We start from the raw sequence: 72,089 nt of genomic DNA, 5'->3' as shown, positions 1-72,089 counted from the left end.
AATGGTAATTTATCACCAACCATAAGTAAAGCTATGAACTCATTAACTGTTTTAAACTATTTTATTGAGTGGAAATTAGATCCTCAGCTCTTAATAGGCTATCTCATGAGACCAGCATTTTAGATTTGTAGAAAATTACACATTCAACTAAAAGATTCAATAAGCCAAGCTTCACAAAACAAAAGACCATTGTCAGTCCTCCCAAACTTTATAGAATGGCCTGGTAAGAAGTTGCTGCGTAATTGTCATAAAAGAACCTGCCAGATGTCAAGGGAATATCTAACCACAAGTCATATGATGCAAACAGAAGAGGAATCCATAACCTGAGTGCTGCCAAGCTTAAAGTAAAAATCTTCCCCAAAACCCACCAGTGTCTACTCCAGATTCTCCACAAGTATCAACAGAAGAGAAAGTATGCAGTCCATAAGACCATAAGACATAGAAGCAGAAATTAAGCCATTCAGCCCATCAAATCTGCTACACCATTCAATCATGGCTGATAAGTTTCTCAACCTCAAACCCAGTCACAAGCACAATCTGTACTATCATCACTGTCAATGACCAAAATCTGAGATTATACTATTCCTGGTAGAGGAAGCAGATACAGACTCAAAAACAACAAAACACATGCAACCAGAAGATTGTTATACAGCTCCCAGCTTCATCTTACAATAAAATAATTCTGTTGCATCAACAAGAAATGGCAGAAAGTATTGAACACCTTTAAACTTACCATAATCCTACTTTATATGGTGGTGCACCAAGATGTGCAAAGAAATATTGGCAGCTTATGTGGTGTATTGGAATCCTGCTTTGCAGAACTTCACCCCACTCTCCAAATCAGTAACAGTGATGCTGAGCTTCTTTGATATTCACTCTGTTTTTTGGGTTAGTGGACATTAGGAATGACTTAATAAGTACGAGATTACCAGATTCTTAGAATATCATTCAGGCTGGACACAGCTATGTACTTGAAGCCACCATGATAAACCACAGTACATTTAATTTTGGCCAATAGGACAGTTGTTCACTGGTCATCATCTTAGCTATGGTCGTGGCAATTTTACACTTTGAAAACAGGTTGATAGAAACAACTTTTAATTGCCTTAAACCAAAAGAACTCCATTATATAATTTCTTTGGATGCTTTGGATAGACTGGTGTATTGTGAATTTAAAATGAAACTCTGTTTTTAGTTTTCAGTAAGAAATACTTTTGTAAACCTGCTGGATTCATTGAACAATGTGCAGGAAGGCCCATCTTTTTAAAACTCTACTGGCCGTCTATCCAGCTCTACCTGTCCCACCCCCCTCAACCAGTTTATATTTCATCTCATTTCTATTTTTCCTTAGTTCTGATGAAGAGTCATACGGATTCGAAACATTAACTGTATTCATCTCCGCAGATGCTGTCAGGCCTGCTGAGTTTTTCCAGCTATTCTTGTTTTTGTTTCAGATTTCAAGCATCCTCAGTATTTTACTTTTATCTGTAAAGCTTCTGGCAGGTTTACATTAAGGGTGTGGCTGATTGCACGAGACAGACATTTGAGAACCAGTAACATAAACAGCCATCTGTCATCCATATAAAAGCAGTTTAAGAATTGTACTTGGAACCAGATTATTTGATAGAAAGTTGGGTATCAAAACATCAGGAAAACCATCAAAGACTGACAGCTGCAATTTATAATATTAAACAAAAATTAATTTATAATAATTTTCCTAGTGACAGAAAATCTCCTTTGTTATTGCGTCTTGTGGCCTGCCATGGTGACCCAAAGGAATGGTATAATAGGTGAAGTTTTTCCTGCATTATCAGTACTTTATTTCAACCAGTTGTTTTTCCGCTTATAAACTGGGACTTCATATCTGTATTCTGACTCTTTTTTTGAGACTGTTTAAAGTAGTGTTAGCTTAAGCATCTGTATTCACAGAATCACAGAATCACACAGTGCAGAAGAGGCCCTGCAGCCCATCAAGTCTACACCGACACATGAGAAACACCTGACCTGCCTACCTAATCCCATTTACCAGCGCTTGGCCCATAGCCTTGAATGTTATCACGTGTCAAGTGCTCATCCAGGTACTTTTTAAAGGATGTGAGGCAACCCGCCTCCACCACCCTCCCAGGCAGCGCATTCCAGACCGTCACCACCCTCTAGGTAAAAAAGTTTTTCCTCACATCCCCCCTAAACCTCTTGCCCGTCACCTTGAACTTATGTCCCCTCGTGACTGACCCTTCAACTAATGGGAACAGCTGTTCCCTATCCACCCTGTCCATGCCCCTCATAATCTTGTACACCTCGATCAGGTCACCCTTCAGTCTTCTCTGCTCCAACGAAAAAATTGCTGATGAAAAGTATTCCTGAATATTGTTTTGTATTTCAATAATTATAATTTAAACAAATTTAATTTCTAGCTTTAGAAAATCTTACAACACAGAAGGAGACCTTCTGCCCTTTATGCCCCTGCTTGCTCTTTGAAAGAGTATCCAATTTGTTCCACTCTCTCAAACTTTCCCTGTAGCCCTGCAATTTTTCCTTTTCATGTTTTTATCCAATTTTCTTTTGAAGGTTACTGTTGAATCTGTTTCTGCTACTTTTTCAGGAAATGTTTTCAAGAGAGAGGAAGAACCAATGTTGAGAGAACAAAGCTTGCAGAGCGCAGTATTCTGCTGGTAAGCACAATCTGTTGACTTTCCATGAAGTTCTCTGAAACGTCTATGGCCCCAAAACCAATAGTACAACCTCTCCTCAGCAGGCGACAATCAGCTCTTAAGGAACAGACATGAGATTATTTTTTGCTGGACAGAGCACTTTAAAAATATCCTGAACCAAGAATCTACAGTATGCGATGGCACCATTAAATTACTTGCACAGCATTGCATTCTGGATGAGCTTGCCTATGATCCATCTCAAGCTGAAGTTACCAAGGTCACAAAGCAACTGTCTGTGGGTAAGTCTCTGGGAGCCAATGGCATTCCACCTGAATATTCAAGTATAGATGAGCTCACATGGTTAGGAAACATACCAATCTCTTATGCTTAATGTGGGCATTGTGTACAAACAGAAGGGAAGTAAGTCCATCTATAACAATCATTGCGATATTTTACTTCTCTCCACAGCAGGAGAAATTTTTGCAGAAGTTATTCTCAACAGGATTGTCACTCATCTTACAGTATACCCAGAATCACAGTGTGACTTTCGTGCTAGACAAGGAACAGTCAACATGATCTTTGCAACATGTCAACATCAAGAAAAGACATGCAAACAGAACAAAGACCTCTACATGGTGTTCGTTGACCTGAACAAGGCCTTCAATACAGTGAACTCTGAAGGTCTTTGGAATGGGCTGTACAAATATTGCTGGCCTGAAAAGTGATCAGGGAAATCTGCTCATTTCATTCCCGCATGATGGTCAGTGTGCTGCAGAATGGTGCTTTATCAGATGCCTTTCCTGTCATCAAAGGCACCTAAGCCAAGGCTGCATAATGGCTCCAGTTCTATTTGCCTTCTACTTTTTAACCACACTATTGTATGTACTCAAAGATCTCTACACAGGAGTACACATGAAGTTCAGAACAGATGGCAACCTCCTTAATCTGCAAAGGTTCAAAACTCACAGAAAAGTCACAGAGCAGCTACTAAGTGAACTTTGCTGACAACGGTGCTCTCATAGTGCACGCTCCAGAGGACATCCAGCTTCTTGTTGATCGCTTTGCCTCAGAGTGCTTCAACTTGGCAATAATCTGAAAAAGTCAGAAATCTTATACCACCCTGCCCCTGACCACAAACTCCATGACCCCATAGCCACAATCGGCATTACACCCCTCAATTCAGTTCAGAAGTTCTTATATCTTGAGAGTATCCTTTCCAACAACACCATGTTAGATGATATAGATATCATCTAGATATCTATATATATATAACCATCCATTGCCTGGCAAAAGCAAACTCAGCATTCGCCCACTTTAATTGGCACCCCATTCACAAAAGTTCACTTCCTCCAACACTGATGCACAGTAGCAGTAGTGTGCACCATCTACAAGATGCACTGCAGGAATTCACTAAGCCTTCTTAGACGGCACATTCCAAACCCACGACTGCTGCCATCTAGAAGGACAAGGGTAGCAGATGCATGGGAACACGACCACCTGGAAGTACCTCTCCAAGCCACTTCTTGTGGGAAATATCCTGATTGGAAATATATCGCTATTCCTTCACTGTCACTGGGTCAAAGTCCTGGGACTCCCTCCCTAACAGCACTGTGGGTGTACCTACGTCACATGAACTGCAGCAGTTCAAGACGGCAGCTCACCACCATTTTCTCAAGGGCAATTAGGGATAGGCAATAAATGCTGGTGTAGCCAGCGATGCCCACCTCCATTGAATGAATAAAAAATGGCCCACCCACAGGCTTTGGATGGAGCATGCAGTTTGTCTCAAAACAAAGAGCCTATCAGACTCTGGTTCTCACAATAATTGTCTAGGGCTGTGAGGCATTGTCAACTAACTGGTATTACATGAAACAACTAAAGCATAAAGCATTTCACCTTCACTGTCTAAGATCTATCAGTAACATCAAGTGGCCAAATCCCTAACACCGAAATTCTTGAAAGGTGCCTCATACTTGAACATGTTTCTCAGACCTCAGCTTCACTGGGTTGGTCATGTGCTTCACATGGAGGATTCCTGCATACCAAAGGTGGTATTTTACAGCCAGCTGAGCAAGGGAGCGCACACCATAGGACTTCCCAAACTTAGATACAAAGACATTCTGGAAGCCAATCTCAGAACCTCTGCATTGGGCCCCACTACAATGGCCCCAAATTACAATGGACAGATCCAATGGGTAAGTCATTCTCAATCTCAGCATTTGAGAACAGAGTCAGGTCCTTAATAAGTGTGCACACCAAAAAGCCAGTGTCTTCACCTACATGTGTACGACATATGTCATATTTGCAATCAGATCTACAAATCAAGATTTGATTTAACATCAAATATCACAAAGATCAGCAATTTTCAGAGCCTCCACCCCTGCCTCAGCTCATCTGCTTCTGAAACCCTCATCCATGCTCTATCACCTTCGACTTGGCAATTCCAATGCTCCCATGGCCAGCCTCCCATCTTCCACCTTCCATAAACTATCAAGAACTGTGCTGCTCATATCCTATCCCTTACTAATTCCTGCCCACAAATCAGTCCAGTCCTCACTCAAATTTGCTTCTATTATCTCCAAGTTTCAAATTTAAAAGTCTCATCCTCATGTTCTTCATGTCTTTGCCTCTGCCTGTATCTGTAACTAGCTCCAGCCCTTCAACTATTCCCCAAACCCTCTGACTCCAATCTCTTGTAAAAACACCACCTCCTTCACTACACCATTGCTGACCTTGCCTTTATCTACCTAGCCATCACATTCTGGAATTATCTTTCTAATCTCTTCACCTCTGCACCTCCCTCTCCTCCTTTAAGTCCCTCTCAAAAGCCAGATTTTTGAACAAGTTTATATCTAATAACTTATTCTTTGACACTGTGCACATTTTTTGATTATGCCTCTTGGAAGAATGTTGTGATAGTTTCTGATGTTAAAGGCACTATACAGATGCAAGTTGCTGTACTATGCTATATACTGAACATGCTTTCTACCCTACTTGAAAGTAACTTTTATCGCTCTTAGAATAAATAAAATCTTCACTAATTTAATTTATGTCCTGGGTCACCTCCATGTAATCCTTGTTTACCTCATCTGTACTATTACATATTTTAAAGTCTTGATTAAGTTCCCCCTTAACTGCATTCTGTCTGAACTGTAGAGTTTGAGCATCTCTAATCCAGCTCCACAGCTTATCCTAGATAGTCTGAATAATTTATTAATTATTAATAATCACATTTTTCAAATGCATTTGTATATTTTATGTGTCTCAGTAACCAGAATTGAATATAGCATTCCAGAGAAATTCTGCCAAACATATTGAGTAGCACATCCAAATATTCAAAAATCTTAAGTGTGCCATTTTAATGTAGCTGTTAATATTAGCCCATTGATTAACACATTCATGTGTAAAGGAAATAGAGTAAACACCCGCCTTTCGTGCCCCGCTCCATCATGAATTTGTTTATCCACGCAAAACTGTTTATATGTCAAATTGCAGTTCACACCCCGAAACCTCACTCATCCGCGGTTAAAAATGTGACAATCCCAATTTAAACAGCACACATGCACAAAGATTAATAAAGAACATACTGTACCTTATAAAATTCCATAAAAACTTTGTCCTCTCGTCCTTGAAAAAAGCGCACACTGGAAAGGTCCCTTCACTGCGCATGCAGTCTCCATGTGCACGTGTTGCTGCGATTTACAGGATTCTACAGTCGTACAGTATTTTGCAGTACAGTTGCAAAACAGGACAGCACTTTACTAAAAATGTGTGAGTCACAGCCCAGCAGAAAACCCAGGAGGGTGATGACACTTAAGTAAAAAGTCATAATCCTAGGTAGAGTGCTAAATGGTGCTAGTGCTTCCATGCTGGCCAGGGAATACTTTGTGAATAAATCCACAATCAGGTACATTAGGCAGTCTGAAGAAAAAATAAGGCTCAGTGTTCATGTTTCTGACAGTCGTACTACCATGATAACTTTTGTAAGCGGAGAGATCCACACTTACAGGAAATGGAGAAGCTACTCAACATGTGGATTGAGCACCAGCATTAAAAGAGGATCCCAGTTAATGGTTCAGTCCATTCAAAACAAAGCCCTTGAATTGTACCAGAACATAAAGTGTAGCAAAGAGGGTAGTGCTGCTGACGATGAAGGTGGTGCAGAAGGTGCCTTTCCTTCCATTTCCAAAGAATTCTCAGCCAGCACAGGATGGTTTGATTACTTTAAAAAGCATTGCTGGCTGCATACTTACCTGGCAGGGGAGAGACCTTCATCACGTTTCTGCCAGGGAAACAGCAATGGCTATAACCAGTCAAACTCCTTACCATGGGGTACATAACACCATCCGAGTCATGGTGAAGGACAGCGAGCAAGGAACAGGAATGGATAGGACCTTCTTCACCAAGAGGATCCTATTCAAGCTGTGTGGTTTCGAGGCTGCGGAGATCTACTGCCTACAGGATTTCCCCAGCGCTGGTTTCTTTGATGTGACCTTCAAGCAAGTGGCAGCTTGTGGCAAACTCCTGAAGGTGTTTGAGGAAAAGAAAGACCTGCCAGAAATGAAGATCCTGACAGCGGAGCCGCTCTTTGCTCTACCGTTACAATGAGAACGGGTTGCGACGGTGCATCTGTACAACCCCTACCTCCCTGTCGCTGACGTGCTCACCTTCCTTACCAGGTACTTCGATAAGGTTGGGAGCTGCACTGAGGTTAAAGATAATTTGGGGATCTGGACATGTAAACGCCAGGTTAACGTAACGCTCAAGACCAACGGTAAGTGAACCGTTTTCCACCCTCCTTCCAGATTCGCTATCGGGGGAAGCCGTGGCTACCTTGTCTACGCTGGGCAACCCAAACTTTGTCGCTCATGCGGCAAGTCAGGTCATGTGGTGGCCAACTGCAGTGCTGTACTCTGCAAGAACTGCAAAAAGGAAGGGCACCAGACAAAAGATTATAAACAGGCTAAGTGCTGCAACCTGTGTGGTGAGGCATGTCACCTTTACAGGACCTGCCCCAAACGTTGCCGTACTTATGCACAGGCAGCTAAAGCCAACGAGGGGGAAGCAGAAGAAATGCCTCGTGTCACTCCAACCACCAAGGCCCCCAGGGAGAACAACGGGACAAAGGAGGACACAGAGAGAGACAAGGTGGAGGAAAAAATTGAGGCAGCAGACAGCCAATCAACAGCACTGCCCCCTGAACCACTCCTCAGGAGAGCGAATCAACGGAGGAGGAGGAGGCAGCAGTGGGAAAGCAGCAGGGGGAGTGGCAGCTGGTGAAGATAGCCAAAAGGATGAAGGGGCTAAAAAGAAACCAAGCCACTTCCCAGACAAGAGTCAAGAGGCGTCTCCTATCCGACACGGATAACAAGAGCAGCAGCTCTTCGGACAAAGAAGGGCCAGGGCAGCGCCAACAGAAGAAGCGGCAAAACACTAGGGAGTTGGAGGATGAGACACCCGAGCTGCAGAACATTGGAGACAATGAGGAGACCAGCGCACTCCAACTTTGCCCACAACCCAAAGAGGCCAGTGCACCACAACCCCAGGAATCTGGGAGCAGTGAGGTGCTCAGCGCACCCCAGCTCCGGGAAGCCGGGAGCAGCAATGCCCCAGAGGGGGAGAGGATTGGAGAAGCTTCTCCAACAGAGGACATTTCAAACCCCGCTCTCTGCACGGACGCCCAGATGCCACCCGAGCAGAACATCTCCAATGGGGAGGTTCAGGACGCTTTCCTCAGCCCATCCCAAGTGAAGCAATTTGAACACACTACGGGCATGAAGGAGCAGACCAATGGTCTGGAATTCTCAGAGACAACAGGTTTGGTAAGCGACTAACTGCTTTAAAATGGGTGTAAAGATTGTATTCCATAAATGTGCATAGCATTAAATCTACTACGCGATGTGTTGCGACCTTGGACTACCTTGCCAAGGTCAAAGCTGACCTGTTGTTTATGCAGGAGTGTGCGATACTGCACCTCAGCTCCTACAGGCAATGGTCACGATGGTGGTCCCATGGGCCATCGATCTGGTCGGGAGGAAACGACTCTCGTTCCTCCGGCCTGGATATTCTGCTGCGGGGAGGCAGCTTCACCGTCTCCCAGATTAAGGAGGTGGTGGGCAGGCGCCTCCGCGTAGCAGACATAATGTATAAGAATGCTCCACTCCGGTTAATTAACGTGTACACCCCGTCACAAGGGGCTGAGCGACTGGAGGTTTTTCAGCAGCTCCCACTGCTGCTGGCAACCTCCAGGACGGTCATTCTGGGCAGTGACTTCAACTGCATCATCGATGCGGCTGGACGATCCGGCAGGGCCGACAGCAGATTGGATGCTACATCCAGATCCCTGATGGAAACAGTTAAGGATGCCAAGCTGCACGATGTCTTCAGCAACCCTGCAGATGGAGCGCAGCGTGGATACACATGGTCGTGGCCAGACGGGTCCGTCTGTTACAGGATAGATTTCCTGTTTGTGTCCCGTGCATTCACAGTCAGATCCACCGACGTCAAGCCGGTGTTCTTCTCTGACCACTGCCTCCTACTGGCTGACTGTCACTTAGAGAAGGACCAGAGGTTTGGCAGGGAGGCATGGAAGCTAAACGTGCAACTGCTGACCCCAGAGAACATTGAGGAGCTGAAGAGGGATTACAAAGGTTGGAGAACCATGAAACCCCACTTTGAGTCACTGACACACTGGTGGGAAGAGATCAAGGGAAACATCAAGAGGTTTTTCGTCCTCAAAAGGGACCCAGAAAGCTAGAAAGGAACAGAGGAAAATGTCCCGACTCCAGAAAAACATGCAGAACCTGCTCTGGCTGCGGTCGATGGGGGTCGATGTCAAGGAGGAACTCCAAGAGGTGAAGAGCCAGCAAGCCTCGCTCTTTGCCTCGGATGCCTCCAAGATCACCTTCCGTTCCAGAGTCCGCTCCGTGGAGCAGGATGTGACGTGCTCACGTTTCTTCTTCCAAAAGGTACACAGAGAGAGCTCTATGATTAGCAGCCTGAAGGTAGAAGATGGCTCAGTAAAGTCATCACAGTCCGACATTTTGAGGATCAGCAAATCCTTCTATGCCAGATTATATGACGTGAAGCCCACAGACAGCACGGCCTCCCAGTCCTTCCTGTCCTCTATCACGGAGGTCTTAGACGACAGTACACGGGAGAGTCTGGACAAAGCGCTAACTCCTGACGAACTGACTGAGGCCCTTGAGTCCTTCGAGAAGAGTAAAACTCCCGGAAGCGACGGCTTGCCGGCGGAGTTGTATTCAGCTCTGTGGGACTGGATCGGCCCAGACCTGCTAGAAGTGTACGAGAGTATGCTCCTGGCCGGCAGTATGTCAGAATCCATGAGGAAAGGCATTATCACCCTCATCTACAAGCACAAGGGGGAAAGGGAGGAAATTAGAAATTGGCGACCCATTTCACTGTTGAATGTGGACTATAAAATTCTGTCCAAAGTCATCGCCAATCGGGTCAAATCCACTCTGGAATTGGTGATCCACCCTGACCAGACCTGCACTGTGCCGGGCAGGAAGATCTCTGACAGCCTCGTGCTGCTCAGGGATATGATTGCTTATGTACAGGACAGGGGTGTGGACACCTGCCTCATCAGCCTGGATCAGGAGAAGGCCTTTGACAGAATATCGCACACCTACATGGTGGATATGCTCTACAAGATGGGGTTTGGGGAGGGAATTCGCAATTGGATCCAACTGCTCTACACTAACATCAGTAGTGCAGTCTCAATCAATGGGTGGGAATCAGATGGCTTTCCTATTAAATCTGGAGTCAGGCAGGGCTGCCCTCTCTCGCCTGTTCTTTTTGTGTGTTGCATAGAACCCTTTGCTGAGTCCATCAGGAAGGATCCGGGCATAAGAGGAGTGACGATCCCAGGTAGTGGAGGCACTCAAATCAAAGTCTCCCTGTACATGGACGATGTCGCCATCTTCTGCTCGGATCCGCTGTCGGTGCACTGACTTATCCACATCTGCGACCAGTTCGAACTGGCCTCTGGAGCCAAGGTAAATTGTGGGAAGAGCGAGGCCATGTTCTTTGGGAAATGGGCTGACCGATCCTTTGTCCCCTTCACCGTCAGGGCTGATGGCCTGAAGGTGCTGGGGATATGTTCGGAGGGACCAGGGCACGCGTTAGAAACTGGAAGGAGCGAGTGTCTACGGTGAAAAGGAAACTGGGCATGTGGGAGCGACGCTCCCTCTCCATTGCGGGTAAGAACCTGGTCATCAGGTGTGAGGCACTCTCGCTGTTGCTGTACGTGGAGCAGGTCTGGCCCATTCCATACTCCTGTGTGGTGGCGATCACCCGAGCCATCTTCCGCTTTATCTGGAGATCGAAAATGGATCGTGTCCGCAGGGACACGATGTACAAGCCTCTAGATAAAGGGGGAAAAAACGTGCCCAACATCGCCCTCATACTGATGGCCACCTTTGTGTGCGGCTGCATCAAGCGGTGCGTAGACCCTCATTATGCAAACACCAAGTGTCACTACATGCTGAGGTTCTACCTGTCCCCGGTATTGCGAAGGATGGGTCTGGCCACATGCCGCGGAATGCTCCAAGTATTTGGACTGTGCCGTACCACCTGTCCCTCGTGGGAAAATTTATGCAGAGAAACACTTTCGACCACAAGGCCATCAGGCAGTGGTCGGCACGTAACGTCTTAGTGGCCCTGAAGGAAAAGGAGAGGGTGGATCCTGTGGGATGGTTCCCTGAGCAGACTGACAAAGTCATTTGGCAGAATGCCTCATCACCAGAACTTTCCAACAAGCACCAAGACGTAGCTTGGCTGGTGGTGAGAAAGGCCCTCCCTGTAAGATCCTTCCTACACGCCAGGAGTCTCATCCCCTCTGCACGTAGCCCTTGAGGTGGCTGTGGTGGGGAAGAGACCGTTGTTCACCTCCTTGTAGATTGTGTCTTTGCGAGGAAGGTCTGGAGAGAGATGCAGTGGTTTCTGTCGAGGTTCATCCCGAGCAGTTCTGTGACACAGGACTCTGTGCTCTACGGACTGTTCCCAGGGACACACACCGAGACAAACATCAACTGCAGCTGGAGGATCATCAACTCGGTGAAAGTCGCTCTTTGGTCTGCCCGAAACTTGTTGGTTTTCCAGCGCAAAGAGTTGTCCCCGACCGAGTGTTGCAGACTGGCACATTCCAAGGTCCAGGACTACGTGCTGAGGGACACAGTTAAGCTTGGGGCAGCCGCCACAAAGGCGCAATGGGGAAGGGTCGCTGCCTAAGACCTTTCTGCCACAGTGCACTGAGGGGCTGGGAACTGTAAAGAGCCCCTCAGGCTGTACAGATTACGCCCTCACCTCAATGAATTTCGGGCTCGGCATGATACTGAACTCTTCTTCCGCCGTCTTCGTCTCCGGGCTCACTTCTTTGGGCAGGAGTCCTCTCCCAGTTCAACGGATCCTTTTACCCATCTCCAATATTCTCCCTCCACCTGGACCCCTCCCTCTGGATTCTTACCTTCTCTCGATCTTTTCATTGAGAACTGTCGGCGCGACATTAGTCGTCTCAATTTCTCTGCTCCTCTCACCCATTCTAACCTGTCTCTCTCTGAACTTACTGCACTCCATTCTCTCAGGTCCAACCCTGACATTGTCATCAAACCCGCTGACAAGGGTGGTGCTGTTGTTGTCTGGCGCACTGACCTCTACCTCGCGGAGGCTGAGCGTCAAATCGCAGACACTTCCTCCTACCTCTCCCTGGACCATGACCCCACCACTGAACATCAAGCCACTGTTTCCAGGACTGTCACTGACCTCATCTCCTCTGGGGATCTCCCTCCCACAGCTTCCAACCTGATAGTCGCCCAACCTCGGACGGCCCGCTTCTATCTCCTACCCAAAATCCACAAACAGAACTGCCCCGGTAGACGGATCATCTCAGCTTGCTCCTGCCCCACAGAACTCATTTCTCGTTATCTTGACTCTCTTCTCTCTCCCCTTGTCCAGTCCCTTCCCACCTACATCCGTGATTCCTCTGACACCTTACGTCACATCAACAATTTCCAGTTCCCTGGCCCCTACCGCTTCCTCTTCACCATGGACGTCCAATCCCTCTACACCTCCATCCTCCACCAGGACGGTCTGAGGGCCCTTAGCTTCTTCCTCGAACAGAGGCCCAAACAATCCCCATCCACCACTACTCTCCTCCGTCTGGCTGAACTTGTTCTCACGCTGAACAATTTCTCCTTCAACTCCTCTCACTTCCTCCAAATAAAAGGTGTGGCTATGGGTACCCGCATGGGCCCCAGCTACGCCTGTCTCTTTATGGGGTATGTGGAACATTCCTTGTTGCAGTCCTACTCCGGCCCCCTTCCACAACTCTTTCTCCGGTACATCGATGATTATTTCGGTGCCGCTTCATGCTCTCGTCAGGACTTGGAAAAATTTATTAATTTTGCTTCCAATCTCCACCCCTCCATCATTTTCACGTGGTCCATCTCTGACACTTCCCTTCCCTTCCTTGACCTCTCTGTCTCAATCTCTGGTGATAGACTGTCCACCAATATCCATTACAAACCCACCGACTCCCACAGCTATCTCGACTACAGCTCCTCACACCCCACTTCCTGTAAGGACTCCATCCCATTCTCTCAGTTCCTTCGCCTCCGTCGCATCTGTTCTGATGATGCTACATTCAAAAACAGTTCCTCTGACATATCCTCCTTCTTCCTCAACCGAGGTTTTCCACCCACGGTCGTTGACAGGGCCCTCAACCGTGTCCGGCCCATCTCCCGCGCATCCGCCCTCACTCCTTCTCCTCCCTCCCAGAAACATGATAGGGTCCCCCTTGTCCTCACTTATCACCCCACCAGCCTCCGCATTCAAAGGATCATCCTCCGCCATTTCCGCCAACTCCAGCATGATGCCACTACCAAACACATCTTCCCTTCACCCCCCTTATCGGCATTCCGTAGGGATCGCTCCCTGGTCCACTCCTCCATCACCCCCTACTCCTCAACCCCCTCCTATGGCACAACCCCATGCCCACGCAAAAGATGCAACACCTGCCCCTTCACTTCCTCTCTCCTCACCGTCCAAGGACCCAAACACTCCTTTCAAGTGAAGCAGCATTTCACTTGCATTTCCCCCAACTTAGTCTACTGCATTCGTTGCTCCCAATGTGGTCTCCTCTACATTGGAGAGACCAAACGTAAACTGGGCGACCGCTTTGCAGAACACCTGCGGTCTGTCCGCAAGAATGACCCAAACCTCCCTGTCGCTTGCCATTTTAACACTCCACCCTGCTCTCTTGCCCACATGTCTGTCCTTGGCTTGCTGCATTGTTCCAGTGAAGCCCAACGCAAACTGGAGGAACAACACCTCATCTTCCGACTAGGGACTTTACAGCCTTCCGGACTGAATATTGAATTCAACAACTTTAGGTCGTGAGCTCCCTCCCCCATCCCCACCCCCTTTCTGTTTCCCCCTTCTTTTTTTTTCCAATAAATTATAAAGATTTTCCTTTTCCCACCTATTTCCATTATATAAAAAAAAATAAAAAAAAACCCACTAGAGCTATACCTTGAGTGCCCTACCATCCATTCGTAATTAACACATTCGTTTAGATAATATCACCAACTTTAACTTTAACACCTATGTGTTCTATTGTACTATTGTCATTGACATCTTTTGATGATCTGCTTCTATCACTGCTTGTTTGTCCCTACAACCACACCAACCCCCTCCACCTCTCTGTCTCTCTATCTCTCCGCCCCCCACACACACACCTTAAACCAGCTTATATTTCAGCTCTTTCCTGGACTCGAACTCAAGTTCTGTCGAAGGGTCATGAGGACTCGAAACGTCAACTCTTTTCTTCTCCGCCGATGCTGCCAGACCTGCTGAGTTTTTCCAGGTAATTCTGTTTTTGTTTTTTGAGATTAAAATGAATGTCTGCCAATGATTGAAATATTCATTGTTTGTTCTGATACACCTTGTGATTCATGTTGTAAAAGTTGAACCTGATTGTATTTTTGTAATGGTGATTTGAAATGGTTCAAAATGTTTTTGAAGATTTATGAATAAAGTACATTTTTGCAAAAAAAAAATAAATAAATTTCTGGCTGCATAATGTGAAGTTGATGGGCAAGGCTGCTTCCGCTGACCATGCAGCTGCAGGAGAGATTCCCAAGGTGCTGCAGGAATACACTGAGGAGAGGGGCTACCAGGCAAAGCAGGTCTTCAACGCATATGAAACTGGCCTGTTCTGGAAGCCGATGCCAAGTAGGACCTACATTTGGCAAGAAGAAAACTCAGGTCCTGGGTTTAAAGCAGCAAATGACAGGCTGACACTTCTGCTATATGCTGGTTTATAGGTCCCTAGAAAACTGTCAAGCTTTCAAAGGGAAAAATAACTGTCATCTGCAAGTCTTTTGGAAGGCTAACAGCAATGCTTTGGTTACAGCAGCCATGATTGTAGACTGCACTGCCAATTGCTTTCTGCCATTTATCTGAAGGAAAAGAACCTGTCTTTCAAAGTCCTACTAATCCTCGATAATGCACCTGGGCATCTATACTCTTCCGCCGAGAACCATCCAGATGTTGAAATTTTGTTTTTACCTCCAAGTATGACCTAATTTATCCAACCAATGGACCAGGGAGTCATTGTCTCAATCAAGGCTTGCTACACCTGATGAAGTTTCAGCCACATCCTTCATCTTCTGGAAGCCAACCCTTCAACCACTGTCCATGATTGCTGGAAGGAATTCAACATCCTCATAGCAGTAGGCATAATTAAGGAGTCATGGGATGAAGTTAGAGCTTCGATCATAAATGGCTGCTGGAGAAAAGTTTGGCCTGAGGCTGTGAATAATTTCACAGGGTTCCCCAATGTGGATAATGAAGTGGCCAAGATTGTTGATTTGGCAAAACAAGTTGGAGGGGAGAGATTTGAAGACATCACCACAGCTGAAGGGGATGAGTTGCTTCAATTTTATCAAGAGAAACTCTCTACGGGAGAATTAGTTGAACTGATTAAATTAAATGACGCTAAACAGGAGCAGGAGTGGGAAAAAGAGCTTAAAAAGGCTCAGTTCACAACCAAGGTGATGGCAGATCTCATAAGGTCAGCCAAAGATTTAAAAAAAACAGGCAACAGACCATGATACAAGCATGGAAAGAAGCATAGCCTTTTGTAGAGCAATTGACACAGCTATTGCTCCTGACAAAATTGGAAAACAAAAGGCAAAGCAGTGAACAATAACATTGTTCTTCTCAACCAAATCATCCACGTCAACGCCTGCTTCAGCCACACCACCCACTCCATCTCAAGTATCACTCTCAAGTAAAGTATGGTATCTACTGTAATGTATAGTACCTGTAGCGTCATTTGTAAATTATACTACAGGTACGTACTGTATTCTGTAACTGATAAGTTTTAAATTGTTTTTCTTTTCTTATATGGACAAACAATTTCTTCAGTAAAATTGTATTTAATTTAATCAAAAAAATTAGTTTAAATTGACTCTATTAAAGTAAAAATGTGGAATTTGGGGATGGCTGGAACATATCTAATTCAGTTGCATTATAAACTGTGTTTGCCGTTCACAATTTCACCCTTCGTGAGATCTCGTGGGAACAGAGCCCCGCGAATGGCGGGAGTTTATTGTATCATCTTGTTTTTCCTAATATTGCTGTGGGATACTGAAGCAGGCTTGTGTGTGTATGTTTGTATGTGTGACTAATTTAATTAAACTAAAGACAGTCAGACTGCAAGGTTTGAATCATCAAAAGGGTTATGTGTAAAACAGGCATTTTGAAATGGAGATGGGTGAGCTAAGATGAAGTCTCAGCAGATACAATGTGAATGGAATTTGCATTCGTGGTTAGGTTAAGAAGTTGTTTGATTTTCAAAGGGACATGATAAGATGTTTTACAACTGGTAAGATAAATAAGGCAAAGTTATTAAGCTTATTTTTCCCGAAAGTGCTGGCCATAAGGACAACATGAAAGATTTTTATATTCTGAGAAAAGTAACTTCCAAAGCGAAGGTGAAACAATGGGATTTAAAGAATCAAAAGGGAGAATATATATTTCAGGAAAGATTGAAAGCTACATGAAGTGTGGCCATGTGAGATCTTGAAGTAGCAACTTCTGCCCACCCCAGAGAATTGTTTGCTTGTTCCAGAGAGCAAGGTTTTGTTAAAAGCCTTGGGATTTCCATTGTTGAGTGACAGGGAGGGAGAAGCTATGAAATAGCTACCTTATAGCAACAGTGGGTGCTTGTGGTAATATTGCTGGATGTTTTTACAGATTAAGGGCAGAACTTTGCCCTAGGTTGGCGGGTGGGCAGCTGGCCCCTGCCACCGAAATGGGGCCCACCGTCATTTTGAGTGGGCGGGTCAATTAAGGCCCACCCATCGGGCTGCCCGATGGGAAGCGCTATGCGCTTCCTGTGCGGAGGTGGGGGGGGAGGGATTCCCCAACTGTCCATATGCGCTCTTTCACTCATGCGTGCGAAAGAGCGCATATCTCCCTGAGACTAAGTGCTGTCTCAGGGAGATTATTGACAGTCTAAAAAACTTTAAAAATAGAAAAATAAAAAAATTATTAACATGTCCCCTTCATGTGACAATGTCACACGAGATGGTATATGTTAATAAGAAGCACAGAAACTTTATTAAAGTTTTTAAAAACGGACATGAAACTTCATCCTACCAGTGGATGAGGTTTTATGTTTTTTCAGAATCCCGCTGGGGCTCTTGGCTTGTCCGCCAGCCTTAAGGTTGGACGGGCAGGTATTGAATTATCTAAATTATCCTGTCAATGGCCTCATTTGGCCATTGACATGTTGGCGGGTGGACAGCTGATTTCACTGTCCGCCCGCCTTCCTAAAGGTTTAAATGGACCGGGATGATGTCGGGTGTCATTTTCCTGTCAGCAAGCGGGCCCTGTCCCCAAATCGCCGACTGGAAAATTCAGGCCTAAGAGTCTATTCAGACTGAAGCCTGAAAGGGGGTGTGTGGTTGGGCGTCTAATTAAGTAGAAACCTTTTGGAAACTATTGTAAGACTAAGTTAACTGTATAACTGTAATCTTATGTGTTTAACTTTTCTTTTGTTAATAAATGTTTAAGTTTAATCTTTAAAATCCCAAAAGTTGGTGGTGCACTCTTTACTTCTGTCTTCTGTGTACATACCTTCTCGTAATAAACACAAATTGCAAAATCGTTGTGATAGCCTGGCCAAGTTTCCCTTTGGGATTTGGTCAGCCTGGGAAATACCACCTGCCACATCATAATTGGTGGCTTTTTGCTGGATTTTTAAAATTCCTTGATTGGCTTAGAGTTGGTGAATCTGAAGTCTACTAAGAACATTAAAGTGAGAAGAACATTGAACTCAAGAGTTGGTGTTGTGGGATTTTAAAGTTGTTAGACTGCAAAAATGGTTTTAACAATTGCTAAGATTTTTCTGTGAGTAGAAGATGTAAGCCTGATTGGTTTACAAAAAGTAACTAAGGCTAAGTTAACAGACTTAGTGGATAAGTTGCAGGTAGGATTAACTGCAGAGGTGAAGAAAGCAGACCTAATTGAAGTAATAGCACAGCATTTGAAGTTGGAAGGGAAAGCTGAAACTAGTGAGTCACAGCTGGAGGTAGTGAGATTTCAGTTACAAATGAAGAAGCTTGAACTTGAACAAGCAATGGAAATGAAAAAACTTGAATTAAAGGCAAAAGAAAAAGAAAAGAAGAGAACATTTCAAAAGGAGCAAGCAGAAAGGCTGGAGAGCAAAAGAAAACAGGAAAGGGAATTGGAACTGGAGAAGTTAACAATGGAGGAAAGAGAAAAGAGAGTGAAAAAGAATACCAGCTTAAAAAGCTGGGCCTTAAAAAAGAGGCTGAGGAAGGTTCTGATGGTGAAACGACCACTTCGACCCAAAACCCAATGGGGAGATGTTTAAATTTGTACAGGCTCTTCCAAAGTTTGAGGAAAGGGGCATAGATGTGTTCTTTATTTCATTTGAGAAAATAGCTAAGCAGATGAAATGACCATGAGAGATCTGGACATTGCTTTTACAGTCTAGGTTGATGGGAAGGGCCCATGAGGTATATGCATCAATGTCAGAAAAAGTGTCTGTGGATTATGATGCAATAAAAAAGGGCTATTCTGGGTGCATATGAGTTGGTTCCTGGGGCACACAGGCAGAAATTTAGGAAAATAAGGAAACAGCCTGGGCAGACTTATATTGAGATTGAGAGAGTAAAACAAAGTCATTTTGACCAGTATGTACGGGCATTAAAGGTAGAGACAACATATGCAGCCCTTTGAGGCTAGGAATCGGGCGACGAGTAGCTCACCTCCTGACTCCCCAAAACCTGTCCACCATCTACAAGGCACAAATCAGGAATGTGATGGAATACTCCCCACTTGCCTGGATGAGAGCAGCTCCTACAACACTGAAGAAGCTTGACACTATCCAGGACAAAGCAGTCCGCTTGATTGGCACCACATCCACAAACATTCACGCCCTCCACCAGCAGTAGCAGCAGTGTGTGCCATCTACAAGACGCTCTGCAAGAATTCACCAAGGCTCCTTATACAGAACCTTCCAAATCCATGACCACTACCTCCTAGAAGGACAAGGGCAGCAGGTAGATGGGAACACCACCACCTGAAAGTTCCCCTCCAAGTCACTCACCACCCTGACTTGGAAATATATCGCCGTTCATTCACTGTTGCTGGGTCAAAATCCTGGAACTCCCTTCCTAACAGCATTGTGGATGTACCTACACCACATGGGCTGCAGCGGTTCAAGAAGGTAGCTCACCACCACCATCTCAAGGGCAACTAGGGATGGGCAATAAATGCTGGCCCAGCCAGTGAAGCCCACATCCCATGAATGAATAAAAAAAAGTTCTTTTGGGAGAATTTAAAGATTCACTTCCTTTGGTAGTTAGAACCCATGTAGAAGAACAGAGGGTTAAAATGGCTAAGCAGACAGCAGAGATAGCTGATGATTATGAGCTGGCCCATAGATTTAAACCTTTTTTCCATCACCTTTTTAAATGTGAGAAGGATAGAAAGTGGGAAGGTGAAAGGAAGGCAGGTAGTCAGGGAAGAGAAGGTTCAGCAGGAAATTTTCAGGAAATTTCTCCTCAGTCCAGAAAGAAGTGACACTCGAAGACTTAAATGTTTCCACGATAATAAGGTTGGGCACAAGAAGTCAACGCATTGGAGTTTACAGGGAAAACCTATTGCAGTAATTGGAACACAGAAAAGTTCAGGAAATAAGAGAACTGTGGGTTCGGAGATCCAGAGGCAGGAAAACCCAGTGGTTGTGTATAAATGGATCAGGAAGAATCAGTGGTAGCTGAAGAAGTGGGAATGTGTTCACAACTTAAGCAAGGGAATTATGAAGGGCAGGTTACAGAAATGTTTAAGGATTTTGTATGTGAAGGGCAAGTCTATCCATGTGTACAGGGTGGAACAGGCAAAGATATTAAAATTTTAAGGGACACAGGGGCTAGTCAATCCTTAATGTTATGGGATAGTGCTATTTGTTGTTCAGAGCAGGTATTGCAGGAAAGAATACTAATAACTAGAATTCATGCAGATGCTAAACCTATTCCATTGTGGAAGGTAAATTTAAAAAGTAAACTGAAAACAGGCAAGGTGATTGTTGAAGTAATGGAAAATTGCCCATTTCAGGGTTTCAATTTATCCTAGGTAATCTTATAGCTGGGTCACAAATGTTGATGATGCCTACTGTAGGTGAGCAGCCTGTGGAGATGCAGAGAAAGCATCCTGGATTGTTTCTAGATTGTGTAGTAACAAGATCACAGACTCAAGGTTGAAGCAGGAAGAGGAAGAATCTAAAAGACAGGGTAAGGATGCTGGCATTCAGTTAGCTGGGTCTGTCTTTGAAAAGATTGCTAAGGAAGAGAAAATGGAAGAGAGTGAAGCTGAAGTGTTTAGCTCAGTGAAATTAGTAGAGTTACAGCAGAAAGATCCATGAATAAAGCAGTTATACCAGACAGCTTATTTGGAAACAGAGGCAGAATGTATTCAAGAGTGTTATTACCTTAAAAATAATGTGTTAATGAATAAGTGGAGACCAGCTCATATTCCAGCAGATGAAAAGTGGGCAGTAGTACATCAAATAATAATACCATCCAGATACAGAAATGAAATATTAAAAGCGGCTCATGAAATTCCAACAGCTGGACATTTAGGAATTAGGAAAACTCAAGCCAAAATACAAAAACATTTCTACTGGCCTAGAGTGCATAAAGATGTGGTCAAATTCTGTAGAACATGTCACACATGTCAGGTGACAGGAAAACCTCAAGCATGGATCAAACCTGCACATTTAATTCTGATTCCAGCATTTGAGGAACCTTTCAGCAGGGTCCTGATTGATTTTGTAGGGCACTCACCTCCCCAAGACTAAGAGTGTAAGTCAGTACTTGCTGACAATCATGGATGTGTCGACAAGATTTCCAGATGCGATATCTTTATGAAATATTACAGCAAAGAGGAGTTGACCAAATTCTTTACAAGATATGGGTTACCAAAAGAAGTACAGTCGGATCAGGGTTTGAATTTCATGTCACAGCTGTTTAAGGAAGTAATGAACAGCCTGTGAATAAAGCAGTTTAAGTCATCAGTTTATCACCATGAATCACAAGGTGCTTTAGAGAGATGGCATCAAACTTTAAAAACTATGACAAGAGCATATAGTCACAGACTACCCACAGGACTGGGAACAAGGGATTCCATTCTTGTTATTTGCTATTAGGGATGCTCCTAATGAATCAACAAGGTTTAGTCCTTTTAAATTAGTATAGGGTCATTAAGTAAGGGGACCAGTTAAGCTGATTCAGGAGAAACTAGTGGGTCAAAGTTCAGAAACTACTCTCCTGGATTATGTGACAAAATTTAGAGAAAGTTGAACAGAGCATGTGAGCTAGCTAAGGAACATTTAAAGATACTACAGCAAATGATGAAGACAAGTGCAGATAAGATGGCAAAAACTCACCGTTTTGTTGCTGGATAGAAGGTGTTAGTATTGTTGCCAGTGTCAGGCAAACCATTAAAGGCAAGGTTTAGTGGGCCTTACATGATTGAAAAGAAACTGAGTGAGGTAAACTATTTAATAAATACTCCAGATAGAAGAAAGAACCAGAGGCTGTGTCATGTAAATATGCTTAAGAAGTACTTTGACAGGGAAGATAACCAAAAGGAGGTATTAGTCAAGTAGATAAGGAAAAGGAGGTAGAAATGAAGGATTCTGAAATCGATTTTCCTCTAATTAAATTGGATAATGAAGGAGTGCTTGAAGATTTACATATAATACTTAGTTATCTTCCAGCAAGTGTCAAAGTGATTTGGAAAAGCCATTGCAGTCACACAAAGCTATTTGTGGGAATAAGCTGGGGAAAACAAATTAAGCTGTACGTGATGTAGATGTGGGAGATTCAGTTTCAATAAAGCAACATCCTAATATATGAAATCCAGTAAAATTAGCCTAAGTATAAAAATAAATCGAATTTATGCTTCAAAATGTCATCATAGAGTCTAGTTGCAGTAGCTGGAGTTCACCTATTGTGATGGGTCGAAACCGGATCGAACACAAAGACTGGGTGTGGATTATAAAAAAAAAATGCAGTGACAAAAGTGGATTCATACCCTATTCCATAGTTGGAAGATTGTTTTGAGGAAGTGGGACAATCAGATTTTATCTCAAAGATTGACTTGCTGCGAGGATATTGGCAAGTCCCCTTATCGGAAAGAGCAAATGGTTTATCAGCTTTTGTAACACCAGAAGCACTATATCAGTTCAAATTTATGCCATTTGCTATGAAAAATGCACCAGCAATATTTCAAAGACTGACAAAGTAATTGCAGGACTGAGCAATTGTGCTGTTTTTACTGATGACTTGGTAGTTTTCAGTCTAACATGGGAGGAGCATTTATAACATTTTAAAGAACTATTTAATCAACTGCAGGAAGCTAATTTGGTGTTGAACTTGGCTAAGAGTGAATTTGTGAAAGTGCAAGTTACATATTTAGTCCACACTGTTGGACATGGTCGGGTGGCCCCACAAGATGTGAAAGTAAAATCGTGAATTTCCCAGTGCCTACAACAAAATGTGAAGTTCTGAGATCTCTAGGCATGAGTGGATTTTATCAGAAGTTTGTACAAAATTTTAGCAGTGTGGTTGCTCCATTGACTGAACCACCAAAAAAGAACAAGAAATTTCAATGGACACAGGAGTGTCAGCATGCATTTGACAGTTTAAAAACTGTGTTAACTACTACACCAGTTTTAGCAGCATCTAATTATGCCAAGCAGTTTAAGTTTGCGATTGATGCAAGTTATCTGGGTATTGGTGCTGTGTTGTTACAAGAAGATGAAACAGGAATTGAAAAGCCAATAGGATATTTTTCATGTAAGCTGAATGCACAACATGAAAGATACTCAACCATTGAGAAAGAGACTCTAGGTCTGGTGTTAGCATTGCAGCATTTTGAAGTTTATATTGCAAGCAATTCTTCAGAAACAATTGTTTATACAGACCACAATCCTTTAAAATTTCTGGACAAATTTCAAGACTGAAGTGCCAGACTGTTCAGATGGAGTTTATTACTGCAACCTTTTAATTTACAGATTATACATGTGGCTGGACGAGAAAATTTAATTGTAGATGCGTTGTCAAGAGATTAAAGTTCAAAGGAAACTGGACATCTAAAACATGGACAATGGACTGGAATGATCTCTGTTGATACAGAGGCCTTGGCCAGGATTTTCCGTGCCCATTGGTGTCTGGTGTGTTCGGTGGCATGATTCGTTTCATAACGGCATGAAACCAGTTCGCAATCGTCTGCTCAGCCCGCCAATGGCGGGCTACATTCTCCATCAGACATCGGGAACCTCATTATAATACATCAGCATATCATTATTAGGCCTGCCCGCCAGAATCATCCCTGCCCCCATTGGATCGTCCTTCCACGTCGGTGGGAAAACATGCCAACATGTTTCACAACAGCACACAAGCAATGTGCAGCTAACGGGCTGTACTTTGCCTGGGACTTCAAGGTTTGTTGGCCTACCTTGCTTTGGTCAGTACTTGCAGTCATCAGCACCAGGTTTCACAGACAGCAGCACATCACTTTTACGTGGGCTCACAGCAGGTCTCTACCTATTAGATCAGCCATATGTGGGTGGCATTTCGATGGCTGCAGGACGAGGGCTTGCTTGGCGACGGGGGAGAACTGGCCTCAGGCAAGGGGAGAGGCTGCAGGACGAGGGCTGTACTGGGGAAGGAGGGTAACCCAGGGTGTGTGTGGGGGCACATGTTGATCTGTGCAAGTGGCCTCAGGATGGTAGACATGTGGATGTGTTTAATTTGTTGTTAAATTAATAAATATTTAATTTAGTTTTATATAAAAAAAACCTCTGGAGGCTTGGTGGTTTATTCCTGAATTCAGAGCTGCATCTCAAACATACCAATTGAAAATATAGGTTATGACAGTTGTTCAAGTTTTCCTCTGGGATTTAATCAACTCAGCCTTTACCAACTGCTGTGTCATAACAATTGTGTGACTAATTTAATTAAACTAAAGACAGTCAGACTGTAAGGTTTGAATCATCAAAGGGGTTATGTGTAAAACAGGCATTTTGAAATGGAGATGGGTGAGCTAATATGAAGTCTCAGCAGCTACAATGTGAATGGAATTTACATTTTTGGATAAGTTGAGAAGTTGTTTGATTTTCAATGGGACATGATAAGATGTTTTACAACTGGCAAGATAAAAAAGGCAAAGCTATAAAGTTTATTTTTTCTGAAAGTGCTGGTCATAGGACAGCATGAAAGATTTTTATATTCTGGGACAAGTAAATTCCAAAGCAAAGTTGAAACAATGGGATTTAAAGAATCAAAAGGGAGAACATTTATTTAAGGAAAGACTGAAAGCTGTATGAGGAGTGGCCATGTGAGATCTTGAAGTAGCAGCTTCTACCTGCCCCAGAGAAGTGTTTGCTTGTTCCAGAGAGCAGGGTTTTGTTAAAAGCCTTGGAGTTCCATTGCCGAGTGAGAGGGAGAGATGAGCTGTGAAATACCTTCGTTATAGCAACAGTGTGTGGTTGTGGTAATATTGCTGGATGTTTTTATAGATTATGAATCTATTCGAACTGTTGCCTGAAAGAAGTGTGAAATTTCAAAATTGTTGTGATAGCCTGGCCAAGTTTCCCTTTAGGATTTGGTCAGCCAAGCAAACGCCATCTGCCATATCATAACACATGTAAAATCCCTATGTACATTATATCAACAAAGTAGTTGACACAATTATATTAAAGGTAGGGGAAATCATTGTGAAACCTACCCAGGGTTGCTGTCATGTATCTCTGACAAGTCTGTTCATAAATGATATCCATAAAGGCTTCCATGCAAAGGAACATGCTGCCAATCTGCACCATTGTTTAAAAAATTATTCAAAAGAGGATTTTGAGAAGAAATAAACAAAAAGTGGCTCACAATACCTTCTTGAATACTGAACAGTATGCATGTTTCTAATCAAGTCTTGGTTGTTCTAGGCAGTTGTCACAATCTCTCATGTCTAAGTCTCTGTAGCAAGATAGTCCCTTTAATATAAAATAAGATAATTTAAATCATTTAAAAACTGACTTAGGAAAGAATACAAAACTGTTGGAAGAAATATTTAAAGAACAAAATGAACGAAGATATAATATGCACTGATAATGACCAGCTGACAATGTAGCTCTGAGTCACTACATAATAAAGAATTCTAGGATCGATCTGCAATGGGCCTCTCTCTGGACCAGGTCAGGTATTATGTTACCTCAATAGAAATAAAATGCCTAGGATTTACAACAGTTATTCACATTATTATTTATATCATAAATACAACCCATTCTTCATTTCACGCAGCACATAACATGACAACATGATTTAATTGTGATTTAATTGAGAATAACATATTTGGTATTTATGCAAGATCAGTTTGCTTCGTAAAGAAAGAGCTCAGACGTGATTTTTCTGGCTGTTTCAGAGTCTCATAGTATTTGAATCAATGCTACACCACTTGCCACATGTTCCTGAGAACAGAGCTCATACAATTGTCCAATAAAATGAATGGAAAATATTGGTATGAAGTGCACTGGTGCTTGAATCTCTCTCTGCTGATAAAAGCAGCAGCTTGGGTTTTGGGAGATAGTTGATGGTGAATGGCACATCGGAACTTGAAGCTCAGTGACTAGCTTCCTGCAATTGAGTCCTTTGAGTCCAGCAGGACTACATCCATCATGTGGGTAGTGCTTTGACAACACAATGACATATCCTTCAATGTGACACATTACCCAAATATTTTAAAACTGCCACCCATCTTATAATGGTATGTCAATTTAACATTATCTAGAATTATTCAAAGCTGTTAGTTTCAGCAGAATTAAAGGTGAACTGTTTTCAAAAAAAGGTATTTGACAAACACAAATTTTGGGGAACAATAGAAGATGAAGAATAGTTATCCTTCTTTTTTACATGATTTACATCATCATACAAAATGGTTTTTCGACAAAGAAAAGCAAGTTTTTTCAACCTTTCATGAAGGCAATGCCTTTTTAAATAGCTAATTCTCCAATAGCTGGAAATTTTCCAGGAACTTAACATCTTCTATATTTAGTTTTAGTCTGAAGCCATAGTACACATACTTCCATTAAATGACACAAAATAAATCAATCTATTTATTCCCTTCATTAATTTATCTCTGGTGGTGTTGCACATGGGGCTGACACGTAAGATTGAAATGGGGTCAGACTGCAGAGACAATTGGGCCAGAATATGGCAACGTAATTGAAACACTATTTTCAAGTCGTGGGGAGGGATTTTAACATGGTGGAGTGCACAGGTTTGGGTGTGGCTAGGGGTGCAAATCTTGGAAAAATGAAAAAAAAGGAAGTCAACTTCCATATTTCCATAATCCAGCACATTAAGCTTCAAGTGGGCAACCTCCTGGGGGAAGGCAGGTTATCAATTTCAATACATTAATTGCTCAATTACAGCAATATTGACATGGATTTTGCAGTTTAACTTTGGCCCCCAGGCTTTCTGAAGCTCACTGGTGAAAGCAAGGCAGGAAGATAATGGCATGTGATGGGGCTGAATCATAAAGGAGAATTATGCCAATAAATACTCAGTGCTCACAGCTGCTTTCCTATCTGCTGTACCTGCACTGAAAGGTTATTTTACGCACTTTGAAGTTGACTATATATACTTTGGATGTCTTATTTACACTTTGGAGGTTTGGTGGTCTGATCTGCACTTTGAATCTCTCTCAGATCATTTTGGACGACCAGCAGCCAACCACACGAGCAGACTGCTCCTCACAGAACTGCACTGCTGGAAAACGTAAAGGCTCTGCATGAGATAAGAGACATGAATGAGTACTGCCAAGGGAAGAATGTTTGAAGTTATCACTATTCACATCAGTTTTCCCTCACTGTTGGCATTAAGTGATTGTTGTGTGCCCTGTGGCTAGCTAATATTTAATTCTGTCACCAGGTAACTAGGAAGCCTCCGTGTCCTATCCTCAATGGCCAGACATGCCGAGACTCTGCTGATCTCCAGTACCTCCTCCTCCACAGCTGTAAGCTGCAAAATGGCTGGAATGCCACCTTCAGTTTTCTGCCTCTTCCTCATGTTCTGTGCTCTCCTCATGCAAGGAGGGAAGGAAGAAACTCATGAGTGAGGCTAATGGCATTTGTAGAACTGATGGATGGAGAGCATTTGTTTTTCTCTCCACAGATGCTACCAGGTCTGCTGAGTTTTTCCAGCATTTTCTGTCCTTGTTTCAGATTTCCAGCATCCGCAGTATTTTGCTTTTAGTCATCAACCAGTGAATTTGTTGTGCATAGAAAACCTGATGCTTTCTATAAAATTACATAATGAGACTACAGGGCTAGTCAAGAGTGGAATGGGTTGAAACATTTGGCCAGGGCACTGCACTAAAGCAGTGCTGGACAGGCCAATTTGTGAAATAAATTCTTCAGAGACAACATTCCTCCAGGTGGTGTGAAGTACCAATCGTCTTTGTGACGCTTCTTATATAGACTGAATGATGTGGAACTGATTCTTTATATCAGCTGGGATATTGACAGCAGGAGGTTGTTTTAACAGGCTATCTGATTAATTCGGTATCATTGGTGTCCACCCCTACGCCATGTTAATTAGAAGGACATTGCATCTGCTGCATTACGCAAAAAAACATTCTCTGGACCCTCATTGGTCCAATGTAATTGGCTATATCCTACCTGCTCCACGATATGAAAGGACTTTCCTTTTCAGATACGGGAATTTTGAGTGGACTTGCCATCTTTTATACAGCCTAGTCTGTGTCTCTACACAAGAGGAAAATGCTGCCCCATGTGTTCTGTGTTCTCCGTGTTGTGATTGTAAAATATATACCTGTTCTATTTCATATATATATATATATATTTTATATAATCATAATATCTTTTCTTCTTTTTCCTCCTCCATTCAGTTATACATATCTGGGCTCCAAAAACAATCCTACAATCCTGGTTAGGTGTTGTATTATTGCCTTTATTCCAAAAATATGAGTATTAACTTGAAATTTTAACCCTGCAGGGTGACATAATTGCATAAAATTAAAAAATTTTCAAAATTTCACCAAACATTGTGTGTAAAATGTATTCTGTTGTTTCCATTGAAACTTTATACACTAACAGTGGGATCATTCTTATAACCCTCCCTTAGCCATGTGTTTTGTAACAATAGCACAGTACCTCTGTGATTCGACTGACCCACAGAGATAAAGGTTCCTTGACTCACTGTTGGACCTTGAGTTTAGACTCCTGTTAACATTCTGAATTCTCTGTTTGTCACATTGGGAATTTTGTGTCTCCCTTGAGATTATTGGAAGTTGGAATTGTAAAGAACAACTCTGGTCTTTAAATGGAAACATATAGAAATTTACCCACAAGATTCCTTCAAGCAGTAATGGCATCAATAAAATATCCAGAGGCAATTTTATATCAAAGGAATTGTTGTGATGTCTGCGAAGCAAGGAGAGGCACGTCTATTTCTGTCACAATAATGATTTACTCCTTTCCTCTTGTTTGCTGTGTGACAAATGATGGAAAGTTTCCTGGCACCATGCAAGAGCATTCATTCCCACTATAAGCTCCGGCACTTCAGGGCAGAACTGAATTTTTGAGGAAAAAGCTATGTGTTTGATTTTTTGTGGTTTACAGAGTGACTAAAGGGTTATAGTAGGTCTTTTCCAATACCTCTGTTACTGAGATAGGCTCAAATCTGCATCAGTTCCTAGGGAAAACATGTAGAATATTACCACAAGTCAAGGCCAGAATTTTCCGGCCCCATTGGCGTCAGGCATCATGGCGGGCAAGGGGAACAATATGGCAAGAAAGCCAAACATCGGTTTTATGACATCGTGAAATCTGTTTGCAATCGCCCGCCCCACCTTTAATGGTGGACCACTGCTGGACTTTGGGAACGTCATTTTAATACATTTGCATCTAATTATAAGCCCTGCTTGCAGGAATCATCCCCCCATGTCAAATTTACTACCTACGTCGGCGTGACTTCAGAACGGTGTGCATCACAATTACCTTTAAAAGGCATGTGATCTAAACTTTGAGGGAAACTCAGAGGTGAGCGCACACAACCTTGTGCAGCGCTCATGAGCATTGTCTGTAGGGCATCAAGGATGAGGTGCAGCGCATTTGGGGGGGCACAGGCAAGTCACTTTGTCCCAAATGGCTTTCAGTGCAGTGCTGGGGCAAGGGCTCCAGTGTGAGTCAGACCAGGGTGGGGGAGGGCGTGGTTTGCGTGGGATGAGGAGTAGGTGGGGACAAGACAGCACAGACAGACTAGGGGGTGGGGGAAAGAAGGGCAATGAGAGAAGCAGCCATGCACTTGGAAAAGCTTGTCAAAAGTGAGCATTCTTCTGCAGCTGAGACAGTTCAGCTGCAGCTTCATTGACACGCTTGGAGTTGGGTCTCTGATGTTTTTTCTGCCCACTCAAACAATGTAAAAGCATCAAAGTGCCACCAAATGCTCCAGAACTTTTCATCCCTCAGGCACAGACAGCAAATAAATGTGCATTTTAGGGGACAGCAGAGCAATTGGCCGACTGGGCAAGTTGTAGAATCCCCTTGCGAAAGGTGACCATGGCGAAGTCACTAGTGGAGGCGCTCAGAGCCCCATTTGCAAACTCTTTATTAATGTGTGAATCATTATCCATTATGGTTCAAGCTAAAGGCGCAGCCTTGCAGTGTGGCTAAGGAGACATTCTTCAGAGTTTATTTACAATAGTGAACATCAAGTCCAAGTGTTGAACATCCATGCCTCGTCTGAGAGCACAGCATGCAGGCCAATGGCTAAAGCTGCCACCAATCGGTCAATTGGGGCAGAATTTTGCCGTCGGCGAGAAGGGGTCGGGGTCCGCTCACTGACACGGGATGACATCGGGGAAATCCCCGATGTCATCCCGGCCCATTTAAATTTTCCGGAAGGCGGGGGCGCAGCAAAATCAGCTGCCAGCTCACCGACCTGTCATTGGCCAATTGAGGCCATGGACAGGATCAATTATACAATTAAAGGACCTGCCCGTCCAACCTTAGGGTTGGCGGGCAGGCCAGGAGCCCCTGCGGGCAATAGAAAAAACATGAAACCTCATCCACCGGCGGGATGAGATTTCATGTAGGGTTTAAAAAAGTTTAATAAACTTATTATGTAAATTATGAACATGTCCCATCTCATGTGACATTGTCACATGAGGGGGACATGTTAAGAAATTTTTTTTTCTATATTTAATATTTTTAAAAGTGTCAGCAATCTCCCTGCAGCAGCATTTAGGCAGCACTCAGCGCATATGCGACAAAGCGCACTGTCGCTTTTGGGGAATCCCCCCACCCACACAGGAAGTGCATAGCGCTTCCTGCCGGACGTCACGCTGGGCTGGCCTTAATTGGCCCGCCCATGTAAAATGGTGCGGCAGGGCCTGCTTCTCCGGCTGGGATTGGCTCCCTGCCCGCCAGAGATTGGGTCGGGCCCACCCACCTGACAGGCAGAAAATTCTGCCCATGAAGTGGGACAGAGTGGGTGCTGTTTCAGACAGCCAATGAACACACTACACACATCCAAGTGGTGGCCAGCACTTTCCTGCAAGCGTGAAGGGGCCTTCAGACTTAACCAAGAGAGGCTCTTAGGACACATATGTTAACCCACGTGTCTCTCCCTTTGAGGGAGGAGACATCTGGATCATGAAGCCTGGTGATTGAGCAGTATGCCTCATGGCTTACAGGGAGCAGAGAAGAAGTGTGCAGTGGAGGCACCTGGCTCAGCAAAGGCAGGAGAACCTCCATTAAAAAGGGCAGCAGTGTGCTGCGCACACAGCTGAAGGACCACAGAGAGCTGTCACTCATAGGGGCCTCGCTAGACCCAGAGTCTATAGACGGCACTTGTCATTCCTGCAGATGACTGAGAACTTGGGTCGCCGACGACTGCGCATGTCTAGGGAACTGGTCAGTCACCTACCCGCTGTAGGATTTGGTGCCACGGGGACATGGAAGGCATACCAGTGCTCAATTTTTACACCAGTGGCTCTTTCCAGGCCTCCACAGGTGACCTGTACAGGATCCTGCAAGCCTCCAAGCACAACTGTATTCATGAGGTCATGGACAGCATCTTTGCAAAGACACAGAAATTTGCGCATTTCGCCCGGGATTAGGAAAGCCAGGAAGCAAGAGTGCTGATGGCAGCTCGCTTGCACTCTGTGATCAGGGTCATATCATGGAGGTGCAAGAGTGAAACTCTAAATGCACCTGATCCTTTGTCGACCTTCAGCACCTGACCCCTTCAGGAGTACAGAGTCACTGGTCACAGATGCTGAAGAGATGGGGCCAGCCCCACATTGAAGGTGCTGACAGCGCACAGAGAGAATGTCAGAACTCTGATGCCTGCCCGTGACATTCTAGCAGCAATAACAGGCACCATTGAGGTGCAGGCATCAGTAATATGTCCAGTGAGTGTGAAGCTGGACCATCACTTTGGTCACACTGCACAGAGAAGAGGCCCTGGACTGAGACACCTGCCGTTATCTTGTGCAGGAACTAAGGTTTCACTTGTGAGTGACGCAAACTCTGCTCAACATTACAAGAAGCCACAGGTAAGGAGACATTCTTGAGAGTTTATTTACAATAGTGAATAAAAAGTACAAATGGTGAACACCCATGCCCAGGCTGTACAGCGACATCTTCTTAGCCTTCCTAACCCTGCCACTACATCTTGGTGCTTCCCCAACATCCACAGTGGAGGTGGAGGCAGCCTACTGACTGCTACTCTCTGTCTGTGAAGACCTTGATGGGCATCCTTTGGAGGGCCGAGACCTGAAGGGCCCTGGTCTGCTTTCTGGGTCTTGCTGTTTGGCTTTGGCACCCTCCTCAGCCTGTGGAGCTGGAACTGCTGGGGTCACAGGAAGAGGGGATTTGGATGGGCCAAACACTCCCGGAGTAACCTGGGTGGATGAACCTGGGGTGTGCACCTGTTGATACTCTTCCCTATGGGTGCCCGAGGGCCCCGGCTGACTCCTTGAGGAGAAGGGGAAGTTGGAGTGAGATCAAGCTGCTTCACACCCCTCTCACGTTGACACAACTGGAGGCTAGCTATGGCTTCAGCGATGGAGTTCAGCCCATGCAGCAGTGCAGAAACGATATCCTGGACCAAGGTGTCCATGGCGGATACCATCCATCATGCCTTGCAATCTGAGGAGTGCAGAGGACATCCCTTCCTGATGTTCCCAAGCTTGCCTTTGCAGTTCCAGCAACTGAGGTATGACCGACTGAGTCCAGAGACTCGTCATCTGACTTGGACTCAGCAGATTCCTGGCCTCCAGCAATCCTCCAAGTGCTGGAAACCTAGGAAGTCCTTACCTCCGCCTGCTGTGGATTGGATGGTGTAATATGCTCACCAGATTGTGACCCCGAGGTTCCTCTGGAACGAGGTCCCACTGAACTGTGTATCTCTGTGCTGGTGGAGGGTGTGAGTGAGGCTGTGATGGGTCTTCGACTAGGACAACATCAGATTCTTCTTCTGAGGTCCTTTGGGGCTTGAGTCGAGGACCTGGGCAGTGCTTCCCAGATGTGTCTGCGAAAGCAAGGAGAGATAATTAGTGTATGGCAGGGAACTGCAGAACAGGGGAACTGACTCAGCATGGTTGTCTGATGGATGTTGCACGGCTGGATCCTCACTTGGTTGAGCACCGCTGACCTCAGCATCAGCACAGGAATGGTTTAGATCGTCACGGACCAGCTAGATGACTCTATGTTCAAAGTCCACAAGAACCTTGATTTCAGGCATTCCTCCACCAGTCTGTGACTTCTTCCTTTTGTTGTGTACCAGCTTGTCCTACATACAGATAGAAAGAGTGCCAGACAGATGTTAAGGATGCCTGGCATATCTGAGTCATAAGTGGTGCCATGGAGGGGATGAGACCACGATCTCGAGGTGTGGGTGAGAAAGTGAATCGTGATGTCCCTTGAACTGGCAGTGAGTGAGATCCCTGTGGATGTGTGATGGACTTGTGAGTGTGTGAGTTGAGAGTGATGAGAAGAGTGACTTACCCTGCCAGAACAAAGGAGAGCATCCATGCTCTTTTGGCACTGGGTGCCTGTCCTCTTTTGCAGGGTGTTGGTACTGACGACTGCTGCCACTGCCTCCCATGCTGGATTGGTGACTTTGCTTGCTGGTCTTCGCCCTGAGCTGCGGTAGAGGACATCACGGTGGGCTTCCACAGCGTCCAATAGGTGCCCAAGGGAGGCATCACTTAATTTGGGGCCAATGTGTTTCCTCCCTTTGGGGGGAAACAGCTTCCATTGCCTTAGAGAGAGCTAGCTCTGTGCAGGGGCGATCTTTAAATATGGCACCAGATTACTGAAGGCTGAGCTGATGGCAGGGCAGGTGAATCAGAGGTCGCCCTGCCTGTGATCCGGCATGTTTTCTGGGAATGCATTATTAATGAGGCAGGACGCACCAGGAATGGGACGATATGGCATAAAAAGCCAACATTGTGGCTGGAGGGTAAAACATCCTTTTTCCCGCCTGCCACCTGTTCTTTGTGCAAATCTGGGATGATTACATCCCAAGTTTACATCGCTTAAAGGTTTTATATATGTGTTTCACATTTTGACTGAAGTTCATGATATATAATTGGGCAGATAATCAGGTTAACAAATCTTTTAGGAAATCAATTTTGGAAATTAAATCTAAGGATGGGTGCAACATAATATGTCTGTCACACTGTATAAGAGTATGGAGAGTGTAGAGGAATGGTGGGCGTGATGGGCATGGTGGTGGGATAAAGTTTTGTACCATGCCTATGCCATTTGTAGGGAGTGACAGAGGTGTGTTTAAAGGGATTTTTTTTTTAAATCAACACACCTTACAATAAGATTAATTCATTCCTGGTTGTCAAAGTTACTTGGGTGGCAAAGTTAACACTTCTCACTTGTAAAATTTACCTCTGACATTAAATCAATGCAATGAAACATAGCATGAAGTTATTCAAATTAAATCCTTCAAGAACTGGAAGTAAACCGCTTGACTAATTTATTGACAGTAACATGTTGTGCACTGTTGGAAACTGCCAGGCTCCAGAAAACCGTTGAACAAGTGCATGAACTTTGTCCTTTTATGAAATCATTTGTGAAAAGCAAAGGAAAATAATGGGTTATAAAATTCATTTGCATATGGCAACTTGAAGCTGAAATATAATGAAATAAGAAAACAAAGAAATATGCAAAGGATTGTTGAAGCGGTTTCAAAGGCTAAAGGGTCGCCAGAGTGAAGACTCCACAATACTAACATTTGAAAAGCATTGGCAAGAATTAAACTTTGTCTCAATGAAATTGACTTTGACAAAAAAAGTTTCTCCATCTCAGAAGCAAGAAGAGCTCCTTTCCTTCGATTTTGATTTGCCCCCTATGCTGTTACTTCGCTGCTTCCTCGTGCCATATTTAAACTACAGCCACAAACACGTTTCTCAACGCTTACAGCCCAGGACTGCTCCAGTGGAGACATGGTGCCAAAAGCCAAGAAGCATGCAGCCCCCCAATTCAATGATGCATCCCTGGGACACCTTCTGGACTTCATGGAGGTCTGCCACGATGCCTTCTACCCCTACTCTGGTCACAGGAGGCCCATCAGTCTCACCAATCCAGCTTGGGGGGGCAGTGGCAGTGGCAGAGGTGGTCAGTGTCAACATTGCACAGAAGAGATCAATCATCCAATGCAAAAAATGGATGAATGATCTCAACTGTGCCATCAGGGTCGGGCAACCATCTTATCATTCTAAACTCACACACCCCAAGGCCATCACACATTCACTGGCATCTCACTCGCTGCCAGCTCAAGGGACATCACCACTCATTTTCTCACACACCCGCACATCTCCATCTGGCCTCATCTCCTCTGCAGACTACCTCCTCAGCCCTCACCATCTTGAGGCCAATGCACAAATCAACATGTGCTCCCACACACATCCTGGGATACCGCCTTCCCCAGTCCTCGACCTGCAGCCTCTTCCCTCGCCTGAAGCCTATTCTTCCCCTTCCCCAAGCTACCCCCCGCCATATGGCTGTCTGGTAGGTAGAGACCTACCCGTGAGCCCCCCTAAAAGTGATGTGTTGCTGCCTTTGAAGCTTGGCGCTGATGCCTGCATGTACTTCCTGAAGCAAGGTAGGCAAATGGACCCTGAAGTCCGGAGCAAGTGCAGCTCACCTGGTGTACATTGCTTATGTACAGTTGTGAAGCACGTCGGCATGATTGTGTCCAGATGATCCAGTGTGTGGGGATGATTCCGGCAAGCAAGGCTTTCATGATATGCTAAAGTATTGAAATTAGGTTCCTGACACGCTCTGCCATTGACAGGTGGAGCGGATGATCTCAAACAGGTTTCTAGACAGCGTGAAACTGATTTTTTGCCTTCTCACCATACTGTCATCACCCCCTCCCCCCACCCTCAGCATGATGCCCGATGCCAACAGGGCCGGGAAATTCTGTCCAATGTTTCACATTAAAGCATAAAAAGCACGAGATTCATCCCAATGGTTTAGAGATGGAAAACAAAGTGCAAGGGATGGATGCCAAGCAGTATCCAAGGAGCATAACACCGTCAACAAAATAGAAAATGTGAAAGATGTCATTGTGAAAAAGGATGTGATGTCCTTGCTTGAACCTAGAAAGCACAAGGAAGTAGAACAGTCAAAAAGGGTAAGGAACTCTCCACTACTTCTACAGGAAAGCAGTAACAGATATGTCCTGAGGAATCAGAAAACCAAATATGATTTTGTTCCTATGTAGAATGACTTATTAAGTTAGCTTGACATCATCAGCTGTTTAGGTTAAATATCTTATCTAACTAGTCTGCTACCTGCCACATTTCTTCATTTAGCCCTGTCTATAAAGAGTTGACTTCTTTTAAGTCCAACAAAAGCATAGCCTGGCGAGGTTATCGGGACTGCTTCCTGGTATTGTAGCTAAAGTACCTCTTCTCTCCTAGGCTGACACTATGAAGATTTTTTGGCTTGGAACTGTCAAAATTCAACTCAAGCAGTAATCTATTTTTCTGCAAATATAATCACCAATGAAACTTAGCACCTTTTTAAAATACCTTTTGTTGAAGAATTCTTAATAAGGCTATGGGCAGTTCAGCAGGAGTGGAAAGTTGATCCTAGTGGGTTCTATCCATATTTATAGTTTGAAGTGTCTCCTTTTCAGGCACTCCTAGACACCTACACCCAGGAATATAAGCTTGCTACTATACAAGTCACCTCTTCTTCATAACACATTTTCTCTCTCTAAGTATAAGGTGATTTATACACCAGTTCAATTTTCTCTTTATTGCTCAGACCAGCAACTGTTAAACAACTGAGTGACTTATGGTTTGATATGATTTATAATCTGGTTTCATAGTTATTGATACAACCATGGAAAAAAAATTGACAGAGGAGTCCACTTAACATTTCAAATGCCCTTTGTGATATAACCTGCAAACCGTGGGAGTTCTGTATCTGCAAGAGCAGGCAGTACAGATCTGATTTCTACCATTATTGCAGTAAATAAAGCCTGTGTAGTTAAACAGAAGGGAATACTGTTGCTTCAAAGTGGATGGCAGAAGGATCTGGTTTCTAATCCACAAAGTAGTGTTTGTAGAGAAGTTTGTGAAGTTACATTTTCCAACAGTTGTTAAATATAACCATGTCAGAGTTTAACAGAGAAAATCTTTATTGGTTTCAGTGAAATGATATCCTTCCTCTTTCAAACTTGAGCTTTGTCAATGCCTACAGTCACTAAACCCATTATGCTGAGATGTCCAACAATCGTCAGAATTATTTGACACCTCCTGGCTTTCCAGTTCACGAAACGTGTCTTATGCATACTCCATGATTTGGCAAACATTGTCAGTTTTAAGTTCACAGTAATTGTAGGGGTGGTCGTGAAGAATTGAACCATCAGTTAGCAGCCTTCAAAATAAGTTAGCACCAAGCTTTAAAAAAAAGGTCCTCCCTTAACAAAACTAAGAAAATGCCTGTAATTAACCAACTAGTAAAATCTAATTCTAAGTAAAATATGTTTATAGAAGACTTTTCCATTACATGTCTCACACTGCTGCACAAATACCACATTTTCTGCTTACAATAAGACAGTGAAGGACTCACTTTGATAATGTGATGGTCCATCCACTCCCGCACTGCTAATTCTTGCTCAAGTTAGTTTTAACTCATTGTTATGCTCCTTAGCCAGATCCCAAACCATTATTACTGCACCAATACCAAAATCATAAGTTATATCTCTGTAAAGTCTTGTGCCTCACACATGTCCTTCACAGCCAGATATCAATTCCCCTGACCTCACATTTTGTTGCAGATACAAAAAGATCTGGAAAAAAGAGAAAGGAAACTTCGGGACACAAATTTATGAGTAATTGCAATTGCACTCTGAATTTCCTCAGCAGTTTCCAAACAGCTACTGCTGCCTGGATTTGGCTATTTAAACAACTTCCTCAGAGGAAGTACTTGACCGTGACTGTCAAGGGCATGTTAGAAGCTAAATATCACAATCATGCTCCAGATCCCAAACTAACTGTGAGCATTGTCACTGGAGATTTGCTTGCTATTGTAGAAAAATGAGTCCCAACATCTGTCAGTTTTCTGGGATCTGATTAGGCCTGCAGCTGAAGCCATCAACAAAAGCCTATTTTCTGTGGTCAGTTTGGCCTCTTGGGTAAAATCAATGCTGCAACCCACTTTGGTAAGTCTTGGTCAAAGAGGCAGATTGCCAAATTTGAATGTGATTTTCTTTTAGTACGGGAGTTAGGTTCACAGAGACTTTTTTTAAAAATTTATTCTTTCCCGGGATGTGGGCATTGCTGGCAGGGCCAGCATTTATTGCCCATCCTTAGTTGCCCTTGAAAAGGTGGTGATAAGCTGCCTTCTTGTGCTGCAGTCCATGTTGTGCAGGTACACCCACAGTGCTGTTAGAAAGGGAGTTCCAGGATATTGACCCCACAGCAGGGAAGGAACGATGATATATTTCCAAATCAGGATGGTGAGTGGTTTGAAGGGGAACTAGAAGGTGGCGGAGTTCCCCTGCATTTGTTGTCCTTGTCCTTCTAGAGGGTTGAGCTCACAGGTTTGGAAGGTGCTGTCAAAGGAGCCTGTGAGTTTCTGCAGTTCATCTTGTAAATGGTACACACTGCTGCCACTGTGTGTCAGTGATGGAGAGAGTGAATGTTGAAGGTGGTGAATGGGGTGCTAATCAAGCAAACTTCTTTGTTATGGATGGGGTCGAGCTTCTTGAGTGTCATTGGAGCTGCATACACCCACCCAGACAAATGGAAATTATGCCATCACACTCCTGACCTGTGCCTTGTAGATGGTGGACAGGCTTTGGGGAGTCAGGAGGTGAATTACTCATCAAAGAATTTCCAAGCTCTAACCTGCTTTGGAGCCACAGTATTTGTTTGGCTGGTCCAGTTCAGTTTTTAGCCAATGGTAACCCCCAGGATAACGAGAGTGGGAGATTCAGTATTGGTAATACCATTGAATGTCAAGGGGCGATAGTTGGATTTTCGCTTGTTGGAGATGGTTGTTGCCTAGCACTTATGTGGCGCAAATGTTACGTGCCACTTACCAACCCAAGCCAGAATGTTGTCCAGGTTTTGCTACATATGGACACTAGTGCTTCAGTATCTGAGGAGTCATGAATGGTGCTGATCATTGTGTAATCATCAGCAAACATCCCCACTTCTGACGTTATGTTGGAAGGAAGGTCATTGATGAAGCAGCTGAAGATGGTTGGGCCTAGGACACTACGCTGAAGAACTCCTGCAGTGATGTCCTAGAACTGACATGATTGACCTCCAGCAACCACAACCATCTCCCTTTGTGCTGGGTATGACTCCAATCAGTGGAGAGTTTTCTCCCTTATTCCCATTAACTCTAGTTTTGCTAGGGCTCCGTGATGCCACACTTGGTCAAATGCTGCCTTGATGTCAAGGGCAGTCACACTCACTCACCATTTGAGTTCAGCTCTTTTGTCCATGTTTGGACCAAGGCTGTAATGAGGTCAGGAGCTGCATGGCCCTGGTGAAACCCAAGCTGAGCATCAGCAGCAGGTTATTGATGAGAAGGTGGTGCTTGATAACACAGTTGATAACTCCTTCCATCAGTTTACAGATGATCAAGAGTAGACTGATGGTGCAGTAACTGGCCAGCTTAGAGTTGTCCTGCTTTTTGTGGACAGGACATACCTGGTCAATTTTCCACATTGCCAGGTAGGTGCCAGTATTGTAGCTGTACTGGAACAGCTTGGCTAGGGGCGCATCAAGTTCTTGAGCACAAGTCATCAGGACTATTGCCGGAATGTTGCCAGGGCCCACAGCCCATGCAGTATCCAGTGCCTTCAGTCGCTTCTTGATATCATGTGGAGGGAATCGAATTGGCTGAAAACTGGCATCCGTGATCCTCAAGATCTCAGGAGGAGACCTAGATGGATCATCCACTCAGCACTTTTGGCTGAAGACGGTTGCAAATGCTTCAGCCATGTCTTTTGCACCAATGTGCTGGGCTCCCCCATCATTTAGGATGGCGATATTTGGGGGCCTTCTCTTGCAGTGAGTTGTTTAATTGTCCACCACCATTCACAACTGGATGTGGCAGGACTGCAGAGTTTAGATCTGGTCTATTGACTATGGCATCTCTTAGCTCTGCCTATCATTTGCTGCTTACACTGTTTGGCATGCTAGAAGTCCTGTGTTGTAGCTTCACCAGGTTGACACCTCATTTTTAAGTATGGCTGGTGCTGTTCCTGGCATGCCCTCCTGCTCTTGAACTCTTCTTTGAACCAGGGTTGATCCCCTGGTTGATAGTAATGGTAGAGTGAGGGATATGCCAGGCAATGAGATTACAGATTGTGGTTGAATACAATTCTGCTGCTGCTGATGGCCCACAGCGCCTCATGGACACCCAGTTTTGAGTTGCTAGATCTGTTCAAAATCTATCCTATTTAGCACAGTGGTAGTGCTACACAACACAACAGAAGAGTATGCTCACTGTGAAGACAGGGTTTTGTCTCCACAAGGACTGTGTGGTGGTCACTCCTATCAATACTGTTATGGACAGATGTGTCTATAACAGGTAGATTGGTGAGGATGAGGCCAAGTAGGTTTTTCCCTCTTGTTGACTGCTGAAGACCCTGACTAGCAGCTATGTCCTTTAGGACTCAGCCAGCTCGGTCAGTGGTGGTGCTACTGAGCCACTCTTGGTGATTGATATTGAAGTCCCCCACCCAGAGTACATTCAGTACCCTTGACACTCTCAGTGCTTCCTCCAAGTGATGTTCATCATGGAGGAGTACTGATTCATCAGCTGAGGAGGGACAGTCGGTGGTAATTGGCTGGAGGTTTCCTTGCCCATGTTTAACTTGATGCCATGAGACTTCAGGGGTCCAGAGCCAACATACGAACAAGGAGCAGGAGTAGGCCATTCAACCCCTCGAGCCTGCTCTGTCATTTAATAAGATCATGGCTGATCTGATAGTAACTTGAAACCTGGATCCCACCTAGCCCTGATAACCTATCACCCTCTTGCTTACCAAGAATCTATCCAGCTCTGCCCTAAAAATATTCAAAGATTCTGTTTCCACCACCTTTTCAGGAAGAGAGTTCCAAAGACTGACAACTCTCTGAGTGAAAAAATTTCACCTCATCTCTGTTTTAAATGGGCGACCCCTAATTTTTATACAGTGACCGTTTAGTCCTAGATTCTCCCACAAGAGGAAAAATCCCCTCCACATCCACCCTGTCAAGACTCCTCAGGACTTAATATGTTTCACTCAAGTCACCTCTTACTCCTCTAAACCCCAGTGGATACAAACCTAGTCTGTCCAACCTTTCCACATAAGACAACCCACCCATTCCAGGTATTAGTTTGGTAAACCTTCACTGAACAGCTTCCAACACATTTACATCCTTCTTAAAATATAAAGCCAATATTAAGGACTCCCAGAGCAACTCACTTCCTACTGTATACCACTGTGCCACCACCTCTGGTGGTCTGCCTTGCCGGTGGAACAGAATATACCCAGGAATGGTGATGGTGATGGTAGTGTCTGGGACATTGAAGGTGTGATTTGGTAGGTGTGAGTATGTCAGGCAGTTGTTTGACCAGACTGGAAGACAGCTCTCCCAATTTTTGCACAAGCCCCCAAATGTTAGTAAGGAAGACTTTGCAGGGTCGACAGGGCCGGATGTGCCATTATTGTTTCTGGTGCCTAAGTCGATGCCAGGCAGTCCGTTCGGTTTCATTCCTTTTTGACTTTTCTGCAGCAGTTGATACAACTGAGTGGCTTGCTAGGCCATTTCAGAGGGCACTTAAGAGTCAACCACATAGCTATAGAGCCACATGCATGCCAGACCAGGTAAGGATGACAGATTTCTTTCCCTAAAGGACATTAGTGAACCAGATGGGTTTTTACAACAGTCGACAATGGTTTCGTGGTCATCATTACTGAGACTAGCTTTATATTTCAGATTTTATTAATTGAATTAAATTCCACCAGCTGCTGTGGCGAAATTTGAATCTGTGTTTCCAGCATTAGCCTGGGCCTCTAGTTTGCTAGCGACATTACCACCACGCCACCACCTCCACATCAAAGGGTTGATTTTAACTCTCGACATCAATCCTGTGGTGGAAGGTGGGGATCCTGGCAGATTTTCACAGCGGGGTCTCATTTGTATGCTGCCAGCCAGCTACATGGCAGTTCCCAGCAGCTAGCCGCATCTCGCCGACAGCAGCAAGTGGCAAATATTGGGCAGGCTGAGAGATATCCACGTGTTTCAGTAGAAGGCTGCCAGCAGAAAGAATTTGGTGAAGTTCAGAGCACTCCTCCAGCTCCAGGCCCCATTAAAAAAAGTTTTAACTTACTTCACAGGAGGACTCAACTTCCTGGCGGGTTCACCCAGTGGGAATCCCACACAGGAGTGGGTCAAGATCCCATTGTGGTCTCTTGTATGTTATGATACCCCAAATTTGCTTTTATTAATAAGGCTCTTTCCTGTCAGAATACATCACTTGCTATCAAAATCAGTGATGTTCAAATCTGAACAACTGTAATGGAACATAAAATGGAGCCTCTCCATTTTACCTGCTCTTCCATTACATTCCCCCCGATAGGAAGTTAAAATTACCCCTTAAAACTTGAGACCCAGAGCTCGGCTCAACAGGGGTTGGAGCCCAAGAGATATGGGATTGAGGGAGAGTTGAGTTAAGAGTGTGGGACAGAGGGAAGAAAACCAACTAGCAACTGTTCTAGCCAATTAATATTATGATGTACAAAATTAAAGTGCATAATATTGTCCTTCAAGTCTGTAAGCTATTCATAAATAAGCGTCATAACTTGTGAACTAATGCAAAAGCTTTAACATACTATAGCCTTACATTAGATCCTGAACGAGATCTTCCTGCCAGTCATGAGATATATAAGCTGGCGTCATTAGTTGTACTGACAGCTGCTACCACATAAACTAATAAAACCCTAACATTGTATTAATACCATATGTACTGTAATAAAAGTAATCCAGGGGCTATTCTCAATTATATTATCGAATATCAGAGTTCAGGTGATGGCTATAAACTGTTCAAACTCTTTTCTTGCAGTTTACAATATTACATGAACCCCTCAGTTAGGCTCCTGACATAATCGCTCATGGGTATCTATTATTTTCTATTAACATGCTCCTAGGTATTTGTTAACCTATATATACTGTGGACATATTACTTATATCATTTTTGCACTGTTTATACGTTATGGAAATTCCCGAAACTGTCCTCAAAGCATAACCCTATTCAGTTGACTGCCATACTGTATTTCCAGTTCACTGAGTCCTGAAGGACAGTGTAGTGTGATTAGAGGCTGTGTCTGAAGAGACTCATTTTACTTTTGTATGGAAATTAATAGCCAGCTCTAGGGGAGTTCAGTTCAGTACACAAACACAGACACTTAACACATCTTTGTGAGCAATGACGATGAATGGCTCAGCCCCTATACACAGAACCAACAGAGAATGTGGGAATGAAGTATTGTGATTGCACAGTAATGAGACACTGTAATTGATCAGTCATAATATGATTGTAATGAATCTCATTATTATGTATTGGTAAATAACCATTCGGAAGATGCTTTTCTTCAAGCCGAGTGATTTACATCAGTGAGTGTGGGAATGGAGCTGTGGGACAGGGCGGTTGCTCTCAAATCCTGCCCACACCCAGTCCCTTTCTATTCTCTTACCCTGATGCTATTATTTTTTTCTTGCTGTTGTTGCTGATTTCACAGAAGATTGTTTTCCCCGGTTGAAAGGGTTGTGGGTGTTTTCTCCCCAGTGTCAGACTTACACAGCAGTGAAAAAGCAGTGAACCTTACAGATAAGCAAGAGGAATTTAGACTGTTGTATCAGAACTGGATTAGACCCAGTGGAGTGTAGCCATACACACAAGGGCAGGAAGAGAGAGAGGATATATTGTCCCTCTAGACAGCTCTGTCCAAAACACCATAAATATAGGTGACGACATTTTTTCTAAATTGTATTAGTCAATTGTTTTATTTTTGGATATCCTCTTTCAAAATGAATGACTTTGTCAAAGGATTTGCCACAAAAGACCACATTTAGTACAGTACACTTCTAATTCATCAATAGTCAAGCTTAAAGAAATTCAAATGGAACAAGTAGACATCAGAATGCTGTCCCAGTGGGTTCCTGTTATTAATTTAATCTAACTTCACATAAAATGACATCCATTAACATCCGCCTGAGACCCACTGGTGAAATGTTAAACATCCTAAAGCAGTCAGCTACCTCTATTCATTCCATAGAAATGATAGAGTTATTTCATGTAAATACTACTTCTCAGGAATGAAATTTAGCAGTGAAATGAGCTGAAGTATTAGAATCAGATGTGCCAAAGGAATATCATCTTCATTACTAATGAGGTATCCAGCTTTATGTACCATAAGAGAAGTGCATAGTCACTCCACCTCATTAATCAAGGAAATCGGGACTGTTTGTGAATCATAGGGGAGTTTGAGTATAATTTTTTTTTAGTTTATTATTACTTCATTCCATTCAAAATCAACAAACATTAACCTTGATCTATATATATTTAAAATGTTATCAACATGTAACTTCAGTGTTAGTATTGCAATTTTTCCCAGCTGGCCCTCAGCCTGAGTGACTGTTTATCAGAAAGGCACACACACCAAAACAAACAACAACAACCCAGGGAACTGGTCTCCCCCAGACTTTAAAAGAAATATGCAGCCAGAGCAATTAAATTGTGCTGCACAGTATTAAAGCAAGTGGACGAACAGGTCTGTGTCTCAATCTCTTGACCAGTATTTAGAGAATGGGCGGAAATGTCTCAGATTTTCACTAAATGCGGTAGCAGGCAGGAAAAATAAAGTTTTTCACATTGGCCACAATGGCAGCTTTTCACGTCTTATTGCCCCTATCCCGCCTCATTAATCATACATTCCTGGGAAACATGCCATTTCGATGGCAGCCGGGCTCTCATTCACCCGCCACACCATCACCTCACTGCTTCCTCATGCCAGCCACCATATTTAAAGTGCAGCCACACGCAAACCTGTCAGTGCTTCCAGCCCAGGACTGCTGCATGACCCTGAAAGGGAAGAAAACTGCAGTGCTCCCAGTTTAGTAACCCATCCCTCAAGCACCTTTTGGATGCCATGGAGGACTGCCGTGATGTCCTCTACCCTTGCTCTGGCTGCAGAAGGGGCAGTAACGTCACCAATCTGGCTTGGGAGGTGGTGGCAGTGGTGGTCAGGGACAACGCCCTGCAAAAGGGGACAGCTACTCAGTGCCGCAAGAGGATGAATGATCTCCTCCATTCCGCCAGGGTAAGTCACTCTTCTCATCACTCTCAACTCACACACTCACAAACCCATCACACATACACAGGGATCTCACTCACTGCCAGTTCAAGAGACATCACCATTCACTCTCTCACACACACACCTTCAATATTACCATCCCGTCCATGGGCCACTCACCACCCACACATGCCAGGCATACTTATCATCTAGCTTGGCAGGCATCCTGCTTGCGCTCTCTCTATCTCTATTGATGCAGGATAAGTTGGCATGCAAAAAGAGGGAGAGGTCGCAGAACGGTGGAGGAATGCCTGAAATCAAGGTCCTCACAGACTTTGAAAGTCGAGTCATCCAGCTGGCAATGATCTGGACTGTTCCTTTGCTGATGATGTGATCGGCGGGGCTCTACCAAGTGAGGATGCAGCACTGCAACATCCATCAGATAACCATGCTGTGAGTGATGTGTCCTGTTTCACAGGCCACTGACATGCAACAATTATCTCTATTGGCTTTCGCAGGCACATCTGGGAAGCAGCCTAGGGAGTCCATGACCCAGGGACTCCAATCAAGCCCAGAAGACACATCGGAAGAATAATCTGAAGGCACCTTCATTGAAAACCCATCACAGCACTCACCCACACCTTTCACCAGCGCAGAGACACACCACGGTGGGACCTAGTTCTAGAGTCACCTCGGAATCACAATCTGGTGAGCACATCGCACAGTCTGATCCACAGTAGGCGGAGGCAGGGACTTCATGGGTTTCCAGCATTCGGAGGACTGTTGGAGACCATAATTCTGCAGAGTCCAATTCAGTTGAGGAGCCTCTGGACTCGGTCATACCTCAGTTGCTGGACCTACAAAGGCAAGCTCAGGCACATCAGGAAGGGATGTTCTCTGCACTCCTCAGATTGCAAGGCATGATGGAGGAGCCCATCCACCTTCAGTCTGAGGTGATAGTGCTGGCATGCCAATGCATTAAGGGCAACACTGGTAGGATGGCAGTTGCTATGGAGACTTTGGTCCAGGACATCGGTCCTGCACTGTTGGGTGGGCTGAATTCCATCGCTGAAGCCATAGTTGGCCTCCAACAGTGACACTGTGAGAGGGGTGTGGTGCAGCTCAATCTCACTGCAGCTTCCCCTTCTCCTCAAGGAGTCAGCCAGGGGCCCTCAGGCACCCAAAGGGAGGAGGATCAGCAGGTAATCACACCAGGTCCATCCATCCAGGCTACCCAAGGAGTGCCCAGCCCATCCAAATCCCCACTTCCTGTGACCCCAGCAGTTCCCACTTTGCAGGCTGAGGAGGGAACCACTGCCACACAGCAGGAACCCAAAAGCAGGCCAGGGCCCTCCAGGTCTCAGTCCTCCAGAGGCTGCCCATCAAGGTTGGCACAGTCAAGGGGTAGCTGTCAGCTAGTCAGCTGGCTGCCTCCACCTCTGCTGTGGATGTCCGGGGAACACCTAGACATAGCAGCAGGGTTAGGAAGGTCAAGAAGATATAGTTGCACAGCCTGGGCATGGGCGTTCATCACTTGTACTTAATGTTCACTATTGTAAATAAACTTCCAAGAGTGTCTGCTTGCCTATGGCTCCTTGTATGATGAGCAGTGTTCATGTCACTCAGATGTGAAACCTTGGATCCTGTACAAGATAAAGGCAGGTGTCTCAGTCCAGGGCCTCTTCCCTGTACTTTGTGCAGCCTTCAGACTAAAGTGAGGATCCAGCTTCACACTCCCTGGACGCATTAGTGATGCTTGCACCTCGATGGTGCTTGTCATCGCTGCAGAGTTCCATCATTCTCTCTGTGTGCTCTCAGCACCTTTAAGGTGGGGGTGGCTCCCATCTCTTCAGCATCTGTGTCCAGTGTTGCTGTGCTCCTGAAGGGCTCAGGTTCTGACGGCTGGCAAAGGACCAGGTGCATTTAAAGTTTCATGGCTGCATCTCCATGATATGACCCTGATCACAGAGCACAAGCGAGCTCCATCTCTTCCTCAGCCAGCTCCTCTCCCCGTTGCAGCGTCCAGTTATAGGGCACAGCAGGCAACAACGATGCCTGACACCCTCTGTGGACTATATTGCAGAGCTCCAGTAGATTGCTGCAGGCACTGGAACCTCATTTTCAGCATCCCGATGGTTTGCTTCATCAAGGTGCGAGTTGCAGCATGAGCCTTGTTATAACTTCACTCTACTGCAGTCTGAGGCCACCAGACGGGTGTCACCATACACATCCTCTGAGGGAAGCCCTTGTCCCCGAAGAGTCATCCCTGCAGCCTCTGTGGACCCTGGAAGACACTAGGGATCTGAGACCGACTGAGAATTTAGGAATCATGGACACTCCCTGGGATCAGTGCGCAGATCTGCAGGATGTGTTTGTTCTGGTCGCACATCAGCTGAACATTCAGCAAATGGAAGCCCTTGCGTTGTCATAGTTGACTGTGTGTTGCCACAGAGAGATGAGCACCATGTCAGTGCAGTCAATGGCACCCTGCACCTGGAGGAAACCTGAGATCTGGGCATATCCTAGTACTCTTGCAACCTGGCTCTCCTGGTCCTGGGCGAAGTGTACAAAGTTGTGTGCCTTCGCGAAGATGGCATCTATGACCTTATGGATTCATTTGTGGGTGGAGGCCTGTGATATCCGACAGAAGCCACCTGTGGAGCCCTGAAAGGAGCCACTGGAGTAAAAATTGAACACCATAGTCACTTTCATGGCCACTGGCAGCGGATGCCCTCCATGTCACCATGGTGCCAAATCCTGCAGCAGGTGGCAGATGTGACCAGCCAGTTACCTGGACATGCGCAGTCTTTGGTGACACTGGTTCTTGGTCATCTGCAGGAATGAAAAGCGGCAGCTATAGACCCTGGGCCTAGCTAGGCGCCAACCATTGACAGTTCGCTGGGGCTCTTCAGCAGCGTGTGCGGGAGCCCCAGCTGCCCTTTCTTCCTGAGGGTTCTGCTCCTCCCTCTGCCTAGCCAGACACCTCTGTCACTCTCTTATCCTTTGTCCCCATTCTCTGTAAGCCATGAAGCATACAGCTAGGGCACAACTCCATGCTCCTGATGTACTCCTGCAGGATGAAAGAGAAAGACGCACTGGTTAGCATGGGCGTTCCAGGAATCTCTCTTCATTAAGTCTGAAGGCCCCTTCACACACTTCAGAGAGTGCTGGCCACCAATTGGATGTCCAGAGATTAGTGTACTGCATGGCTCCCCAAAGCCCCACCCAACTCCACCCCACTCCACCTGACCAATTGGCGGCAGCTTCACCCATTGGACTGCAAGCTGTGCTCTCAGCTCAGGTGCAGGCATTCTCCTAACCCACACTGCAAGGCTGCACTGTTAGCTTGAACCTAGGGGAAGACTGGTTGAAACCTGAATGCTGACATTGCAAGGAGCTGTGAGTGCCTCCACCATTGATTTCTCTATGGCCAACTTTCAAGCTTCTGTATTGCTTGACTGGGCGGAAAGGCTAGAAGCCCAATTCCAAGCACATCAATGTGGCTGCGCCTGAACTGTCTCAGCTGTGGAAGAATGGTCACTTTATGCAAGGTTTCTATAATGTGTGGCCACTTCCCTCAACCCTCACCACCCCCACACGTGTTTGTGGTCGTGTGTCTTTGGAACTCTCTACCTGAAAAGGTGGAGGAAGCAGAACGTTTGAGTATTTTTAAGGCAGAGGTGGATAGATTCTTGGTAAGCAAGGGGGTGATAGATTATCAGGGGTTGGCAAGATGATCTTATTGAATGGCAGAGCAGACTCGAGAGGCCAAATGGCCTACTCCTGCTCTTATGTTTGTATCAACCACAGAGCAGCCCTTGCCCCCTTCCCCAACTCGCTTCAACCGCAGGGCAGTCCTCGCCTGGACGCGCGACACCTCAACTTTGAAGCCCAACAGGCGACCCTTACAAGGAGCATCGTTACTGTGCACTTGGTTCCAAGTTCCCCTCGAAGTACAGCCCACCAGCTGTTGTGAAACACACCAGTATGATGCTCAGATGATCCCACATGGGGGCAATGATTCCACAAGCTGGCTGATATGTAGATGTATTACAATGAAGTTCCTCACGTCCAACGGGGGTAATTCGGCCCACCATTGATGGGCAGAGTGGACGATTGCAAACTGGGGTTTCATGATATTGTGAAACCATCGTGAAACCAATTTTTTGCTTTATTACCATATTGTCCACTCATGCCGCCAAACACGCCCGAAGCCAGTGGGCATGCAAAATTCCACCTAATGTCTTTGTCAAAATAGCAAACAAAGAAATTTCATGTAAACATATCCATTACTAATATCACAAATTATCAATGAACTGGGGAGATTAGTTAATTTTTCAAGTGTGTCCAGCTTGCAAGTGAATCCAGTACGGTAACATCTGGAGCTCCAGCAGCAGTAATCAACTACACAGTTACTAAACCTCTATTGTTCTGCCTGTGTCTACAACTAAGCATTGGCAAAAGCTTACAAACCTGCATGCTCAAATGTCCTCCTGAAAGTACTGCCAAATTGCAGCAACTAAGAGCAGGATTTTGCCCTTATGAAAACAAAAAACTGCGGATGCTGGAAATCCAAAACAAAAACAGAAATACCTGGAAAAACTCAGCAGGTCTGGCAGCATTGGGGGAGAAGAAAAGAGTTGATGTTTCGAGTCCTCATGACCCTTCACCAGAACTGAGTGAATATTAGGAGAGGGGTGAAATATAAGCTGGTTTAAGGCGCGGGGGTCGGTGGGGGGCGGGGGTGGGGTGGGGGGGTGTTGGTGGTGGGGGGTGCGCACAGAATGGTTGAGGGGGGGTGGTGATTGTAGGGACAAGCAAGCAGTGATAGGAGCAGATAATCAAAAGATGTCACAGATAAAAGAACAAAGAGATGTTGAAGGTGGTGATATTATCTAAACGAATGTGCTAATTAAGAATGGATGGCAGGACACACAAGGTACAGCTCTAGTGGCGGTGGGGTGGAAAGACTAGCAGAGCATAAAAGATTTAAAAATAATGGAAAAGAAAAATCTATATAAATTATTGGAAAAAACAAAAGGAAGGGGGAAGAAACGGAAAGGTGGGGGGGATGGAGGAGAGAGTTCAAGATCTAAAGTTGAATTCAATATTCAGTCCGGAAGGCTGTTAAGTACCTAGTCGGAAGATGAGGTGCTGTTCCTCCAGTTTGCATTGGGCTTCACTGGAACAATGCAGCAAGCCAAGGACAGACATGTGGGCAAGAGAGCAGGGTGGAGTGTTAAAATGGCAAGCCCAACTTAAACTGGAGGAACAGCACCTCATCTTCCGACTAGGCACTTTACAGCCTTCCGGACTGAATATTGAATTCAACAACTTTAGATCTTGAGCTCCCTCCTCCATCCCCACCCCCTTTCCGTTTCTTCCCCCTTCCTTTTGTTTTTTCCAATAATTTATATAGATTTTTCTTTTCCCACCTATTTCCATTATTTTTAAATCTTTTAGCCCTGCTAGTCTTTCCACCCCACCCCCACTAGAGCTGTTCCTTGAGTGCCCTGCCATCCATTCTTAATTAGCACATTCGTTTAGATAATATCACCACCTTCAACACCTCTTTGTTCTTTTGTCTGTGACATCTTTTGATTATCTGCTCCTATCACTACTTGCTTGTCCCTACAGCCACACCAGACCCCCTCCACTTCTCTCCCCCCACCACCTTAAACCAGCTTATATTTCACCCCTCTCCTAATATTTACTCAGTTCTGGTGAAGGGTCATGAGGACTCGAAACGTCAACTCTTTTCTTCTCCCCCAATGCTGCCAGACCTGCTGAGTTTTTCCAGGTATTTCTGTTTTTGTTTTGGATTTCCAGCATCCGCAGTTTTTTGTTTTCATAAGGGCAAAATCCTGCTCTTAGTTGCTGCAATTTGGCAGTACTTTCAGGAGGACATTTGAGCATGCAGGTTTGTAAGCTTTTGCCAATGCTTAGTTGTAGACACAGGCAGAACAATAGAGGTTTAGTAACTGTGTAGTTGATTACTGCTGCTGGAGCTCCAGATGTTACCGTACTGGATTCACTTGCAAGCTGGACACACTTGAAAAATTAACTAATCTCCCCAGTTCATTGATAATTTGTGATATTAGTAATGGATATGTTTACATGAAATTTCTTTGTTTGCTATTTTGACAAAGACATTAGGTGGAATTTTGCATGCCCACTGGCTTCGGGCGTGTTTGGCGGCATGAGTGGACAATATGGTAATAAAGCAAAAAATTGGTTTCACGATGGTTTCACAATATCATGAAACCCCAGTTTGCAATCGTCCACTCTGCCCATCAATGGTGGGCCGAATTACCCCCGTTGGACGTGAGGAACTTCATTGTAATACATCTACATATCAGCCAGCTTGTGGAATCATTGCCCCCATGTGGGATCATCTGAGCATCATACTGGTGTGTTTCACAACAGCTGGTGGGCTGTACTTCGAGGGGAACTTGGAACCAAGTGCACAGTAACGATGCTCCTTGTAAGGGTCGCCTGTTGGGCTTCAAAGTTGAGGTGTCGCGCGTCCAGGCGAGGACTGCCCTGCGGTTGAAGCGAGTTGGGGAAGGGGGCAAGGGCTGCTCTGTGGTTGATACAAACATAAGAGCAGGAGTAGGCCATTTGGCCTCTCGAGTCTGCTCTGCCATTCAATAAGATCATCTTGCCAACCCCTGATAATCTATCACCCCCTTGCTTACCAAGAATCTATCCACCTCTGCCTTAAAAATACTCAAACGTTCTGCTTCCTCCACCTTTTCAGGTAGAGAGTTCCAAAGACACACGACCACAAACACGTGTGGGGGTGGTGAGGGTTGAGGGAAGTGGCCACACATTATAGAAACCTTGCATAAAGTGACCATTCTTCCACAGCTGAGACAGTTCAGGCGCAGCCACATTGATGTGCTTGGAATTGGGCTTCTAGCCTTTCCGCCCAGTCAAGCAATACAGAAGCTTGAAAGTTGGCCATAGAGAAATCAATGGTGGAGGCACTCACAGCTCCTTGCAATGTCAGCATTCAGGTTTCAACCAGTCTTCCCCTAGGTTCAAGCTAACAGTGCAGCCTTGCAGTGTGGGTTAGGAGAATGCCTGCACCTGAGCTGAGAGCACAGCTTGCAGTCCAATGGGTGAAGCTGCCGCCAATTGGTCAGGTGGAGTGGGGTGGAGTTGGGTGGGGCTTTGGGGAGCCATGCAGTACACTAATCTCTGGACATCCAATTGGTGGCCAGCACTCTCTGAAGTGTGTGAAGGGGCCTTCAGACTTAATGAAGAGAGATTCCTGGAACGCCCATGCTAACCAGTGCGTCTTTCTCTTTCATCCTGCAGGAGTACATCAGGAGCATGGAGTTGTGCCCTAGCTGTATGCTTCATGGCTTACAGAGAATGGGGACAAAGGATAAGAGAGTGACAGAGGTGTCTGGCTAGGCAGAGGGAGGAGCAGAACCCTCAGGAAGAAAGGGCAGCTGGGGCTCCCGCACACGCTGCTGAAGAGCCCCAGCGAACTGTCAATGGTTGGCGCCTAGCTAGGCCCAGGGTCTATAGCTGCCGCTTTTCATTCCTGCAGATGACCAAGAACCAGTGTCACCAAAGACTGCGCATGTCCAGGTAACTGGCTGGTCACATCTGCCACCTGCTGCAGGATTTGGCACCATGGTGACATGGAGGGCATCCGCTGCCAGTGGCCATGAAAGTGACTATGGTGTTCAATTTTTACTCCAGTGGCTCCTTTCAGGGCTCCACAGGTGGCTTCTGTCGGATATCACAGGCCTCCACCCACAAATGAATCCATAAGGTCATAGATGCCATCTTCGCGAAGGCACACAACTTTGTACACTTCGCCCAGGACCAGGAGAGCCAGGTTGCAAGAGTACTAGGATATGCCCAGATCTCAGGTTTCCTCCAGGTGCAGGGTGCCATTGACTGCACTGACATGGTGCTCATCTCTCTGTGGCAACACACAGTCAACTATGACAACGCAAGGGCTTCCATTTGCTGAATGTTCAGCTGATGTGCGACCAGAACAAACACATCCTGCAGATCTGCGCACTGATCCCAGGGAGTGTCCATGATTCCTAAATTCTCAGTCGGTCTCAGATCCCTAGTGTCTTCCAGGGTCCACAGAGGCTGCAGGGATGACTCTTCGGGGACAAGGGCTTCCCTCAGAGGATGTGTATGGTGACACCCGTCTGGTGGCCTCAGACTGCAGTAGAGTGAAGTTATAACAAGGCTCATGCTGCAACTCGCACCTTGATGAAGCAAACCATCGGGATGCTGAAAATGAGGTTCCAGTGCCTGCAGCAATCTACTGGAGCTCTGCAATATAGTCCACAGAGGGTGTCAGGCATCGTTGTTGCCTGCTGTGCCCTATAACTGGACGCTGCAACGGGGAGAGGAGCTGGCTGAGGAAGAGATGGAGCTCGCTTGTGCTCTGTGATCAGGGTCATATCATGGAGGTGCAGCCATGAAACTTTAAATGCACCTGGTCCTTTGCCAGCCGTCAGAACCTGAGCCCTTCAGGAGCACAGCAACACTGGACACAGATGCTGAAGAGATGGGAGCCACCCCCACCTTAAAGGTGCTGAGAGCACACAGAGAGAATGATGGAACTCTGCAGCGATGACAAGCACCATCGAGGTGCAAGCATCACTAATGCGTCCAGGGAGTGTGAAGCTGGATCCTCACTTTAGTCTGAAGGCTGCACAAAGCACAGGGAAGAGGCCCTGGACTGAGACACCTGCCTTTATCTTGTACAGGATCCAAGGTTTCACATCTGAGTGACATGAACACTGCTCATCATACAAGGAGCCATAGGCAAGCAGACACTCTTGGAAGTTTATTTACAATAGTGAACATTAAGTACAAGTGATGAACGCCCATGCCCAGGCTGTGCAACTATATCTTCTTGACCTTCCTAACCCTGCTGCTATGTCTAGGTGTTCCCCGGACATCCACAGCAGAGGTGGAGGCAGCCAGCTGACTAGCTGACAGCTACCCCTTGACTGTGCCAACCTTGATGGGCAGCCTCTGGAGGACTGAGACCTGGAGGGCCCTGGCCTGCTTTTGGGTTCCTGCTGTGTGGCAGTGGTTCCCTCCTCAGCCTGCAAAGTGGGAACTGCTGGGGTCACAGGAAGTGGGGATTTGGATGGGCTGGGCACTCCTTGGGTAGCCTGGATGGATGGACCTGGTGTGATTACCTGCTGATCCTCCTCCCTTTGGGTGCCTGAGGGCCCCTGGCTGACTCCTTGAGGAGAAGGGGAAGCTGCAGTGAGATTGAGCTGCACCACACCCCTCTCACAGTGTCACTGTTGGAGGCCAACTATGGCTTCAGCGATGGAATTCAGCCCACCCAACAGTGCAGGACCGATGTCCTGGACCAAAGTCTCCATAGCAACTGCCATCCTACCAGTGTTGCCCTTAATGCATTGGCATGCCAGCGCTATCACCTCAGACTGAAGGCGGATGGGCTCCTCCATCATGCCTTGCAATCTGAGGAGTGCAGAGAACATCCCTTCCTGATGTGCCTGAGCTTGCCTTTGTAGGTCCAGCAACTGAGGTATGACCGAGTCCAGAGGCTCCTCAACTGAATTGGACTCTGCAGAATTATGGTCTCCAACAGTCCTCCGAATGCTGGAAACCCATGAAGTCCCTGCCTCCGCCTACTGTGGATCAGACTGTGCGATGTGCTCACCAGATTGTGATTCCGAGGTGACTCTAGAACTAGGTCCCACCGTGATGTGTCTCTGCGCTGGTGAAAGGTGTGGGTGAGTGCTGTGATGGGTTTTCAATGAAGGTGCCTTCAGATTATTCTTCCGATGTGTCTTCTGGGCTTGATTGGAGTCCCTGGGTCATGGACTCCCTAGGCTGCTTCCCAGATGTGCCTGCGAAAGCCAATAGAGATAATTGTTGCATGTCAGTGGCCTGTGAAACAGGACACATCACTCACAGCATGGTTATCTGATGGATGTTGCAGTGCTGCATCCTCACTTGGTAGAGCCCCGCCGATCACATCATCAGCAAAGGAACAGTCCAGATCATTGCCAGCTGGATGACTCGACTTTCAAAGTCTGTGAGGACCTTGATTTCAGGCATTCCTCCACCGTTCTGCGACCTCTCCCTCTTTTTGCATGCCAACTTATCCTGCATCAATAGAGATAGAGAGAGCGTAAGCAGGATGCCTGCCAAGCTAGATGATAAGTATGCCTGGCATGTGTGGGTGGTGAGTGGCCCATGGACGGGATGGGAATATTGAAGGTGTGTGTGTGAGAGAGTGAATGGTGATGTCTCTTGAACTGGCAGTGAGTGAGATCCCTGTGTATGTGTGATGGGTTTGTGAGTGTGTGAGTTGAGAGTGATGAGAAGAGTGACTTACCCTGGCGGAATGGAGGAGACCATTCATCCTCTTGCGGCACTGAGTAGCTGTCCCCCTTTGCAGGGCGTTGTCCCTGACCACCACTGCCACCACCTCCCAAGCCAGATTGGTGACGTTACTGCCCCTTCTGCAGCCAGAGCAAGGGTAGAGTTGGCAGCCAAGTTGGCTGCTGGGGGAGCGTGTTGGGAGCAGCTGTACTATCTTCTGGGGACTGATCACCAGTAGTGTGGACATGAGCCGCTGGAGGCCTCAGATGGGCCACTGTGGTTGAGGTCCGGCGTGCGCGTGCAGTGTACATGAGCGATCAGCACCAATAAATCCCCTTCTCTGTTCTGCAGGCAAAAACTCAGCACCATCTGAGGGAGCGCCAGAGGACGTGGTGGGCATGCCCTGCTCCAGTGCCTCACCGCCTTCGAGAAGCAGGCCATGGAGCTGGAGAGGAGGCAGGCGGCCAGGTCGGCAGGTGTCAGCGAGGCTGGGGTGCAGCGGCCAGGTATTTGAGGGCCACAGTCCCATCCACTCTGTCTGCTCACCATCCAAAGCACTGATGGTTGCTGCAATCATTAATGCAGCAACACTGCTCATTCACAGACTGATACAGTCAGACCTGTGGGTCATACACAAAGGTCCCTCCCTCATCCCCTTAAGAATGCGCGTCTCTAGCAGCTTCCAAAGTCGCCTTATCCCACTTGTGACCACGATCCCCATGGCCTAACATGCCATGGCATCTCTGCTGCACATCCAAAGATATTTTGCATCTTAGGGGGGTTGGTACCTCCACCACCCTTTCAGCCAGTGCGCCCCATATTATTCTGTCCAAAAGGGCCTCAGCACCTCACCTGTGAACCTCATGGCACTCAATTTAAATAAATGCCATCACGTTACTCATCCGTGCACCAAGGGGAAATGTTGCCTTCTGCCCACCTGTTCTATGCCCCTTCTAATGGTATGAAGGTCAATAATGTGACCTGTCAATTTCCTGTGATCTATGGCAAATGTCACAAGTGTTTGCAATGTTTCCTCAGCACCGCAACTATCCAGGCCAGCATGCAACCAGGTCAGGTACCTTTGCACTCTCCCCACTCCAATGGCACATAACATACCATGTGGCATTCCTGAGGCCATCTGACCAGCCTGTCTGTATGTGTGTCTAATGTTTGGACCTCCTCTTGACTCTTTTCCACCCCACCAATGTTCGTCTCCTTAGGTTCTTGAAGGGTGAGCGACTTATGAGGTTGGGGGGGAAATGGATGAAAGGTTTAACTGACTGAACGCTAACTGTTGCATCGCCACCGCATGGCTGCGTCCAACGACACCGGATACCCCCTCCACACCCAAGGGCCAAGACTTGCAACTTGCGGCACATCATTTCAGCCAGCCAGGCACCAGCGCAGTTACAAACACTTCGGTGGGGAATGTAACGTTGGCTAGTGTCCTGGGGCACAGTGGAGAGGGCACTTCAAAATTGCTGGAGGAGATGGCAGGGACAGAGAGTGCCAATGGCACCAGCAGACAGAGGACTGCAGGGGACCAGGCATAAGCGAGTCTGGCAGTGATGATGTGCCTCTGGAGATGTCTCCAATGCACCAATGCAGGACAAGCAGCAGGATTCGCGGGAGCGTCTGGCAGGGTTGCATGAGGCTGTGCTTCAGTTGGTCTCTGTGGTGGAGGAGTCCAGGCAAAGTGTCAGTGAAGGCATGAACCTCAGGTCAGAGATTCACATGTCCCCCACTGAGAGATTGGCGACCCTCATGGAGAGGGGTTCCAGTGGATTGAGACTCTTCTGATTGGGTTACGCTCTGACCTCCAAGCCCTCACAGCGGTAACGGCCACAGTTGGTCATTCGGAATGTGAGAGATGTTCTGGGCACCAAGCGTCAGTGCTCAGTGCCCATGCATCTGTGGTGAGCAGGGAGGTAGATTTGGACCTCATGTCGGTGCAGCAGCTGCCTGTCGTCGCTGCGAGCTCCTCTCAGGGAACTCCAGATGAGGGCGGCAGCTCCTCCGCCCCTCTGCCAGTGACCGTTGCATCAGTTGAAGCTGCGACACCTGGGGAGGTGCCAGTTCTGGAACTGGCCACTCCCTCCCAGGCGGGGCCATCACAGGCTCCACAGGCCAGGGGACGGCCAAGATCATCGAGGTCAACAGGACAACAGAGTCAGCAGGCTGTCTCACAAGCCACTCCGAGCAATGAGGCGGCACCTAGACGTAGCACCCGCAAATGTAAGCATAAGGCACGTTAGGCACTCCATGGATATATCACTGGTGATTTTGAGTTGGTCTTAAACTAGGGAACAAACAGTTATGTTTGTAAGAGAGATATTTCTCTTTGATGTTGAATGGAATAAAGTCCAGTTTTCTGACCATGGCTGAGGGCGTTTCCTTTGTGCTGCATTTGTATGTTTCACAGACATCTCATGAGTGTTTGAGTGGACATTGAGTGGATGTTTCTGCACTAAGCCCTTAGTTGCAGCTGGTGAGGTGGAAGATGTAGCACCTAAGTGCCACGTGTGGAAGCGCCAGGCAATGCTGGTCCTGCTGATCCATGTGTGTGGAGCTAGCTGAAGGTTCGCTGGATGAAATTGTTCCAGGTGTCCCTACCTCCTTGGTGTAGTAGCGGGTCGGCGTGCTGCCCATCATCATCGCCCTGTGCTTCCTCATCCTCTGAGCCACTGCTGGATTCATCATGTACAGCCTCATCCACAGTGTCAAGGTCTTCATCATCAACTGCATCCCCCCTTTCCAGTGCAAGATTGTGCAGAGCACAGCATGCTACCACTATCACAGAGACATGATCTGGGGGGTACTGGAGTACCCCTGAGCGGTCCAGGCAACGGAAGCACATCTTGAGAAGACCGATGGCTCTCTCCACCACAGCCCTTGTGGAGGTGTGGCACCTATTGTAGCGCTGCTCAGCTTCTGCTCTTGGAAGGTGGAGAGGTATCATGAGCCACCTTCTGAGGGGATAGCCCTTGTCACCCAACAGCCAACCATCCAGCCGAGCCAGAGCACTGAAGAGCCCCGGCACCTGGGAGTGTCTGAGGATGTATGTGTCGTGGGAGCTGCCTGGGTATCTTGCACAGACTTGTAGAATCTGCATCCTGTGATCACACACTATCTGCACGTTCATGGAGTGGAAGCCCTTCCTGTTGATAAAGGCACCGGGCTCACCTGCTGGCACCTTGATGGCCACATGTGTGCAGTCTATTGCACCCTGGACGCGAGGGAAGCCAGCAATGGCCACAAAGCCTCTGGCTCGCTGTGTCTGGCTTGCCTGGTCGTAGCGGAAGTGGATGAAGGTCAATGCCCCTCTGAACAGAGCATCTGTAACCTGCTTGCCACAAGTATGGACAGCTAGTTGGAAGACATCGCAAAGATCACCCACCGAGCCCTGGAAGGAGCCAGGGGTATAGACGATGAGGGCAACTGTGACCTTCAGAGCCACTGGCATGCGGTGTCCACCCACACAGTTAGGGGAGATCTCAGGGCCAATCATCTGACAGATATAATTGACTGTCTCATTTGAGAGACGGAGCCTCCTTTGGCACTGCACCTCAGTCATTTTGAGGGAGCTGCTTCGCTGCCTGTATACCCTGGCAGCAGGATAGCGGCATCTTCTGTGGCCCCTTCCACCTTGGACAACCTCTTGGCCCTGTGCCCCTTGTGCCTGTGCCTGGCCTCCCAAAGATGGCTCCCCTGGAGGCTGATTATCCACTCCTGGCCTCCTCCTTATTCTAACCCTCCCTTCCTCCTCAGAGGAGCTGCCTCTAGTGGAGATGTCAGAACCCATCCCAGGCTAAATGGAGGCCTCCGGAAAGCTGCAGGCCCAATAAAGATTACTGTCTGCAGACTGCTGAGCTGAAGCTTCAAAGTACACAAAACTCTTGGAAATCGATCTGAGCTGCTCACAATCACACAGGCAACTTTAAAGCACTTCCTGCATTAAATACTTCAGAAAAAACATGAACAACCCCTCTGAGCCCACATATCCCGCCAGTGCCTGAGTTTTGATAAAAAATCACCTACCCACCTGCCCGTTGGGCCCGTTCGCCAAGCCGAAGTTCACACGGGCTCCTCAAACTCCTTGTCGATTGGCAAGTTAAGGGCCTTAACAAGGCCTTTAATTAATAGTGGGCGCATGTCCCACTGCTGTGCGCACCCGCTGACCTAAATATCGCGAAGCCGCGCGCTGACGTCGGGACGCTCACGCAATGTCAACGCGCGACATTTTAAGCGCTGATGTGCAGGCTCTGCCACCCTGACGTCAGCCAGAAAATTCTGCACTAAGAAGCTGGTGATTCAGTGAGATATTTTCATAAGGTTATTATCTGTGGAACTGCTTGACTATTTAATGTGCACTTTAAGTAGTAACGTCAGTCCAGCTTTAGTATGTACATCACAATGCAGTATATAGAATAACAAGTACGATAAAATCTCTAGTAAATGGAATTAAATGAAATTCTAATTACGGCACGTACTTTGATGGAGTCGATTAATATAGCTTCAAAGGAATCATGTCTGAAACCTTCCATAATGCGTTCAACTGGAATTGCCAACCCTATGCAAAACTGCTGTGTACCTTGCAGGTCTGCGCTCACTTTTGTCTCACGCTAGCCCTCCATTTCCCCAACCCACTCTTTGCCCCTGCACAACAAGCAAGATTCCAGCTGCCTGCATAGTTGATTTATGACTCCTCCAGGAAACTCACTTCCCATCAAACTGCTTTACAACTATCTCACTATAGCTTTCATTGAGCAAGCCATTGGAGTACTCAAACAATGACTCCCCTGTCTGGACAGATCTGGTGATTTCTTTCAATATGGCTTATACGGCTCTCTAAATTGGCAGGTTACTGCTCTAGAACAGATACAACACATGGAGTCATCATTGGATCATATTTTGAAGGATATACACATGGCATTGGAAATGTGAAGAAGCAGGTAGGCACCAACGCCAACAATCAGCCAGAGCTTTTCAGCAGCAGCTCTTTAGCTGGACAAGCCCTTCAACTGTCCCTGCATTAACAGTCTTGTCCAACCCCTGTCTTGGTCCTTCCACCCTTGAACAAATTACTTCTGAGCAAAGGCCAACATTGATTTGTATATGACATGCAGGGTCACCAGCTACTGTAGGAACCCTATGCAAGAAAAATAGTTTATTACTTTATTAGTTTAAATAAGTGTGTACAAACTAATTATAAACATTTGTGTACCCAATCTGATCCCTTACCTGTTCCACTATTTCTACAGAAGTACCTCCAGCAGTTTTAGCATGGGACATGGAAGGCTGTGGTGGCTCAGATAAGGGGTCTTGAGATATTCATGAATTGACGCCCAAGACTACATCTTCACAGCTACCAGGGCAGCTTGGATCATCTGACTTTTTGGCACCAGAGCAAGCATTGGTTGACAGAAGGTGAGGGGGAAGATGTGCTATTATCTGAGGGCAACATGTTCCACTCCCATTGCCTAAATGCCTCAGCTAAGTGGCTGCAGCTAAGCACTACTAATGATGATCAGGAAAACAGATTATAGGGCATTCATGATATGACTGAAGCCTGTACCACTCGGTTTCCCAAAGCCTGAAGTCACCAGGATGAGCATCCCTACTGGCACCACAGTCTCTGGCAAGGACAGTCCAGCAGCAACGTCTATTGAGGTGACTGCATGCTACATGGTTGACTGCAGACTGTTGATGTCATGCACCACAACCCCACACAAGTTGGCAGCTGACTCCACCACATATGGTGGTAGTTCCCTGCAGACTGTCCAAAGCATTGAGCAATTGCTGGTGTGCAGAAAACTATTTTTCTTTTGAAGGCTGGCCCTAGAATATGCATCTTTTGTCCTCCTCAGAAGCAATATAACCCAAGCTTCCAATCAGCAAGCCATTTCCTGGGTTGGCTTCTCTACTAGCATTTGCTCACTTGTGTCTGGTGATCCATTCTTGTAGGACCGCTCCAATTCACTAGCTTTACTGCCCAGTGCATCAATATGTGTGTTGATGGATGAAAATATGAGCAAGTGATGGTGAAACTTAGAGAGGGCGTTCCTTCTTCCATCTGTGGAAGCACAGAGTCTGAGCCATCGGCAGGACCTAAAACAGTGTTGTTCAAAAAACTAGCCACTTGCCACATGTGGAGAACTGATGCTGTTAATTTTTAAAGCCACACATTATTGACTTGAGTTAAAGTTGCAGCAATGGGTATGAGTATTGGTGGCACTTGCTAGATTGCTATTTGTCATCCATTCCTAATTGAGCAAGGAAGAATCAACCAGGTTGCTATTAGACAGGAGTTACATGTCGTCAGACTGCAACAATGTTTATCAGAATACAGTTCAGTTTTGGGGTTTCTAGTTACCTAGAAGCTGAAGGGCCACTTGCTCAGTAAAACAAGAAAAATAGTTCTCCAGTGCTTACCTACTCTGTTCCTGTTCTCTCTAGGCGTCTCTAAACGATTATACATTTAATTTCACAGGACCGCTCTGTGAAGTGCTATGAAAGCAGGGCTAACCTTCAGAAGGATAGCAGTCTGATTGCCCTTGAAATTTTCTTGGGGAATCTAGTGACACAGTATTGCGGATATTTTGTATCATGTGATGAATACAGTGACCTGATCACCATGCATTTGGCAAACATTGAAATCCTATTGGATAACACTGACCTAGAGAAAGGGCAGAGGAACAATGCTTAGGACCAATTGGCAAAGATAAGCAGGAGCAGATGAGCGGCAATGTAGCATAGCCTCAGACTGTCATGGTTAATGTCTGTGTTTGTATGTGTATAAGCTACAGAGTTAAATGGATAGGGGAAGACAAAGCAATCAGCCACCTGCTGTGTGTGACTTCTAACCTTGCCAACTCCAGTGCTGCGCGTCTTCCCTCTGCCAATGGTAGTATTTTCCACTGGAGTGAGAGCTTGTAGCTTGTGTGCATCTCCTCCTGTTCATTCAGTCTCCCTTCTATTGGATACAAGCTTCCCTGCAAGAAGAGTGGTTATCATGTTATTTCTGAAATCTGTGAAGATGAGTGAGACAGCCTAACATAATAGGCATGCTGAGAAGGAATGTATACAAGTGGGAGAGTTTGCTAGATGATAAAACATGTAAAAAGTGTAAAATATCAGAGAATATAACAAACACGTGAGAATCAATTCAAGTCCAAACAATATAAAAGCAGTATGTTCTTTATGCTAGTTGTGAGTTTGAGGGTCGTAGTATCAGTTGTGTGAGTGTAAGGAGGAGGGGTATCAGGAAGTGTTCCATTGTGAATGGAGGAGAGACTTGTACAGCACGAGAGGGAAGGAATGGGGAGAAAGAGTGGTGTTACTGGGCTGTATTCAATATAAGAGAGATTTGAAGAAAAGTCTTACTTTGACAGTCGTTCAAAAGGTCATCAAACTTTTTTGGATATGGCAACCAGGTCCTGGGAGTGATTATGCTGGCGTTGACTTGTTTTGCTACCTCTCATCATGCATGCTGTCTAAATGGAACAAGATCTCCATCTTGGCTCTGACTTCTCCAATAATCACCTCCATCACACAATCAGAAAATTGGGACGCCCAGGCCATTGATATTATATATACTGCTTCACAACAGCTTTCTCACAAACAACACTGATAAAATTTACAACTCCTGTTTAAGAGGTACAAGCTGGCCCTAAGAAGCAGAAGCTCCACCAGATTTCCCACCATCCCAAATGGCAAGCTGTCTATAAGTAGTACAATTGGCAGTTCTCATTCATATTTAAATGAGAACCAAACTCAATCAGGCCTCCTACCGTAAAACGTACGCAGATATGAATTAGGAGAAGGAGTAGGCAATCAGCCTGCTTTGCCATTCAATAAGATCATGGCTGATCTGAAAGTAACCTCAACCCCACATTCCTGCCTACCACTGATAATCATCACCCTTTGTTAATCAAAAATCTATCTAGCTTTGCCTTAAAAATATTCAAACTCTCTACTTCCACCGCAAATTGAGGAAGAGAGTTCCAAAGACTCACAACCCTCTGAGACAAAAAAAATTCTCCGTATCTCTGTTTTAAAAGATAGATTCTCTGACAAGAGGAAACATCCTCTCCACATTGACCCTGTCAAGGCGTCTCAGGATCTTAAAGGTTTCAATTAAGCTGCCTCTTACTCTTCTAAATTCCAGTGGATACAAGCCTAACCTGTCCAGCCTTTCCTCATAAGACAACCCACCCATTCCTGGTATTGATCTTGTAAACCTTCTCTGTATTGCTTCTAACGTATTTACATCTTTCTTTAAATAAGGAGATCAGTACTGCACACAATTCTCAAGATGTGGTTTTACCAATGCCCTGTACAAATGAAGCATAACCTCCCCACTTTTGTAATCAATTTCTCTCACAATAAATTATAACATTCTATTAGCTTTCCTAATTATTTGCTGTACCTGCATACTAACCTTTTGTGATTCATGCACTAGGACACCCAGATCCCTCTGAATCTCAGAGCTCTGCAATCTCTCACCATTTAGATAATCAGCTTCTTTTTGATTCTTCCTGCCAAAATGAATGATTTCACATTTGCCCACATTGTACTCCATTTGCCAGATCTTTGCCCACTCACTTAGCTTATATATATCACTTTGTAGCCTCCTTACATTCTCTTCACAATTTACTTTCCTACCTAAATTTGTGTTATCAACAAATTTAGCCACCATTCCTTCGGTCCCTTCATCCAAGTCACTTATATAAATTGTAAAACGTTGAGGCCCCAACATGGATCCCTGTGGCACACCACTCGTCACATCCTGCCAACCAGAAAAAGACCCATTTATGCCAACTTTCTGCTTCCTGTTAGCTAGCCAATCTTCTAACCATGCTAATATGTTACCCCTATACCATGAGCTTTTAGTTTCTGCAATAACCTTTGATGTGGCACTTTATCAAATGCCAAATGCCTTCTGGAAATCATTGTCATTGGTGGGCAGAGAGGATGTCACACCCACCGTCAAAATGAAAATTGACCCTAACACTGCTATAAGATGTTGAATTAATTACACATTTTATATTTAGTCATATATCAGACCTATTCAAATCTGAACTCTTCAGCTTAGACGTTCCAAATAGCAATATTTTAACTCTGGCATTAGCATATTATGTTAAAAGGTTAATGTCTTTGTTAAAATAATACCAATCATAAAATTTAGGTTTTCTTCTCCAGTCAAGCAACTGATATAGAAGATGTTGACAGTGTCTGGAAGACTCTCTTAACCTGGTCAAGTGTGAGTTTTCCATCCTTGGGGAATATAAATAATATCTCAGGATTTGTGAAAATCTTTATAACATACGGCAAAAATTATCCTGAAAAAAACGAGGAAAAGTGGTAAAAGATGGATCTAATGAATCTAGTCGTAAGCTGTACTGCTCTGTGGTTTGAGTACAGTGCAGCTGGAGACAGTGTGGGTGCTTGTTGGGCTATTGTTATGTGATGTGGGTTTAGCATGTTTATGCTTTGAACAATCTCTTCAATCAATCTTTCAAATGAAAGAGTTCTAGTAATTAGAATCTGATGTGATGTCATCTCAATGAAATATGATAAATACTCCATGCAAGTAACACCATCACATATGGTATATCTACTTTTAAAACCAAAAGGCAACTGTAGTATGATCACTAAAATCTTAAAACCCAATTTGAAAGTGAAATAGGTGGCCATTCTTTCATGCTTTTCTCAGCGTTTGTACCCTAAGGATAAGGGTACTTTTCATTGAATTAACTGTCTTGTGCAGTTTGGTTTCTTTATCACATTCAAATCTTTAAACGTGAAAGGACAAGCAACTAAACCTACATGAAAAAATAGCATGTGGGATCCTACATTTTATAAATAAGGGCATACAGAAAGAAAGGATGAACTTGTATTTATATAACATTTTCACAACCTCAGGATGTCCTAAAAGAAGGATTTTTGAAGCATAGCCCTGATACACAGAAACACAGAAGTAATGCTAAACCTGTACAATTAATTGGTTAAGCTGTAGCCAGAATATTGTGTCCAGTTTTAGTTGCCTACCTTAGGAAGGAAGTTAAGGTAATGGAGAGGTTGTAGAAGAGGTTCACCAAGCTGAAAGCAGAGATGGAAGACTTTAGTTACGAAGAGAGACTAAAGAATTGGAGTTGTTTTCATTAAAAAAGAAAAAGTTATAAATACAGCTAACAAAAGTATTCAAAATTATGAAGGGTGTTGATAAAGTAAATAGAAAAAAGAACTTTGCATTGGTCAGTGAGTCCACAACTAGAGGGTATAAATTTAAAATAATTGCCAAAAATCAAAGGGAGAGTTTAGAAGATTTTTTTTTAAATTTGCAGAATTTTGTTAGGATTGAGAATGACCTCCCAGTAGTAACTGTGGTGGAAACTTTTAACAGGAGTGTGTAAATGTTTGAAAAATGTTGGAGAATGGGACAATGGATCCAGTCCTGGTTTGTAAAATTCTGATTCAACTTTTTGAAAACTTTACTAAGACATACACAATGAGATGCATTTTTGGAAACTTGTTATCATTTATCACAGATTGCCACTTAATTATTTCTATAATTAATATCTCTCTATGCAAATTCCTGAATCCCTTTTTATAGTCCTTTTCACCTGCACAGTGCCTGTGAGATCTTTGTGCTCCTCCAATTCTGGCTCCTTGTGCATTCCTGATTTTCTTTGCTTCGCTACTGATGGCTGCATTTTCAGCTGCCTAAGCCCTAAACTCAGGAATTCCCTCCCTAAGCCACTCCAACCTTCTACCATTCTTTCCTGCTTTAGGAAGCTTATTAAAACATAATCCTTTGACCAAGCTTTTGATCACCTATCCGAGTATCCCCTTAAGTGGCTCAGTGCCAAATATTTTGCTTGATAAAGCTTCTGTGAAATACCTTTGAATGTCTTACTCTGTTAAAGATACTATGGTCAAAATTTTCCACTCCCATTGGCAGCAAGTGTGTTTGGCATCGTGAGAGGACATTATAGTGAGAAGGCCAAAAATCCATTTTACGCTGTCATGAAACCTACTTGTGATCGACAATGGCAGACTGCATTTCCCACTGCCACGTATCGGGAACCTAATATCAGTATTTTAGCATCTCATTATAGGTCCTGCTCGCCAGAATCATGACCCCATGATGGATCATCCGGGCATGCCAATGTGTTTCAGAATTGCACATAAGCGACATGCACCTGGCAACCTGCACTTCACTCGGGACTTTGAGGTTTTGTTTGCCTACTTTGCTTCGGGCATCAGCAGCAAGCTTCGCAGGCAGAGCACATAACTTTTAGGAAAACTAATGGACAGGTGTTCACGTATCAGACCAGCCGTAAGACAGGGGTGGAATTTCAATGGCTGCAGGGCTAGGGCTTGCTTGAAGAAGGGGAAGAAGTGACCTCAGGCAAGTGAAGAGGCTGCAGGGCGAGAGCTGTACTAGGGAAGTGGGGTATCCTGGTTTGCATGTGGGAATATATGTTGATCTGTGCAAGTGCCTCCAGAGGAGATGAGACCAGATGGAGATGTGAGGGTGTGTGTGAGAGAGTGAGTGGTGATGTCCCTTGATCTGGCAGTGAGTAAGATGCCAGTGAATGTGTGATGGCCTTATGAGTGTGTGAGTTTAGAGTGATGAAATGGTCTTACTCTAGCAGCATGGGGGAGATCATTCATCCTCTTTCTGCATTGGATGGCCAACCAATGTTCACCACTGCCACTGCCTCCCAAGCCAGACTGGTGAGATTGCTGGACCTCCTGCGGCCAGAGCAGGGTGGAGCACATCAAGGCATTCCAGTGACGGGTCATTAAACTCTTCTTGGTTTTCAGGACCATGTCTTCACTGGAGTAGTCCTGGGCTGCAAGCTTGGAGAACTGTCTGTGCAGCTGCAGTTTAGATATGGCACCTGGAGTGAGGAAACGGTGAGGTAATGGCATGATGGGTGATTCAGAGGCTGTGTTTCCTGTGGCTGCATCACCAATGAGGCACGAAGCGGGCGATATGGCACAAAAAACCGCTATTGCAGCCAATAAGTAAAATGACATTTTACACGTCCACTACCGCACTTAATGTAATTCTGGGATGATTCTGCCCTTATAAATGCAAGTTGTTTTTGTTAAATAATCCATGTTGCTGTATCCCTCCATTCTAACTGTTATCGAAATAAGACTTGCCAAGCTTAGAATTTTACTACTTTTGATACGCTAGTGTCAGTGTCAATTTTTGTTGGTTAGCTCGATGGTGAACACATGAGGAAAGCCATTATATAAGAATGCCCAAACCAAACTGCTAAAAAGCTCACACAGCTAGAATCTCTTTTCACTCTATTATAGAGTTGCCATGCTTTCCTCATAGTGACACTACCCTAATTACCTAAGTCCAAAGAATTTATAGAACAGATTGGTGACAGTCAAGGCTTTAAAGAACTATTACACTTACCCTTAAAATCTGTAAGTCTCTTAAAAAGCCTTTGGGTCTGGATGAATCCCCCTCCCATCAGGTTCCATTACTGAGCTGCTCAGTGTTCAGTATGTTCCTGGGCCAGAACATGACATGGCATCATTTCCACCCCCTTTTTCATGGGCTAATGGAGCATCTACCTGCTTTGTGAAGGAGTTTCAGCTGCCTACCCTTGGCCTAAGCAAATATTAGAATGGAGCCAAAAAGCAGGGAGAGTCTGATGGAAAGGAACACCGTCTGATTTCCCAACCCTCCCTCTCTGCTTGTGCTCCAAATCAGATTACTGAAACAGATCACTTTTTCTGTGCTCCAGAAGTTCACTCTAGGCTTTAAACACAGCAATGGTTTCACTATAGAACCCTCAGTACATTTGTTTATCTTAAGCTATCTGCCAATGTGGCATCAGGCCATGCTTAGGGGTTTCATCCTTGGTCTTTATTAAGTTTAATGATCTCAGCTGGTGTGGTGAGGGTGGTGAGTTGACCTTAGCACCTCTGGACTAGAAAGCAGAAAAAGCAGTCACTCCTAATCAGCAATCAATGACCCTTGTTGGATGTTTGCATGTGTGGGCATTACCACCACCGGGAATATCCCCTGGTGGCAGAAACTCAGACTTTCCTCCCAACGGCTTTCACTGCCTTTTTACCACGCCTTCTGCCTCCCACCCCAACTCCAGTGGTAAAATTCCAGCCTATGCCTGTGGCATGAGCTCAGCTATACACTGATACAATCCTTTCAAACTGAGAAACATTTGGTAAATTGAGTTTAGGTACGAATTGTTAAACTGCTTTATTTCACAGACATCAAATGGACATGCAAAACCACAGCTGAAGCAAATTCCACTCGCTTCACTCAAAAGTCACTGAAATGTGGAAAAATTAATAAAACACATGCCCTAACTATTCTATAGATGCACTTACTTATTTTTGGCATGCCTTATGCTCCAGACAACTGTTGACTGATCTCTTAAATTCTGTCTAAGCTTTCAAAATTGATTAACCCAACCATTGGTTTCCATTTCCTCTTTTGTTAATTGTGAGTATCATCCTCACCACAATGGGTGTAAATACTGCTGCGATGACATGACTAATTGTTTAAATGTGCCTACTTTTTCTGGATAATGGGTGTGGGATGAAACAATATAGCCTCATTGCTTTAGTTTAAAATAGACCATGAGTTGTGGTACCCCAGAAACTGTCTCGGCTGACTTTAATGCACATTCTTCAAAGCATAGGCTTTTCTTTTTAAGCCTGTGCAAATTCACTTTGTGTTCAAGAAGAATCCTTCAACAGAACTTAATTCCAAAATACTTTCCTTGAAGAAAAAAACTTCAAAAATCTCAAAATGTGGCAAGGATGATCTAGAAAACCAAGCTTCCTAGACCCAACTTTCGCAATGAAGAGGTTTGGGAATTGCACTTGCCTTCAGAGGAGATAGCAAGACCAAGAGCAACTTGTGTTTATTTATAACTTTTATATCCTCAGGACACTGCTTATTACTTCACAACCAATGAATTAATTTTGGATTATATGCACTTTTGTTATGTTAGCAAACATGGCATCTAATTAGTGCAAAACAGAATCATACAGCATCATAATAGGCCATTTAGCCTATCATACCTGAACTGGCATTTTGAAAGAGCTGTCCATTTAGTCCACTCCCCTGCTCTTTCACCATAGCCCTGCAATTTTTTTCCTTTTCAAATATGTTGAAAGTCATTATTGAATCTGCTTCTCCACAATTTCAGACAGAGTGCTCCAGATAAGAACAGCTTGCTACATAAATAAAATTCTCCTCATCAGCCCTCTGGTTCTTTTGCCAACAATTTTAAATCTGTGTTCTCTGTTTACCGACCTGTTTGCCAGTGGAAACAGGTTACGAACATATGAACATACAAAATAGGAACAGAAGTTGGCCATTCAACCCCTTGAGCCTGCTCCACCATTCAATATGATCATCGCTGATCTGTTCGCGTTTTGAGTTCCACATTCCCATCTACCCCTGATAACCCTTTACTCCCTTGCCTAACAAAAATCTATCTACCTCTGCATCAAAAATATTCAGTGACCCTGCATTCACCACCTTCTGAGACAGAGAATTCCACAATCATACAACCCTGTCCCTGACCACTGACCAAATCAGAAGATCCTATCCTAAGTGGTGTGACTGCCTCCCGGTGCAAATCATCCAGGTAACCTTCCCCCTCACTGATGTGTCTCAGAGTCTGCAGCTCAGCCTCCAGCTTCAATGACTCTGAGCCGAAGTTCCTCAAACTGCAAACACTTAATGCAGACGTGTTTGCCCTGGATCACAATGTTATCCAGGAGCTCCCACATGCTGCAGCCTTGACACATCACCTGCCCTGCCATCCTTAATGTGTTTTAAATAATTACTTAATGATATTAATCCCTTATTTATGTTGCTTTTTATACATTTTATTAACTTTACCATCAATTTGTGTACTATTTTAAACCTTGGGGGTAGATTAGAACTTGCCCACTTACTAGATGCTCACCAAATAGCTAGCTCCTTTCCTTGTAGAGCAAGAACCAATTCCTACAGGGTGAGAAAATTAGAAAAAAGAAACAAACACCTCCTTCCCCACCTCACCAAACTCCAAGTCTTCACTCAGTTTCCTCAGCTGCACTCCTTTTTGCCAAGGCTGCACTAAGGGACATTGAATTTATAGTAAACTGAACTGGGGCTACAGTAACCAAATTCAACCAGTTAGTTATTTAACTTCTCAGCTGAGAGTGAGCTTATCCTGTCTAAACTACAAAAAAGAAATAACTTAGCCTGCTTACACAGTATGTTCCAGTTACTGCTAATTACAGACTGGATTAGATTTTAAGAGCAAAATTTAAGAACAAAATTGACACTTAAAACTCCTCCTCTCACCAAACTCCAAGTCTTCACTCAGTTACCTCAGCTGCACTCCGTTTGTCAAGGCTGCAAAGTTTCTCCATATCTACTCCATTAAAAACCCTCAAAATTTTGAACATCTCTACTGAATCTCTCTTTAACCTTCCCTTCTCTAAAAAGAACAATCCCAGCTTCCCTAATCGCTGCATGAAACTGAGCTCCTTTAACCTTAGCACCATTCTAGTAAATCTTCCCTACACCCCCTCCAAGGCCCTGACATCCTTCCTAAAGTGTGGTGCCCAGAAATGGACACATTACAGCAACTGAGCCCTAACTAGAATTTATAAAAGTTTTGCATGACCTTCTTAATTTTATAATCTATACCAAGGTCCCACAAACAGCACATGGGATGAATGACCTGTTGGTCTTTGCTGGGTGGTGTTAATTGGGCACATGGACCACAACAACAGGATCCGAGAGGTTTATGACTAAATTTGATTTATATAGAGTGGAATCAACAGCAAAAGGCATCTGATAAAGTACCACATAATAGACATATTAACATAACTGAAGTCCATGGAATTAAAAAGGTAGTAATGTAAAAGATAACTAACATAAAAGCATCAGAGATTGAGCCATCAGCGACAGTCCATTCAGATCATATTATGGATAACGCTGAATTTAACTGGACACTGTTGTTATTGATGATAATTGACATTTTCATAAATTGTTATCACAATCTTTCAGACTCCATACCACTCAGCAGAACAACAAAAGTTCCTCTTAAATGTTAGAACAATTGTTTGGAGTGCTCAGTGGGTGCTGGAGGGGAGGGCTATTGAGGATCACTTTATCTCCAGGGAAGAGCTCATCAAAAGTATTTTTTATTGCATTCAAATCTGCTTGAGTGGGTTAAACAAAGAGAAAATCAATGGAAAAATAATCCAAGTCCCTTGAAGAAATTATTTCTTGCTTTTCCCCCTTCAGTTCAGGACCCTCACCCACCATGAATTAAACTGATGGATTCCTACATCCTGATGACAGTAATCATCTTGGCGCCTAACGTTCTAATCAGCAAACTCATCCTCCCTTCAAAATTTCCCACACAGTGTGTCAGAGCTGGCACTGAGAACATGTCAACAGGGGAAAAGGACCAGTGTCTCCTTATCTGCAAAGAAATGCTTCTCTGTTGGAGCTGACGACAATGAACAGAATGGTCTTTCTCCTGTCACATTTTTGTAATTAGACGCTATCTGAAACTGCTGCTGGCATTATTAAACTGTGAGA

Source organism: Carcharodon carcharias, chromosome 19 (assembly GCF_017639515.1).
Source record: "Carcharodon carcharias isolate sCarCar2 chromosome 19, sCarCar2.pri, whole genome shotgun sequence".
In the NCBI taxonomy this organism is placed as follows: Eukaryota; Metazoa; Chordata; class Chondrichthyes; order Lamniformes; family Lamnidae; genus Carcharodon; species Carcharodon carcharias.
The sequence above is the reverse complement of the archived record's forward strand: the minus strand, read 5'-3'. Positions refer to the sequence as shown.